This window comes from Sardina pilchardus, chromosome 4, assembly GCF_963854185.1.
Source record: "Sardina pilchardus chromosome 4, fSarPil1.1, whole genome shotgun sequence".
In the NCBI taxonomy this organism is placed as follows: Eukaryota; Metazoa; Chordata; class Actinopteri; order Clupeiformes; family Clupeidae; genus Sardina; species Sardina pilchardus.
This window is the reverse complement of record NC_084997.1, coordinates 7,115,572-7,187,660: the sequence shown is the minus strand read 5'-3', so window position 1 is coordinate 7,187,660 and position 72,089 is coordinate 7,115,572. Positions and strand designations below refer to the sequence as shown.

Here is a 72,089-nt window from a genome sequence, read left to right as displayed (position 1 = left end):
CTGAACCTCCCAGTTGCCCCTGGGCATGTTTTCCACCCAGGATCCCAGAAGGTGCTCGACCGCGCTGAACGTGCTGCAGCGTCGAGGGAAGCTGTCCAGCGTGTGTGCCGTAAGCCTGCCTCAACGGTCAGCAGGGCGTCCGTGGGCGGATATAGGCCGCGGCTGCCGGCCCGGCCTCCGCCGAGGGGGAACATCCCACAGTCCTCTGGTGACCGGCGATTTCGCCCACCTGACCAGAGATCAGCCCCATATTCCCGTTCCAGGGGTAGAGGGGGTCAACAGCGAGGCACAGGTAGGGGTGTTGGCCGCGGTAGGGGTGCTGGCCGCAGTAGTGGTCCCGCATAGCATCCCAGGGGCGCCCGTCGATTGTCCTTCCCAGTTGTCACGGACCTCCTGGGAGAGGATTGTCCCAGACCCTTGGGTCGTAGCCACAGTGGCTCGTGGCTACCGATTGCAATTTCGACGGCGGCCCCCTATGTTTTCAGGGGTCAAGGTAACGTCTGTACAAGACCCGGTTTTAATGTCCGCACTTGCCAAAGAGATTCAGGAGTTACTTCTGAAAGGGGCCATCTCAGAAGTACCGCCCAGCGCACAGCTCCCCGGGTTCTACAGCAAGTATTTTATCGTCCCAAAGAAAGATGGCGGTCTTCGGCCCGTTCTTGACCTCAGGCCCTTGAATCGGTATCTCAAGGTGCTGCCCTTCAAGATGGTCCACACAAGGGTGGTGATGCAGTCCATCCGGCAGGGGGAGTGGTTCACATCTTTGGACTTAAAGGACGCCTACTTCCACGTTCCGATTTGCCCGGAACACAGGCCCTTTCTGCACTTTGCCTTCCAGGGCAGGGCGTTCCAGTTCCAGGTCCTACCTTCGGCATTTCACTCTCCCCACGAGTTTTTACTCGCGTGGTGTCAGCTGCGCTGTCCCCCCTTCAGGCTCGCGGTCTCAAAATACTGCTGTATTTGGACGACTGGCTCGTTTGCGCCCCCTCCCGAGAACAGGTAGTGCGCGACACGGAGACTGTTCTGGCCCACATTCAATTCTTGGGCTTCACGGTCAACCACAAAAATCTGCAACCCCGCCAACAGGCAGAGTTCCTCGGTGTCCTCCTCGACTCGGTCGGCATGACGGCGTCTCTCACTCCACGGAGAGCAGACAGCCTGCTCGGCATGCTGGGTCATTTCCGCTTGAGTGGTCTCGTGACTGCTCACAGAGTCCAGAAGCTGCTGAGTTTGATGTCAGCAGCTGCGGCGGTAGTTCCTCTTGGCCTGCTGAGGGCACGCCCCCTGCAGTGCTGGTTCAATGCCTTCGGTCTTCACCCGAAGAGCGACAGGCAGGTGAGGCTGCGTGTGTCCCGGGCTTGCATCAGCACCCTTGGTGGGACCGGTGTTCTGTCGAGTTGGGCTGCCTCGTCGAGATGAGCTACCGTAGCAGAATTCGATAGAACGTATCTGTTGAGATGGGCTACCTATCAAGTTGGGCTACCTTAATACCTATCAAGTTGTGCTACCTACAGTAGTGGCACTGCCATTTCGTATTTTCAAACGATTTAGGGCCATTTATATAATAATATAATATGTTTCATGTACATTTACACCCAAACCCCAACATTAAAAATGCACATTTACAAATAAACAGGATTTTCCGGTCATTGGTAGTAAGACAAATGTGTTAAATCAGGCTCCAACCATAACCTCTAACGCTGATATTTACCACGTTATGTACAGTATTTTAGCCTACTTCCTGTTATCTGTGTTCATTCTTGGCAAAGCCATGAGATATCGATGGCTTTGGTTCTGGGGAAGCTGTGGAACTTGCTGCTTAAACGATCTGTTGGAAACGACGACATCGAGGCATCAGGTGAGCTTATCCGTCATTTAACCAGAAATAATACACCGTTTCAAAGCACACTGGACATGTTTACAACATCTCTGAATGAATGTTGCCCTGCTGAAATGAAGCTTTCAGCTAGCCAAGACCGCGCTCTTCTTAAGCCATGCATTATCGTTATTCACTTGTCGATCAAACTTTCTGTTTCTTCAGTGCAACCCGATGTTATTTAAATGTATGGGTAGTTGTTAAGTGTAGCTGTTAGACATTTTAATTCAGTATCACAAAGCGGGTAATAATGATTTGCGAATAATGACTTGCGTCTAGCTACTCTGACACGTGTAAACAAAGCTAGCATATGCCCAAAACGTTAGCCCTCATCAGTAGCCTAATAAACCAGAGGTCAAATTAACAAACGGATCTTGTCTGATGCTGTGTTGATCGTATGCATGCATTTCCCCCTTGTTTTTATTTTATTTTTATTTGAAGTCCTTCAGTTGACAGCTTAGAAAGGTAAAGCTATTAGTAGCCTAGCTGGCTCTCCTTCGCAGAGGTGGTTGCATAAAATGTGTATGGTATCCTGAGCTCATGCGGCATGCAACAGGAAAGATGTTTAGGCTACATGTCAGATACCCCGTCTATTTCTTATGTGAGTCATACCAAAATGCATGGCGACATACCCAATGTAGACCTTCCATGCTGTGCTTCCAGATAGGCAAATGAATTAAGACATGCAAGTCTTAAGGTGCACATAGAAACCATAGAAATGTGATTGGTTCTATCTCCATCTATTGTATGTTAAATTGAATATATGATGCATTCTTTTTCTCAGATGAATCATTTACATAATTTACATTATGAATCTGCAATATCAAGAGGAGTGCTCCCATAAATTCATCCATAGGTGAGTTCATGTCACACTTTCAAACCTGTGTGTGTGTGTGTGTGTGTGTGTGTGTGTGTGTGTGTGTGTGTGTGTGTGTGTGTGTGTGTGTGTGTGTGCGTGCTATATATAGTGTACTATTCTATATATTTATAATATACACTGCTCAAAAAAATAAAGGGAACACTTGTTCATAGGAGTATAGCATCAAGTCAGTCACACTTGTGGGATATTGATTTGGCCAGTTATGCAACAGAGGTAGTTGTGAATCAGGTTGACCTGCTTTGATGTCAACAAAATTTACTACAGGTGTACTAGAGGGCCAACTGTGAGACGACCCCCAAAACAGGAATGGTTTTACAGGTGGTGGCAACTGGTAATTTTTTCATCTGTATCCTTTTTGACTGATGTTTCACTAGTTTTGCATTTGGATAGGGTCAGTGTTACTACTGGTAGCATAAGCCAATATCTGGAGCCTACAGAGGTAGTCCAACTCCTCCAGAATGGCACACCAAGCTGTTCCATTGCCAGAAAGATTGCTGCGTCTCCCAGCATAGTTTCAAGAGCATGGAAGAGATTCCAGAAGACAGGCAGTTGCTCTAGGAGAGCAGGACAGGGTGGCAGAAGGTCCTTAACCCAGTAGGAGGACCAGTATCTGCTCTTTTGTGTAAGGAGGGACAGTAGGAGCCCTACTATAGCCCTACAGAATGACCTCCAGCAGGTCACTGATGTGAATGCCTCTGGCCACACTGTCAGAAACAGACTTCATGAAGGTGGCCTGAGAGCCCGATGGCCTCTAGAGGGACCTGTGCTCACTGCCCAGCACCGTGGAGCTCAATTGACATTTGCCATAGAATGCAAAATTGGCAGGTCTGCCACTAGAGCCCTGTGCTTTTCACAGATGAGAGCAGGATCACCCTAAGCACATGTGACAGACATGAAAGGGTCTGGAGATGTCGTGGGGAACATGATGCTGCTGCAGTGTAGTATAGTCTTATATGAAGTAGAAGTATTGTGTTGTAGTACTATGCAGGAATATGTAGTTATAAGCAGTACTATCCTTTATATTTTAATGAGTGTTGTATGGAGTTGAAGTATTGTGTCGTGTAGTACTGTGCAGTATACATTTATAAGCAGTACTATCCTGCATAGTACTGCTTATAACTACGTAGTGCGGCATAGTACTACACAACACGATACTTCTACTTCATACAACCCTGATTTCAAAAACATAAATGCAGTTAAAATGTCTGTTCATTTTATTGTGTAGAAGTGTGTTAACATTACAAATTCACTTCCAATTGATTCCAGCTTAGTCTCAACTCCCTTCCATTATGCTGTACAGATTTATATATCTGGTGTTCATCTTTTTAGGTGTCTTGTGGGTATTAATCCTGAGAGGGGGACAAAGGCAAATGGCAGGAAAACAAGAAGCACCCCTCCTCAGGTTTCCATGTGCTCCGAAAACTGATGGACTGTTGTTATGCCCTCGTCTGAAAATGGTGAGTATTATACAGTGCAACCGGAAAGTATTCAGACCCTTTGTTGTGACACTTGCAATTGAGCTCTGGTGCATTTTATTTCTATCAATCGTCCCTGAGATGCTTCCACATGTTGACTAGAGTCCATCTGTGCCTAAATGAATTCATTGCCCATTATTAGGAGAGGCAGCCATATCTTTATATAAGGATTCATATTGAAGATGTAAAATTCTACAGCATCGAAAATGCTCAAGGGCATGGTAGCCTCCATCATTCTCAACTGGAACATTTTGGAACAACCAACAGTCTTCCTAGATGTGGCTGCTCAGCCGAACACAATGCTATTGAGTATAGCAGGGAGCAACAACACTTAACACACATAGAAAAGTGCATGGTTTACAGAGAAAGCAGCAGTGAGGTTCAGTTGTGCAAAAAGTGTAAAGTGAGGAAGACCAGGTTATGAAGTGAGTGCTTAGTGCATGTTCAGGTGAAGAATAGCTTGTAAATAGGTACTATCCCTAAAGTGTGATGTTTTACATCTGATACTACTGTACCTTCTCCCTGGGTGACTGTGAATAGATGGTGTGCTGGATGGGAGAGGTCAGAGATGATGTTTACGGCTTTCTTGGAAAGAAAAAAAAGGCAGACTACAGCCAACGATTTTAGAGGCCCTGTGTACTACCCTCTCAAGCCGTTGTTTGTCCTGGCTGGTGGTGGCACTACCATACCATGCCAGAGCAGGATGGAGAAGGTGAGTACGCTTTCGATGGTAGCCTGATAGAAGTGGAACACGCCTGCTTGACCGACCCCAAATTTCCTCAGCTGGCGGAGGAAGTGTAATCTCTGATGGAAGGAGGGGACCCACTACTTGGCCATTAATGGAGATGGGAAGGTTTGACAGGCAGGATGGTGTTGAAAGCTGAGCTAAAGTCAATGAACAGTACACAGGCATAGGTGGACTAAGTATCAATATGCTGTAGAATGAAATGTGTGCAAAATGACTAGACTACTAGACGTTCAAAGATTTTCATGACAACAGAAGTGAGTGCAACAGGCCTATAATCATTAAGACAGGTTATGTTAGTTTTCTTGGGCACTGGGATGATCAGATTTAAGACATGCAGGTACCATTGTACTGTTAAGAGACAAGTTGAAGATGTTAGTGTGAGTTGGAGCAAGTTCATTTGCACAGTTCTTTAATGTAGCTGGTGTCACCATCAATGTTGAACTACTCCATAAAGACTTTTAGCAAATTGGTGTAAATAAAGTGAGTTAGCTTGAAAATGTTCCACTCAAGGTGACCAATTGTATATTTTTCTTTCACAGAAAAGCCCAAGGACTCAGAACATGAAGCCAAAGAAGTAGATGATGACTCGGACCAGACATACCAAATGGAAAAGCCCATTAAACAAAAGTAATCAACCCTACTGGAGATGAATGCGAAATTCTAAATCAAGTTTTAACATTAGATTTCTAAGTTTCCAAAGGATAGGTCAAGCAGAAGTAGTGCAAAAGGTGTCCTACTTGCTTCGGTAGGAGGGGAAACGTATAGTCTAATAAACGTTTTTAGTCTTGCACCAAATCGTCAAGGTACTCATGGCTGTCAGTTAGCGGTATAACAATATTTTAACAATTTTTTTAAGAAATCTTAAGTGATGAAATATATTGCTCTACGCTCTATAGGGCTGCTTGATTATCGTAATAATCATTATCACGATTATTTTGTTCAATATTGAGATCACGATTATTAGATGTGATTACTCAGTGATTTTGGAACTATCATCCATATTCAAAATGCAATTTTTAAAAATGTTTTAGTTGAATTTTAAATATAATCCAACAGGAAAAAATACATGTAAAAAGATAATGCACAAGACAACTTGAGACAAAAGGAGAGCATTGTAATGAAACTGAATGTTGCAAAATAATGATTATATTTTGATTATGCTATTTTCATAATTGTTTAATTTGAGTTATTTCACAATAGGTTTCAAAGAATTGCTGTACTACTTTAAGATTATTATTTTTATTTATGTGGTGATGATGATGCCTCCCTTCCTTCAGATGGAGGCTGCTTAGGCAGTTCATCAATACAACACACACAAACACACAAATGACGTGGAAATAAAGCATGCCATGCTTAACTCATCAAGTGAAGTGTTATTTGGATAAGATCGTACCAATGTAGTAATACAATATGTATCTACTCATGATAAAGTGAAGGTATTGCTACAACATTTAAAGGTGAATATCTCTGGCCTATCACTGAGATGTGTTTATAGTCAGAAGTTGCAGAGCATCTTCAAAAGTATGACACCCATTAGGCTCCATGATCTTGGCAAATTTGAGCTGGTTTACCGAAATGTTGTACCACTTAAAGAGTGCAATAAAATTGTATTAATTAACTGTCATCGAGTCCATTTTCTTGTCTCAACTCAAGAAGTTAAGCCTACCTTACACTGATAAGATTTGGGAAAGATTGTATTTTAATGCCTCTCTTTCAAGCTTTGCTCAAAAGACTACAATCTTTCAATAATCTTTCCCAAATCTTGTAAATGTAAGGTAGGTTATAGTTCATTTTGCGATGCATGGTGCCAAAGGTGTGGTGGTAAAATGCAGGTGGGTAAACTATGAATTCTCATGGAAAGGTGGACTATGCCATGTGGTAGGCTCAGATTTTCATAAAAGGCTTTCAGAACATGTTTGATGAAGGTTATTGTTCGATGTTTATAACAATACCACGTGGTATTGATTAATAAAATATATGAATGTATATTGTTAATGTGGATAACACAGTGTGATTTTTGAATGTGAAAAGTTGCAATTGGTGAATAAACTATTTTGAGAGGTAGATAAACAACAACAGGTGGATAAACTATTTCTGAAATTGTGGATAAACTACGTTTAGCTGCTACTTGCGTTTATCTTCCACGACATCCCTGCCTTTAGCAATGTTATGATGGGTTATTCCGATTAGTTTAGCTAGCTAACAAGAACACATTTTACACGATGGGAAATCAGTCATTTATTTTAAATAATCGCCTACCTCGCTATTTATTTTTACATCATCGTTACACGACGACGTAGTAGACATTTATACATGTTGAGTCGACTAACTATCCACATCCTCGCTGTTTACATGGACGCTACCTCGGTGTTGAGAAAGGTAGCTTAAAATGACAGTCGTTTTACTCCCAACATTCGATTTTGACGGATTTTTCAAGTGCGCTTGCGCGGTAGCTCATCTCGACAAGTAGCTCAGATTGACAGAACACCGGGAGTTCTTACTCCGAGGTGTCCCACTGGGGGGCCTTCCACACAGGAGACAGGTCCTTTCGATGGACGCGTCCCTGACAGGCTGGGGAGCCGTCTGGGAAGGACGGACGGCGGGGGGCATGTGGCAGCCCCCATGGACGTTGGAGCACATCAATGTCCTCGAACTGAAGGCCATCCATCTTGCCTTGCAGAGATTCCTGCCGGTGTTGCAACACCAACACGTTCTCGTGAGGACGGACTGTACTGTGGCGGTGTACTACATCAATCACCAAGGGGGAACGAGGTCCCAGCGGTGCCTCAAGGTGGCGGAGGGATTACTGACTTGGGCATGGCCTAGGCTGTCTTCCCTGAGGGCAGTGCACATCCCGAGTGTGGAGAACAGTGCGGCCGACATTCTCTCCAGGACGGGGAGGATCCAGGAGGGCCATCACTCAGTCCTGCTGGTGGCTCCACGGTGGCCAGCGAGGCCTTGGTTCCCGGACCTGCTCCAGCTGTTGCAGGGTCATCCATGGCAGTTGCCATGCAGAGCGGATCTTTTGTCACAGGCAGACGGGCGGATCTGGCATCCGAACTCAGGGACTGTGGGTCTGGTCCCTGCAGGGCCCATCGTTGAGCAGGTAGATGTGTCTGTTCAGGACACGCTAAATAACGCCAGGGCTCCATCCACTAGAGCTTGCTACGCACTCAGGTGCCCAGTCAGGGCCTTGAGGGCCTATCTGGCCCGTACACAGTCCTTGCGGAAAGCGCACTCTCAGCTTTTTATCTGTTATGAGGCAGCAAGGCAGGGGCTTCCACTCTCCAAGCAGAGACTCTCGCATTGGCTGGTGGAGGTTATTTCCCATGCTTACAGGGCGCAGGGAATACCGGTTCCTTCTGGTACGAGGGCTCACTCTACCAGGATTATGGCTACGTCTTGGGCTGCCCTTAGGGATGTAGCAGCAGACGATATTTGTGCAGCGGCCTCATGGTCGACGCCATGCACTTTTACCCGTTTTTACAGGGTGGATCTCACTCGCCCGCCTCCAGTCGGCGATGCCGCCCTTATGTCCGTGACCGAGCGAGGTTTTAATAATTGATTCTGGGTTCCTCGCGACCCTTTTGGTATGTGTCATCCCTTTTTAGACCGTAGTGACGGTCAGAGTGAGGTTGAAACGGATGACCGTCACTATCCTGGATCCATGTCCAGTCATGGACATGACTATTTTGACATATGGTCTCGGTGATAGGCAGAACGAAGATGATCATTCCCTTTTTAGACCGTAGTGACGGTCATCCCTCGGTCTCACAGATCCATAGTTACATTCGTAACCTATGTTTTTCCCCATAGAAAACAATGGTATTTTAATTGTATGCGGATATCCATAGAAGGGGGCATGGAATCCAAATAAATTGTGGTGTGTCTTAGCAGTCCAGTGTAGTCAAAGCATGCTGCAAAGTTTGGGGCCCCAAGGTCACTTTCTGTGAAAGCTATTGAAAAAAGTGTGTTTTCCCCATAGAAAACAATGGTATTTTAATTGTATGCGGATATACAGAGAAGGGGGCATGAAATCCAAATAAATTGTGGTGTGTCTTAGCAGTCCCATGTAGTCAAAGCATGCTGCAAATTTTGGGGCCCCACAGCACGATTTTGCGAATATGTGAATATCTGTCGAATATCCAATGTGAAACTAACTTCACCTCGGTATGTTACCTAGGCTACAGCGAAGTAGTCTCTGCCCAACACATGTAACTGACGGTAATCATGGCAAACAACATCTTATCTCTCTAACTAATTTAGGGTAGCTTCATATTATAGCCATGTTACTTATTGGGTGTATTTTGGTAGTAGCGTTACAAACACCTTGGATCCACTGACTAAATAACGTGCTAACATTGACTAGCTAACGTTAGCATCGCCACTACTGAAATTACATTTATTAGCCTGCTTATCCAGCTCATCTCCAAACGCACGTTTTGTATTACCTGTATTAGGATTAAAACAACGCAATAATATTAGGTCTCCTGGTGGATTTTTAATGTTTGTCAATATCATTCAATATCATAATGGTTCATGGAAGTCTTGATATAAAGCTCTGTAAATAACTGATTCTTTTTTTTTTCTTTGATTGACAGGGCTGACCCCCGAAACGGACCGTGGAATCTGCCTGCCTTCATGGAAGTAGCCTATCACAGACTGTTCAAAAATAAAGAAAAGTATAAAATAAATAATCATGTCTGTTTTATTTCATTGCATGGCTATTCTTGCCCATTTCTCATATAATATATTGTCTGTATCCAAGCTGTCAACAAAATGTGTGACTTTAAGTTTGGCTAGCCTATTTAAGTGAAGTGTTTTAAAAATGAACCAGTGGATTTTTTTGGGATTTGGTTTCAAATATAACCCAAACATTATGTAAATTTAACTAAACATTCGTGTCAAAATAACCCAACACATTGGTTAAAATATCAACCCATCCGCTGGGTTAAATTTAATAACCCAATTTGCTGGGTTAAGATAACCCAACGCTGTGTTGGACCCCATTTTACTCAGCAGTTGGGTTGAAAATAACTAAATGTGGGTTGTTTTTAACCCAGCATTTGTGTATGACTGTGTTTACAGTGGTACAAGACAGTCGAGAGCCTCCACAGTCTCCTGCTGTGTCTGAGCTGAGGCTGGTGCTGATCGGGGAGAGTGCGTCTGAGAAGAAGGCAGCAGCAAACACCATCCTGGGCACATCGACACAAACAGAGACCCAGCACAGTGAGAGCAAACAGGGCAAGGTAGCTGGGAGATGGGTGACCCTGGTGGAAACTGCAGATTGGTTCTGCAGTGGACTCTCTGAGAAGGACATGAGACAGGATGTGAGGCTTTGTGTTCGACTGTCTGCCCCGGGACCTCATGCTGTCCTCCTGGTGATTCCAGTGGAGCTGTCTGAAAGGGCAGCGAGGGAAATGCTAGAGAAAATGGAGGATATTTTTGGGGAGGGCTGTTGGAGACACACACTGCTCCTCTTTACTAATATTAAGGGGTTGAGAGAGACAGGTGTGGAGGAGTTGATCCAGAAAGGTAGTCGGGAGCTCCAGCAGCTGGTAGAGAAATGTGGGAGCAGGTATCACCTTCTCAATGTTAAAGACAGGCCTGATTATATGAACATTACACAACTGCTAGAGAAGATAGAGCAGATGTCTAGAAAGAGAGAGAGATTCTACAGCAGTGAGACCTACCAGGAGGCAGAGAGATGTAGAGAGGAGGAAATGTCAAGAGCTCAGCTTGACAGAAGTGGTCAGGAATTCCTGAAAAAGATGGAGGAAGAGATCAAGCAAAAAGAAATACAAGAACTGGAGTTGAAGATGAATGCAGAGAAAGATGTGCAAAAGAAACAAGAGATGGAGACAAATTTGGGCAGAATAAGAGAGGAGAGAGATAGGGAGAGGAAAGAGATGGAAGAGAGGCATAGAGAAGAGATGTGGGAAATGAGAGAGAGCTATGAGAACAAGGCCAGGGCTGAATCAGAGAGAACCCTCATAAAGGTCATCCTGGCTGAACAACAGAGGAAGATGGAGGCAGAGTTGAATAGGCAGAAAGAGAAAAACAAAAGAAACACAGAGTGGACAGAGAGGAAGGAAAAGGAGATGGGAACTCTGAAACAGAATGTTCAACGTCTACAGGCCACTTTGGCAGAGGAGAGAGAGAACCGGAGACAGGGGACTTTTGTTCTATAAGTTACTGCACTCGGTGTGGTAGGCTAAACACAGCTTGAGAGTAGATCAAAATGTTGTGGAGACAAAGCAGCAGCGGCCGGTCACACAGCAGCACGGCGGCAGTTCCCCATCCCGTTGTTAGCTACAGTTCTCAGGTTCGCATTGCAGAGGGCAGGGGTGCTAGGATGGGATGTACATGTAGCAGCGACTACCGGCTATGATGCATTAGCCTGGCACGCCCTCCCAGTGACGTAGCCTAACACCTTCGGCGTTGCTGTCGCTGGTCTGGCCAACTGCTCATCGGGCAGGATTTCTGAATTCCGCAAAACTGTGGAACTGCCCCCTTTGGTCAAGAACCAATTAACTTTGAGCAGCTCCAACGGCTCTGGGTAGAGCAAGGGGGCAGCGGCTGCCATGCTAAAAAGTAGACCAGTGCTAGTTAGCCATTCCATTGAATCCTATGGGGCGTAAGCGCCACTTTTGACATCAAATTACGTTACAGCTGAAGCGTTTTAAGACTTTATATGAACATTTTCTATTGTCGGAGTACATACTACATTGTGAAATTGACATCATAATCTCGTAACTGTCTTATCGACTGAGTAATAAACGTTTTTCCAAATCAATGCTAAAGTGTTAATGCGCATGCGTCCAGAGAAAGTAAAGCGTCACCATAGGTCAGACTCTGTCAGACTACGTGCCTACGTCACATGTACGACACCTGAGCCTGCGCAGAAGACCTTTGACGGAAATAGAAGACCTAAAAAAAACGTTGAAATTTGCTCCTCGGTTTCTGCTGACGTCTACGTGATAGCTCTGTCCATATCTTTTACTGTCTATGGGGTAGAGGCGTGTTCAAGGCAGAGGAAAGAGTGTTGTTTTTAGGCGTGTTCAAGTTCAACTCCAAATGACCTCTTGCAGCAGCGAGAGCTGCCGGTGGCAGCAGGGGAGGGGATACAAACGCTGCTATGAAGTTGTACACTCTCTACTTCCCGTAGTCTAGACTTGGCTAGACTTGACCATGTGACGAATCACGAGGCACGGACCCGCACGGACCCTTGTGGATATGAGGAGGCATCTAAACACCTGCACATACGTCAGGGATGTAAAAGCCAATTAGGGCAAAGACCTGACGTCATGAAGGCAGGGTCTAGGCTCCGCTGCGCTCCGCAGTACCTCCAGAGTGGCTGCTCCGCTGCTCCGCAGCTGCCTGGCCACGCCTTGCTCCCGCGATAAGTTGAGGCCATGTGATACCGACTGCCGAGTCGAAAACACACCCATCTAGACCATCGTGGACAGATTTTTAACCACGTGCATCTTGTGCTGCGCAGTTTTTGTGCTGCGCAGCCATCTTGAACGCGCCTATTGTTTTAAACTCGGCAAACCCCTTTCTGACATCGACCAGTAGCAAATCAAGGCACTTAAAGGAGGCAGGTCAACCAGGCGCTTGGAGACACCGTTTACAGTTTTTCTCAAATGCTAAAACACAAAAGCCAATCCTCTAAACCAAATGACCAGTTGCCTAAACACATTTACTAAATCTAGCCATACCATTAACACATTTCACATGAAGACACAATTCTCAAAACACAATCCTCCGTTCTCATAAATCTAAGCACATTTTTCCTTGCTAAAACACATGTTGCAAAACATATTCTCAAATGAAAGCTCATGTGATGCAAAATGCTTGCCACAATCAGCCATAACTGAACACAATGAACACACCTGGCGTCATTCATTACACACAACGACTCAAAAATGAAGACACTTGTTGCTAATGCGCACAGTGACTGTGGTGTGTGTGTGTGTGTGTGTGGTGTGAACGAAGAAAATAAAAGAATCACACCCTGATCACGTTTTCAAGAGTACTGTTGTGTGCAATAGATTCTGGTTTTTGCATTGAGTTGTGTTACAGTAGTGTACTTGGATAGCCTAGAAATCTCGACGCACCCTAGTGGCCAAAAATATTTTTGCCTATACATTTCTGTGTAGTTTGGCTTGCCAGGCTAGTAGGCCTACTTGGAGATTTTTTTGTACTCTTCATTAGCCTGATTACCATCGACTTTCAAAGGCTCTGCGAGACTTTAGTCTGACCAACAGCCTGTGCTAACACGGTTTCTTGACAGCGCTGGTTGACCCGCCTCCTTTAAGTGCCTCGATTTGCTACTGGTAGATGTCAGAAAGCGGATTGCCGAGTTTAAACCAATAACAACACTCTTTCCGCTGCCTTGAACACGCCTCTACCCAGAGCCGTTGGAGCTGCTCAAAGTTGATTGGTTCTCGACCAAAGGGGGCAGTTCCGCAGATTTCGGGAACTCAGAAATCCTTCTCAATGAGCAGTTGACCAGACCAGCAGCAAAAGCCTGAAGGCGTTGCGTCACTGGGAGGGCGTGCCAGGCTAACTCTTCATATGAAACTCACAACTCTAAATGAAGAGCTCTTTCCCAAAACGCTATAAATCCATTTTATAGACATTACTGTACTGTAACAAATCATGTTACCGCATTGGTAACACTTTAGTTTGGGGTGTCGCTGTTACAGTGTACCTACCAGTACAGTGGTACAACCTGTGTAACAACATGTACTATCAGGTACTTGTACTTTCCTCATGTATTTGTGGGTACCTACATATAGTTGTTACATTGTAATACTGAGTGCTTTTACAAAACTTTGCCAATTTGCCTACATTTTTCATCAGAGGCAAAGGGCTGACCTGAGACCTGTTGTATGGGGTAAATCTGGTCATGAAAGATACAAACCATTCTTAGCTCCAGTCAAGAGGTCATTGTCTTCAGTGTACATGTAACAGTTGTGCTGCTACAACCTTGTGTAAGTGTGTACCAACACAGTTGATACATTTGCTACATAGGGTAATGGCAGATTTGTTCCAAGACATCAAAGACACAACATACATGTCATATGTGCGTGCAAGTAATTAACTGGTGCATTTAACAGGTTCATTCCACAGTATCAAAGAGTAGCAAAGGTGTAGTAGTGCAGCTGTTACATTTATCAACTGTGTTGGTACACACTTATTACTCTTTGATACAGTGACATAAACCCGTAACAAGGTTGTAGCAGCACAGCTGTTACATGTACACTGAAGACAATGACCCCTTGACTGGACTATAGCGTTTTGGAAAATAGCTCTATCTGTATAGTGTTTACATTTTTGAAAGCTTCGAGCTGCTCTTTTGGTGTGGAAGTTTGAGTTTTGAAGTGAGAAGGTGTGGTTGTGCTTATGTAGCTTTAGAAAAGGGTATTGTGTAATTGGGGAACATGGAGGAAACGTTTGTGAAATGTGTTTTAGCATTTGAGAAAAACTGTATTATGCTTTTTGACTATCATGTCAGTTTTTATTTCATTTACAGTTTTTTTCAAATGCTAAAACACATTTCACAAACGTTTCCTCCATGTTCCCCAATGTCTAAACACAATACCCTTTTCTAAAGCTACATAAGCACAACCACACCTTCTCTCAAAACTCAAACTTTCACACCAAAAGAGCAGCTCGAAGCTTTCAAAAATGTAAACACTATACACATCATTACACACTACAGCAAAACAATTGAAAACACAATGCTCAATTTGTGAGAAGGTTCTTTGTTTCATAACTGCCAATGCATAGAGTAACAGATCTTTTTAGATCTCTGCAGAGGATTAGGCATTTGAAGAGTTATTTTCCAAAATGCTATATCCACCATTTTACTAATGAATTTTCATAAATATATTTTTGTTTTTCAAGTAATCTCAGTGAAACTGTATTGGGTTATGTTTAGTTACAGTAATTTATCTTTACTCAATAAAAACAAAACAACTGCATTTTTATTACCTGAAACACATAATTACTGTAGGAACATGATTTGTTACAGTAGCCTACAGTAATGTCTATAAAATTGATTTATAGCGTTTTGGAAAAGAGCTCTTCATTTAGAGTTGTGAGTTTCATATGAAGAGTACAAAAAAATTCTCCAAGTACACTACTGTAACACAACTCAATGCAAAAACCAGAATCTATTGCACACAACAGTACTCTTAAAAAACGTGATCAGGGTGTGAAATTCTTTTACTTTCTTCGTTCACACCACACACACCACAGTCACTGTGCGCATTAGCAACAAGTGTCTTCATTTTTGAGTCGTTGTGTGTAATGAATGACGCTAGGTGTGTTCATTGTGTTCAGTTATTGCTGACTGTGGCAAGCATTTTGCATCACATGAGCTTTCTTTCTTTTAAGATTATTTTTTGGGCTTTTTATGCCTTTATTTGGACAGGACAGTAGAGAGAATGACAGGAAGTGAGTGGGAAAGAGTCGGGGTGGGATCTGGAAAGGACCACGGGGCGGGAATCGAACCCGGGTCGCCAGCGTACGGTGCAGGTGCCCCAGCCAGTTGCGCCACTGCCGGGGCCATCACATGAGCTTTCATTTGAGAATATGTTTTGCAACATGTGTTTTAGCAAGGAAAAATGTGCTTAGATTTATGAGAACGGAGGATTGTGTTTTGAGAATTGTGTCTTCATGTGAAATGTGTAACTTATGGTATTGAAAAATTGTGGCTAGATTTAGTAAATGTGTTTAGACAACTGGTCATTTGGTTTAGAGGATTGGCTTTTGTGTTTTAGCATTTGAGAAAAACTGTATTGAAAGTATTTATTTTCTTTGTTTTTTTTCCTCATTATCTTTATTGCCAAATATTGGCCTTAATTGGGTAACAGTAAATAAAATCCCATCTTCCAACTTACTCCTTGCCTCATCCTGAGTGTAAACCACCTTGCTCAAGACACACATCCACATCTACCCTTAACAGAAAGTTTGAGTTTTGAAGTGAGAAGGTGTGGTTGTGTTGTGCTTAGGCTAGCTTTAGAAAAGGGTATTGTGTTTAGACATTGGGGAACATGGAGGAAACGTTTGTGAAATGTGTTTTAGCATTTGAGAAAAACTGTATGATTAAATGATGGGGTCAACTTTTGAAAATTATATTCATTGATAGGATGTATCTAGTTGTTCATCAATGCTCGCCTTATATCAGACAAATATATGATTGTTGGAGGATATTTCTTTCCCAAGAATGCGATTTCTGTCTTAACACTGTTATACAGCCATCTTTATAAACTTAAACAATTTTGTGTGTGGTTCCAAATAAATACAATTCACCATACTTTCTCTCTGTCTTACCACAACAGACAATGTTTTCATTATGCCACTATACTGTAAGCCATGATGAACAAGTATTCCCTGAACTGTCAAAGTTCAAACCAGAGCGCTTAAGGGATGGGAGAGCCAGGCCCCACCCCTCTGGCTCCATTCCCTCTGGCTTTGGGGTGAGAGGCTGTGTGGGCCGTTGGATAGTAGAGCTGGAGATCTTGCTCTGGCAAGGGTGAGAATGCACAAGAGCAATGTCAGAAGTGTAGGGAATGTTTTTGGATTTATTTAGTGAACGTGAAATTGGTAGCCTATGTTTTTTTGTTTTTTTTTCGATTCCAGGACAGATCAGGTAGGCTATATTTCTTGAAGTAGAATGTTCCAGTAAATCAGCAATTTTTGTCTTTGTGTATGTTTTGCATGGTTTTTATGACTTGCAGTAGGCCTATGTGTCTACACACCAAATTACACTAGCCTACAGACTGAGTGAGCACTCTCATTACATGAAAGAGCCTACTTGTGCTTTTCCATAGGCTATTCATGGGTTTCATCAGGTCCCTTTCCACAGGTGTATACAATCAAGCACCTTGATTATCAATGCAGACTGCATGGTGCTTGATTGTATACACCTGTGGAAAGGGACCTGATGAAACCCATGAATACTAAGGTCCATAGACCTATTTGTTCACCTTCTTTCTTTCTTTATTTTTTGTTTGTTTGTTTGTTTTTTTGCAGTTATACAGGTATGAGTGTAGATGTCTGACTTGAATTAGGCTATACGGTGCTATCCTTCAAGACTGGCTACAAACTGTTATATGACAGATGGATGGGCAATAGCAATAAAGCACTAACAGTGCTGCTGTAATGATTTCTGTGGGCGCTCTGCAACTCACAAATGACAATAGAGTTTTCAGTGACCAATATCTGTCACTAGATGGTGCCGCTACCCCATAAAGGCGAAGCCTTCTGTGAATTCAGGAAGTCGGCTGGAATCAGATCGCCACTGTAGCTAACAGCAGGTCTGTAAAATGCAACAGACTTTAGCCAGTATACAGCAACCTAGTCTTCTTGCACAGTGTAACTTAGATGATCAGATTAGAAGAATGGATTAGATTATCGGATAACTGAGTTGTAAAATTCACATCGGCGAACGTAATATGATCACGTGCGTCACCTTGTCCACTGACTCCAAAGGTCCTTTTTATTGCTTTATTCTTTTGCTCAATCAGCGTCTATATTCACTTCACATTAGCCTCGGTTTTCACTAAAATCACAGAGTCATTGTAAACTAAAGCGTATTATAAGTAGGCCTAGTCTAATCAATTCATAGACGAGCTAAACATATTATAGCGCCTACAAAGTGCAGTTAGTCAGATAGTTAGCTTGATATAGCCTGCAATGAATCCTATCATTCATAGCGCCAAAGTAGTAGTAATAGGGGCTGGATTTGCGGGAATTTCTGCTGCAGTCAGTTTATTTGAGGCTGGATTTGAACATGTGCAGGTCCTGGAAGCCATGGGAAGAGTAGGTGGTAGAGTGTACACAATGAGACCATTTGGTTCTGACATCATAGAGATGGGGGCAAACTGGATTCATGGCCAGGAAGGGAACCCTCTCTTTGAGCTTGGTAAGGAGCATGGGCTGCTGTCTGAGGGGCATTCAGCCAGCACTAAAATGTGCCTACCTGGATCCATAACCCCTTGTGACTACTTCTTCAAAGAGGATGGGAGGTTGCTGCAGGCTGAGGACGTTGAGCAGGTGTGTGCTCTCTTTAGTCGACTGACCTCCAGGGCATTCGACTCTGAACTGGAGGAGAGGCATCGCTGCCTTAGCCTTGGGAATTACCTTGACAACGCCTTTGCTGAGTCGCCTTTGGCAGCAACAGAGGATGGCCTGAAGGTTTTCGAGTGGTGCAAGAGGTGCGAGTGTACGGACGAGGCAAGTTCTTCCCTTTACGAGGTGTCTGCCTCCCAGATTGGGCACTATGAGGCTCTGGAAGGAGGATTTTTTAATTCCCTTGGTCCAGGAGGGTATCAAGCATTTATAGACATCCTTTTAAGAAAGTTGCCGGCAGGGGTCATTATGACAAGTACCCCTGTGGCACACATTGAGTGGGCGTTGAATGAGAATGACCAGGGCAAGAGGTCAACTCATCCTGTACGAATTGTTTGTGAACAGGGTCAGAGCTTTGAAGCAGACCATGTAATAGTGACAGTCTCATTGGGGGTTCTGAAGCAGAAGGCTGCACTGATGTTTCACCCCCCTCTCCCAGACTCCAAGATGGCTGCCATTGATAGACTGGACATTGGCACTGTAGACAAGATCTATCTCTGCTTCCCTGAGAGGTTTTGGCCAGAAGACTGTGCTGGGATACAACTTGTATGGGACAATGGACCTGAGGATGCCGCTGTCTACACTTCGGAGCTGGAGGGGGATGCCTGGAAGGAGAACTGGTTTAAAAAAATCTGTGGCTTTGACACGGTGTCTCGGCACCCGAATGTTCTGTGTGGCTGGATCACAGGCAGAGAGGCCCTTCATATGGAGACGCTGGACAATGAACAAGTGGGAGATGTTTGTGTGAGGTAACATTCTGTCCATATACTTTATGCCGGTGATGAAAGGCCTACGTTTACTCTGATAAGGACTGCTCGTGTCATTAGAGTTATTTTCTACCTTTTCATGGTCAGGACTCGAGTACTGTAGGATACATCCCTCAAAATGATCAAGCATCTCTGTTCATTTCTAAAGTATGATTCATGGTATAATGTCTGAATACAAGCACTGCTTGAAAATGATACACAGGGTGGTTGTCCTAATCTATCTCTCTTTCCCCCAAAAAGATTACTCCGGTCCTTCACTGGCTGGCCTGTGCCTGTGTATAATGATTCACTGCCATTATGGAATTCCTTGATGTTCTCTTTCAGCTAATTCTAAATAGTGCATTACCTAAAAGGAGGAAGAAACTACAAACAGGATAATTGATTTCATTGTTTCTGGTTCATCTCTCAAATGCCATTGGGTCATTTGGATTATTGCAGAAAAAGATGAGCACATAGGCCTACATAAAATTGATGCACGAGTGAAATAGATTTGTGTTATTACTACACCATTAATAATTTATTCCAATAACAGTTTGTAATTTACCAAAAAACATACATGTACTGTATATCATGGACAGTGTTCAATAAAATGTATCTATATTTGTCATCTCAACACACATCTGTGTAGATTCTTTCATAACTGCTGTTTATACTATACTTTATCGACTTTGAAGATGCCCGAATCAATGTGTCCTTTCATGTCATGAAGACTGTGTCAAACAGTGTCATAAAAAGTGGATTGGGGTAAAAGGGAACTGCATTTTCTTAATTTTTATTTAACAGAGGTCAGTTTTTATTGTTAAACATTGGTAGAAATATATTAATGTTTATCTTTTATTAACAACACCATGTAGTACATAATATGAGTTTATAATTAACAAAATGTCTATGATAAAAAACAATAAACAATCAAACAATACATTAACATTACAATCTACTTGTTAAAGATATTTGGGGCAAAGTCTCCATACCACAAAATCTGGTGGAAAGAGGAGTTTACGTAGCATATCAAAGCAACATTTGCATATCAGACTCGATGGAACTAATTAAATTACATGTATAATTACATTCAATTACGTGTTCAAAAGAGTGATATATTTGCACCACAAAAACGTTGTCCAGGAAAAATTCAAACCTCTGCGCGCTACTGACAGCTGGACAACGTTTTTGTGGTGCAAATATATCACTCTTTTCAACGCATATGGTTTTGAGAAGAAAAACACTTTACTTTCGTGACCCCAGAAACTTGCCGGACTACTTTCTTCAACATAAAAAACGATCAAAAACCGGCTGGATCTCGGCTCACAGGACGCTGTCGGGGGGTAAGTCAGTGCTGATGCACAACGTTGCTGACAGGGAACCCATGTAACTTCGTGTCTTAAAACCCGAACTATCCCTTTAAAGTGCTTTCTCTGACTGACCAAATAAAATAGGCCTATAGGCTACTTAGTTATATGCAGTGTGTGTGTGTGTGTGTGTGTGTGTGTCATTCTAAATAAGTCAGAAATAATATAGGCAGAGACTATTTGCACCCGGGTGCAAATAATCAACATTACTATTTACACCCGGGTGCAAATAATCAACATTACTATTTACACCCGGGTGTAAATAGTGTAATAGGCCTAATCATCTTGAAGACAACGTTGCGTTGGGGGCTCAAAACACCAAGAAACCTTTCTACTCACAACTACTGAAGCCTACTTCTACTTAACTGTAGTCTACTCATAACTGAAATAAAATTAGTTAATCTTTGACTGGTTCAAAAAGCACAAACTCTTAATTCCTGCGAGGTAACGTCATCTAAGAAAAAACAAAAAAAGATATCACTTCAGTTGAGGATCGAATCTAGGTCTCCGAAGTCGTAACCCGACGACTATCCGCTGCACTACACTCCGTTTGAACATGAAGCGAAACTAGCCTACTAATCTTTGAATGACGTGTTATGGTTGCTAGGTAACGGTAGACAAACTAAAAGACCGTATTTCTTGCTTTTGCTTACAAACGGACGGCTTTACCCGTTCACTGAACAAGGTTTATGGAAATTTAGCACCACTTTACCATCTGAAATATTGTTTTAATAATCCTAACTTGTTAGATTTAGGATTTAGGTTGGCCATCTCCTGCCAAGATGGTCCCGCTATGGTGGATTTCAGGTTTGGGTGCAAATAAGAAAATGCCTCCATTCCACTATTTACACCCGGGTGCAAATAATCACTCCGAATAATATATTATTATTTATTAGTCGCTATTGAAAATGGACTGCACATTGTATTTCTACCAGATAATGAAATGGCCTCATTAATTGTCAATACTTCAGAACAAAACATGTACAAAATGTGTCTTCCCAGTTTCTCCTGCATTGCACTTCATGGAGGGACTTGAACATCAAGACAACGACAAGCAGGCGAAGGAGATGCAAATTAAAGATGGCAAAAGGAACCTCAAGGAGAAGGTGAAACTTTTGGAAGAGAGCAAGGAGAGATGCGTGGAGATGGAGAAGCTGGTGGAGAAGAACAAAGAGATGGGGAAGATGACAGAACAACTGAAGGACAATGAAAAAGAAATTGAGAAGATGACAGAACAACTGGAGAAAAAGAACAAAGAGATGGAAAAGATGACAGAACAACAGGGGAACAATAAAATAGAAATGGAGGCAACAAAGAGGGAACTAGTGGAAAAGAACAAAGACATAGAGAAGACAACAGAACAACTGGAGGAGAAGATGAAAGGGGTAGAGAAAATTACCCAGAAATTTGAAGAAGGAAATAAACTCCTCCAGCAAAAAGAGACAGAATTAATGTACATGACTCAACGAGAGACAGAGAGAGAGGGACTACTGGAGAAGATGACCAGTGATGTAGAGACCTATAAAAGCCAACTGCAGTCACTGGAAAAGGAATTGCAGGAAATGAACAGACAACTGCAGGACCTGAGAACCCAGCTTCAGGAAAAGGAGAGGGAGCTGGAGGAGAGAAACAAACAGAGTGAAAAAGAAAAACAACAGGAAGAAGAGGAGAGACACAGAGAAGGTAAGGATCGGATAATGAAATAATCATTTATTAGCTTGCTTGATTTCTATGCATGCACGGTATAGCTGCTATCATAGGGCACCTACGATCAGATGGAATTCACTGGTTATTCACATACAAGGTAGACTTAATCCTTGCAGACCATGAGTATTGATGATAATCATTAAATGAGAAGTATAAATTCTGGTGTTGATAATTTATGGCGCGTTTGCATAAAGGTGTTTGCCACATTGCTTGAACCAAATTAAATATATATGATTTACCTTGTTAAACTCTAATAGTAAATGTATCATTCAGTGCTGCACACATACACTGAACATACACTGAATATAGACACAACTGATAAGAAATAGGCAGATTAGCTGCCTTAAACTCAGTTTGATTGATTGTTATAGTTAATTGTCTATGTGTGTATGGTCGAATTTAATCATCTGTGACTGAACTCTTAACACAGTTGTTTACTCAATTCCTAAGACAATACTTGTCCATATCTGTTCAACCCTGTCACCATCAGTGCAGCCATTGGTTGCGTTTGCACTGCTCTATCTGTATAAAGCCCGCCCCCTGCTGGATAAGTGATTGTGATTGGATCCTGGGTTTTCTGTGATTTGAAAACATGCATCAACAGGCTTCTTTCCAAATGGACCAGAAGAGCACATTTAGATTTGCTAACAGGTTCTGCTGGGTTTGCACAGGCTAGAATGAAGGGTCCCCATAGCCATCCTCAATCACACTTCGGATTTTGGAAGCATTCTGGTATTAGCCAGACTAAAAGAAGCCTTGAATTATCTTGAATCTTTGTTCAGGATAGCTTTCCATGGTGGCCAAAAATGAACTGCCAAAAAAGTAGAGGTAGAGTAATACATCTCCATAATATATTTCTGCCTACAGTCAGTTTTGAACCTTTTCAGTAGTTCTGTAGTAGTGGTCATGTAGATAACAAGTTGCTTGAAACAAATCTCTGACAAGAAAGCATAAATACATAGACTAGGCGTCATACTTCATTTATATTTGGTTATGAATGGTTTCAATGAGTTTCAGATGATACTGATACCTGGTAATAAAGGACAATGCAAATGGCACTATTGTCTGCACTCTATTTACAGTCTTCACCATTCTATCCTTGTTTAATCCTTTATTTAGCAAAGAATTCACAAAACTCTGGACTTTATGACCTATCACAATATATAGCCTATCACAAGGTAAGCAACAACAGCATGCACACAGTGAGCAATGCTAACACTCAAGTAAATATAAAAGTTTTATCTCATTATCTTATTTTAAATGCTGATAAATTGGCAACTGCTGGCAGCCATCTTCAATTATATTATCAAAGCCGTGCAATATATTGAAAATATACTGTACTGTACCATGAATCGTGTCTTTCCTTCAGTCATTGGCCCATTTTATTCCTCTGTCTTTGCTTATCTCTCCTTCAGCTTACAGCATGCAGTCCATCCACTGCAGCAGGCATTTCAGTTAATCTGTCGGAGTTTGATTAGTAAGGTAATGAAAAAAAAGGTTCTCCTATTTTTCAGCATCCTGGTCTTATATGGAGAATGCCTTTATGTTTACAACGTCATATTGGTTTATACAATATGCAATATGTTTTTATATTTGGCTAATAACAAAACAACAACAACAACAACAACATGATTGTGCAAATGCACCAATGTGAAATGTTAAGGGCATTATGAAAGTAGAGCATCAGTACCATGCAGGCTATGTGCAGAGGTCCAGAGGTCCCTGGTGTTGGCATGGCACCCTCTGTGGGCAGAGTCAGCCTGGCCTTGGGTGCACCTCGGGGTGTAGAGGGGAAAGGGCCATCCGGTCAGTGACTCAGGCGACGTGAGTGTATGACCAGACCCTGTTAGGTATTAGCGAGCCCGTCTGGATCACCTCCACTTTAACCCAGAGGGCCTCAGCAGAGAAGGCCAGCAGGCAGACAGCTAGCCTGCACACTCACTCAAGCCTTCTGCTGCAGCTGCAGATGTGAACTGATGCTCTAGAAGACATCACAAAAAGATCTGCTTCTCATGCACATTCTTATTATGTTATCAAGGATAACGGTCAAATGCTTATTTCCATAGTGGACCTCACTGGTGTGTGTGTGTGCGTGTGTGTGTGTGTGTGTGTGTGTGTGTGTGTGTGTGTGTGTATGTGTGTGTGTGTGGTTGGGAGGCGTGATTGTGCAAAGTGGCAGTAGCTAATCAAACACTGATGTAGATGGAAAACACATTGATGAATACAGCATACTAGGCCTATGTTAGACAAGCAAAACAATGACAAACAAGAACACAAAACCATAAATTAGAAGCTACCTTTTAACATTTTTAAGGCAATTTGAACCGATGCCTGTTTCTTATTTACTTATTTAAGTCTCTGGGAAAACTGTTCCAAAGGGCAGCTGCAGAATATAACAATGACTCACTGTCAATCAAGTTGCTGGAAAGTAACCTGCAAAATCAGTTGAGCTCTCTTTGGGATGAATGTGTATCCCTAACGTGGTAAAAGTGGTCCCAAAACAGTACACCAGGCATGTTCTACCTTGAGCCACCTCAAATTCTCATAGTGTGAGGGCACAGCCAGGGAAAGTACCCCGACTAACTTGTTCTGCGATGTTTGCAGTTTGTTCTTGAGTTGTTCTAGAGGCATTGCTGAACCCGGATGTGCATGCATAGTCAAAAAGGTTGCAGTACAAGAGCAGGAGAAGAAAATGTGGAAATATTGACCTGCTGCAAGACACACCCACACATACTGTATATCATATGTCATGAGAATCCACAACTAATCACGTTGACTGCTTTTAAAACAAATGATTCTTTATCACTGATCTACAGCAAGCACAACATCTCTAAACAAACATTAATTCATTTGACGTAATTAGAGTTAGCTCCACTGCAACTTATCCACTATATCTGTCATAAGATCTATATCATAGAGCACACAGATGTTCAAATGTACTTTTTTTTTATTGTAAAAGAAAGGTTACTTTGGCAGATCTGTATCATGTTTTTCTTTGCCATTTGGGTGAGATTTCAGTGCTATTCCTTTGCAAAACAGAAGTTGTGCAAATATTTTTTTTAAAATGTCAAGGGAATTCATCGATATTTCTTGGATGTTAACATATATCCTTGGTCATAGTTGCTGATAGTCTATTGGTTTAACCTCAAGTGACTTAGCTGAGTCCAGTAGGCTACCTGCACAGTCCAGATTCTATACTGTTAGTGTTAATTATTAGCGATGACTGCTGCAAACAGGGAGAGTTCCTTGATTTACTGCACATTTTGATGTCATATAAAGTAATGATTATTCTTTTGGATCCAGAGAGTCGTCTTTGCAGTTCATACTCAGGATCTAATATTTTGGACATGAAGAAAATACATAATACTGCACTGCATGTTTGCGCAAAAATGCAATATTTTGTAAAAACATTTTTTACTGCACTGCATTATCCAATAACTACAAGGGAAAGTATGAAAGGGATCCCAACCCCCCATGAGTATTCAAGTGTAAATTTGTCTGTGCCCATGTAAAGAGACATCCTGTGACAAACAAGACATTACATGTGTGGGTGGTGTGTGGGTGGTAGGTAGGTGGTAAATAGTGATTGACAATTCAACATACTGGTGTCTTTATTGAAAGAACTGCCTTATCTAACAAATGGTTGCAACTTTTACTTGACCTCTGTAAACGTGGGTGTTTGGGTAAATACTAGCTATGCGTACGATCTTTATGCCCTTCGATACTACGACTCAGAGCCAACTATCTAACTGTGCAAACTCTGGAATATAAATCTTCATCTTATTTCAGAAACTTGATTTACAGTGATATTACCATTTCCATTCACAAAGACTTGTTCATAGATAATTAGTAAATACACATGCATGGGGGAGAGAGCCAGAGAGAGAGAGAGAGAGAGAGAGAGCTATGTTAATGATCAGCAAATCTACCCGTATTGTGACAGACTGATAGAGGTGGATGAGTGTTTATTTATTTTTTTAGCTACTTTGTGTTACTCAGGCAGGCTGGTGCAACAAGAAACCGAAAACATTCAATAATGCATTTCATCAGCTAGAATATTGTGGGTTCGGAGTCACAGCATGGGACCAGTGTTGATCTTGGTAAAGAAATAAGCAACCAGACCAAACATGTACTGTATACCTAACCCAAGTCTCTTATATTGATCCACCAAAAGAAACTGTCATTAATGGATCATTTTGTGCTTGGTTTAATGGGAAAATATTTGTAAGTGACTTTTCAGAAAATCAAGCCCAAATTGTTTATAATAAGTGAACCTGGAAACTCTGTATGGGAACGCAGTATACAGATCATATTTGCATAGGCCCTTATTTGGGAGTGTCACATGATTACATTCCTTTGAACATATAAGGCAACGTGAAGTTATTTATTTGTTTGTAAATACATATTATGTGCTAATTGAGATAAACTCACGTTTGAAAATACTTTTTTGACAGATGTTGTCTACAATATTAGGCCTACCATTAATTTCCACTTTATTGAGAACCTGTATCTGTCAGTGCAAAATATATCTCCCTGATTCTAGACAACATTTTCTGCATTCATAGACCAAAGACCTTCATCCAAAGACTCTCACAGTCCAGGTAAATCAAACAGGTTAGTTGTTGTGTGTGTCAAGTGATTCTGAGTGGGTGGCCTTGGTGAGCTGAAGGAACTTAACCTGCCACCCTCCTCAACCACAGGCCAAGCTTATCACATCCTGACTGTTTGTCTCTGCTTGAAATCGCTGTAATTTGCTCTGATGTTAGGCATACCCGTAATTTCCCGACTATTAGCCGCGGCTTATACATTGGTTTTGCAAAATTTCTTCAGCTATGAGGTTTATACACAGGGCAGTTAATATGGTGTTAATATGGTTTGGCTTCTTTTAACTGGCATAAAACACTGTCCTGCGGCTTATACACAACGCGGCTTACAGTATATGCGGGAAATTACTATACAGTACTGTATGTGTTTGAAAATGTGCCATATCAGGTGTTTCCTGTTTACTCTGCTGTACCACTCTGCTTAAAACAGAATCTCCTGACATTCCCAGAATCTATATTTTTCAAAATGTCCTCAAGATGAAATCATGAGTCAAAGTAATTACACTGGAAAATACAGACGCTGAAAAACTCCTTGAAAGATTAGAGGGACAAGGTTTGGGAATGCATCAGTCATAGATCACTGTGGTGCTTTCCATATTTAATCTATTTTTTATAAAACACAAGAGCTAGGCTCATAGGCTCATTATACCTGACGCTTGACCACAGCCATTGAGGTGCCATATGCATACTTCCCAAATGTCTCCAATTTACAAACATTGTTCTGTCTGTTTCTCCGCACTGTTGGAATGACAATATAGGATTTTAATCAATCCACTGTAAAGGTCATATTGATATTAATGTTGACATCCTTCTGTAGATCACCTAGATTGGCAATACCTAGAGTGCCCAGGGCCTTATGTAACCCTTTGAGTATTGATTTCTCCTTAGCCCAGTGGTGGGAGGGAGGAAGATTCTGCTCTGTTTCTTTGAAATGCATGCACCTTGACCACATCCATGGGGGAGTTGAGGGCCGATGAGTGCCCTCCCCTGCCCACGTTTTGTAAACCATGGGCGTGCAGCTTGTGCCAAGCTGTGTGGCCTCCCCCTCCCTCCTGGGGTGACTATAAAAGTTTGGGTCCACGGTCATGTTGGGCACCTTGTCCAGTTGATCTCTCTCCAGAGGTTGTACCAGAGGTCCTGCTCACCATGAAGCTGCTCTTCCAGACGCTGTGTCTCTGCCTGGCCCTGGGCCTCGCCATCTCGTAAGTACAACGCTGTAAACGCTTTGTGTATTTACATTCTATTGCTTGCTTGCGTGGATTCATACATTTACATACTCTATTCAAGATACTGATTGTTCTCTTAATAAAACATTTTCGTCAAATGTAGCCTGATGTTTCTAGTAGCACAATAATCCACTAGTTTAACTATTTATCTCTCTGATTTATTTCTGTATTCACAGAACATCCTTGTGCTTTTAATATTTCTGCCATCGTCATTTTCTCCTTTTCTCTTTCTAGGCATCACGGGGGGGAACATTTACAGGCAGGTAAGTTAAGTTTGAGAGAAAAACATATCTTCCATAGAGGATTTTATTGCTTTGTTTATGACAAATTATGGATCACTAAAGTCTGTGGTTGTCTTTGCCACAGAATAATAGCTGATACAAAATAAACAGCTGTTTTTTTTTTGCATAGGTTTCCAAATGTGTTTTTGTTGATACTGTTGAAGCTTTCATTGTTTTCCAAATTGTTTTTCTGTGAGGCATCAAGCTAGACTTCACTTCAGTGGTTTCAGCTACTACAACAGGGTGACGACAATATTGTCCCTCCTTTTAATGCAGATGAACCAGCACATGACCACTCCCAGCACCATGGCGCTGTGCTTGACCGCTGTGATGGAATGGAGATGGACGCTGTGGCAGTTACTGAGATAGGAACACCATACTTCTTCAAAGGTAAATAAACCTTTATATGTGTGCTTATCTACAGAGCGCACATCTATACAGCGCCCTCTCTCAATACTCAAGGTCACATTTGACAAAAGTTAAACAAGAACAGAAATGGGAGAGGGTGGGTGGATACAAACAACAACATACACAAGTGTATGCAAAAAGATTGTTGAAATTCTAAATATATAGACCACTAACGCAGAGGAAAACTGGCTAAAATTACTGAATAAAGGCAAAATATAGATGTCTAGAATGAAGTCATATCAGAAGTTCATCATATGATGTTTCTACAGGCGATCACCTCTTCAAAGGCTTCCATGGAAAGCCTGAACTCTCCAATGCGTCCTTCTCTGAGCTGGATGACCATCACCACCTAGGGCATGTGGACGCTGCCTTCCGCATGCACGTTCCTGATGCTCCCGAGCACCACGACCACATGTTCTTCTTCCTGGTATTGTTGCCATTAACATCATAAGCATAATAACTGATCTGCGGGTTTCTGTAGCATTTACAACGAGGTTGATGTGTCTAAAATGCCCAGAATGTTCCTCAAACTCCATCTGTTCTGTTTCCCTACTCTTGAAAGGACACCAAAGTGTTCAGCTACTTCAACCATACCCTGGAGCCCGGCTATCCTAAGGACATCAGAGATGTCTTCCCTGGGGTCCCCGACCATCTAGATGCTGCTGTGGAGTGCCCTGAAGAGGACTGCAAGACCAACATGATTCTCTTCTTCAAAGGTAAATGGGGAAAATTCTATTGAAAAAATGTCTTCCAAAATAACTTCTTCACTCAGTATTTTGTTGACATTGTAAATTATTATTATTTTCCTGTCCAGGTGATGATATCTGGCACTACGACATCAAAACCCAGAAGTTAGACGAGAAGGAGTTCACCAGCATGCCCAACTGCACCTCTGCCTTCCGCTGGCTTGGCCACTACTACTGTTTCCATGGTCACCAGTTCTCCAAGTTTGACCCAATGACAGGAGACGTACATGGCAGATACCCCAAGGATGCGCGCGATTACTTCATGAGATGCCCAAAGTTCGGTGAGTCAAAGGAAAGATCAACCATCTTTATTTTTCGAGCTTTAAAATCATGTTGTTAAAACAACAAGAGACAACAGGTAATAGACTGTAGGTCTTCGTGAAGTAGACTTATGTGAAGTTCTTCACAGTGGGTCAATGGTACTGTAGGCCTACTGAAGGTATTCCAGCAGCATGCCAGCGCTCTCGTCACATTCCTGTTTCCTCCTCAGGTGATTCCACTAACCACGTGGAGAGAGAACAGTGCAGCCATGTGCACCTTGATGCAGCTACATCTGAGGATAATGGCAATGTGTATGCATTCAGATGTGAGTATGATAGCTTGGATACAAATCCAAGCTTAATAACGTCACACAAATGATAGGCCTATTGGCAGCCATGTTTGTTTTGTTTTCACAGCTGTTTCAGACGTTGCCGCAAAGGATTATGGGTATAAGGCAGCTTGGGGTGTACATCCAAGCTGCCAAAATTGACAGTTGTTCGGGAAATCTAAGATATCTCAGAAGTCTGCAAGAAAAGTTTTTTTCGGTTTCGAACGGCACTTGCTGCCTTGCTCCCTACTTATCTTAGAAGGCAGCAGTTTTTCCCATTTTTTTCCCACAGAGCCGAGGTCTAGGCCTATGTGCTCTGTCAATACATGCACTACATTTCTGCTCCACTTGAAGTGAGACGTTTTATTCTTTTATCCCTCATGTCCTCTGGTCAAAACTCACACTTTTCTGCTCTTCTCATTCAAAGCCCACCACTTCCTGCGTATGGAGGGAGAGAAATTGCATTCTGATACCATTGAAAGTGCCTTCAAGGAACTGCACAGTGAACCAGATGCTGTCTTCTCCTATGAAGGCCACATGCACATGATCAAGGTGTGACTACAACTCTCACTATGCTCTTCAATATTTGTACAGATGGACAAAAACTATAAATTAAAGCAATGTCTGAGAACAAGAATGTAAGTCATAATAGACATGATGGGATGAATGATATGATAACTATCATTCTTTGCAGGACAATGAAGTGTTCGTCTACAAGATTGGGGAGCCACACACACATCTGGAAGGCTACCCCAAATCCCTGAAAGATGAGCTTGGTCTTGATGGACCTGTGGACGCAGCTTTTATTTGTCAAGATCACCACATTGCACATGTGATCAAAGGTGTGTCTTGTGCTTCATGACTCGTGACTTTTGTTCTACTGCTGAGTTTGCTATGTGACGTGTTTTCAATTTTACTCAATTGTGTGCATCAATCAGGTCAAACTCTTTATGAAGTGGACATGAAGGCAACACCTCGTGTACCCATCAAGGACGGCCCCTTCCCCCTCTTCAAGTACGTGGATGCTGCTATGTGTGGCAAAGACGGAGTCAAGATTATTGTTGGCAACCATTTCTACCACTTTGAGAGCCTCAAGGCCATGCAAGAGGCAACAGCTGCTCCTGAGTCCAAGAGAGTGTCCACAGAGCTGTTTGGCTGCGACCACTAGATGGAGCCAAAGGGTTACTTGGAAGAGTGGGCTTGGGCTGTCTACAGGAGAGACAGACGCATGTGAAGCAAACTCCATCTATCACCTCCCAGACCAAAAGCACGAGCCCAGCTAGTCTCTCTCACTTAGGGGCATTACCTGTCCCCCTCTTAATGCCCTCTTAGAGTTGATGTGTACTTCTACCTCTGATTATACTGCTCTGTTCTTCTCACCAACATACTTTCTTGCACAATCACACAGACTGCATTAAATGTTTTCCATGCCACTGGTTTGTTGAGTTTTGGACATACCCAATAGTTTGTTCTTCTTTTCTTTAAGACCAAGAGAACATTCTAAGATATGATTTTGTTGACAGACATTAGTGCCTTGTGGTTTCACAAATAAACCTGAATTACATCATTTGCTTTGCTGTGTGGCCTAATCATTAACCAGTACAAGTAGTATATCAACTTTTTGAATTGTTGACATCTACACAACTTGTGGAACCTGCTGACCTTTACCAATCAATTTCCCAACGTATTCATCCAAAAACTGCAAAAACCTAATCATTAATGGCCTCTTAAATGAAATACCTTGATGGTACAAATAAATAACATGTCAAAGGTTATTAACCACCATATAGCTTCACGTATGTATTACAGTACAGAGGTGGTTACTGAAATGAAGTCCTTATTATCTAGTAGGGAAATGGCCTAACCGTCTTCTGAGAGCTGGCTTTGCCACTTCATTCTCCTCCAACCCCCAGAATCACAAATTGCTTGGCAATTGGGCAACAGCCTACTTGTATCAAATTGTGTAATATGTCAGTTGACATGCGGTCTTCAAAGATTATCTTTGCCTGTTTGTAAACAAATCCACATTGAGGGTGGAAGGGTTGTGTGTAATAAAAAATACTCCACAACTTGAGGAGAAATAGGAGTACAAATCCTGTCACATATTTGCTCCAATCATTCACTAAATCAGCTGATTCTAATTGGCAAAACTCCACAACCAGTTAGATGAGTTAATTTGTGAAATCGCCGAGCCTTGTCTAGCCTCGTCTAGCCTCGTCTAGCCTGTTAATCAAATGAATGTAAGACAATAAAGTTGTCTGTCATGTTATTAAAGGAATATTTCGGTATTTTACACTTTAAGCCCGTTTTCTGTATTGCCTAGCATGCAAAAGATTGTTTGACACCAACATTTCGACGATTGAGCCTGTGTCTGCAATTTGGCAGCTTTAGAATCTTCTCTGCATGGCTTTAACATTGCTCCCTATGTGCATAAACTATTCTGTCCTTAAAACACCCCTAAACGTTCGTTTTAAAAAATGTGCAACTCACCGAATGGTTACTGGTCTTCAATGATATTCTGTAGCAAGTTTCGCAGCGAAATTCAACTTCTGTTGTGTTATATTAGGCAGAGGGATTTGTTAATACATCATTCCTGGCCTGATTTATGCGACATGTTAATCAAAAAAGCATGGCAAAAATCGTTTTTTTAAGGCTATGGACAGTATATTTGGATTTCCTAGGCAATGAAAGCAGATATCCTGAAATCCTTCTGTAATTTTATTGTAATCTTGTTTGTAAACAACAAGAAAGAATAATTTTGCACCTGGCTTTATCATATGCTCAGATCTATCTACCGGAAATATATGCAAAATCATGCATATTTAATGAGATAATGCCTCATTTGCATAATTAAACATACACATTTCAAAAACTTGTAATACATTTTTTTCTCATACTTGTGTAAGTAATCAACTGAGGAAGTTTCATGGTGATACCTATTATTTAAACATTTTACCCTATTCAATTGTAGTGTCTCGCCAACAACTAGGTAAGGTAAGGTAAGGTACTTTTATCTATATAGCGCATTTAATGTGCACTGAGTGCAACCCAAAGCGTTTTTAACGACTGCATTTTTATTGATAGCCTATTAGCCTACCTGAAATACACAATTAAATAACAAGACTTTTTAATGTTTTTAAAAACGGATATATAGCGTTTTGGAATCAAACTCTTCATTTACTACAGTACACTACTGATTTACTATAATTTTCCAGACATTGGATTTACTATAGTAATTTTCCAAACATTGTAGTGTACTATGGTAAATACTATAGTAAGTCACTACACAGTGTAGTATACTATACATTACTAGTTAACTATAAATCACACACTATATTTGTAGTAAATACTATAGTAAGTCACTAGAGAGTGTAGTATACTATATTATAGTAATGTATAGTACACTACACTGTGTAGTGACTTTACTATACATTACTGTGTAGTGTATTTACTACAAATATAGTGTCTGATTTACCATAGTAATTTTCCAGACATTGTAGTGTACTGTAGTAAATACTATAGTAGGCCTAAGTCACTACTGTAGTAGGCCTATATTATAGTAATGTATAGTATACTACACTGTGTAGTGACTTACTATAGTATTTACTACAGTACACTACAATGTCTGGAAAATTACTATAGTAAATCTATAGTAGGCCTACACTACAATGTCTGGGAAATTACTATAGTAAATCACACACTATATTTGTAGTAAATACTATAGTAAGTCACTACACAGTGTAATGTATAGTATACTACACTGTGTAGTGACTTACTATAGTATTTACTACAGTACACTACAATGTCTGTCTGGAATACATTGAAAGAGTAGAGGAACCTCTTAGTAAAAAGGGTGTGGTTCGTCACCAATTTCCAATGACTCTAGCCTTTGGTTGTACCATACATAAATGTCAAGGCATGACGACAGTTTCTGCAGTGGTCTCGTTGCAGCGCATATTTGAACCTGGCATGGCATACGTTGCTCTCAGCAGAACGACTTCACTACATGGTCTACGCATAGTTGATTTTGATGAAAATAAAATATATGCCGATCCAGAAGTGACCGTTTCCGTGGACAGTATGCAAAAAGTCGACTTTAGAAATGCCATGCCCCTTCTTCACTGCCTCCCCACTCTGAGATCACCATCTTTAACACTGATCCATCACAACACTGAAGGACTGTCAGCCCATATTGATGACATTAAGAGACATCATGAATTGTGCCTCGCAGATATTTTGTGCTTTACTGAAACACACCTTTTTGGCACATTTGTCCCAGAAAATATCCATTTGGAGAACTATCGAATGTATAAGCGCAATAGACATGTGTCATACACTACTCTTTCACATTTTGCACAGAAAAATGGTGGGGGAGTTGCTATGTTTGTAAAAAGCCATCTTCAAGCCCATCACATGCCATACATACAGGGTGTGACTGATCTCGAATTCCTGGTTTTGAAATTTGCTGCTCCAGTTCCACTACTAATTGCAGTGATTTACAGACCACCGGATTACAACACAAACCTATTTTTGCCAAATCTCTGCCATTTATTGGAGTCTTTACATGTTATTGCTGATAGTCCAGTTATAGTCTGTGGGGATTTCAATGAGGACATGTTGACCAATGGAAGGAAGCCAATCTATGAGTTGTTCCAGTCTAAAGGATTCACAAATCTCATTACCACCTCGACCACTGAGAAGAACACATTGTTGGATAACATCTTCATCTCTGATCCTCAGCACTGTGCCCATTCAGGTGTTATACAGACATATTACAGTTATCATGATCCTGTGTTCTGTATTCTTAATTAATTTTTTGTTCATCAAATCTTTCGTACATCAAATCTTTTGTACATCATGTCATTTTACACATTTTACTCATTTTAAACCATTATATTAACTTACACATTTTACTAATTTAGAACCATTTTATCAATATTATAACAACTAGAAGCCATGAAATATGATGAATGTTTTATGACAAAAACCAAAATCAGGGTTCCCACTCTAAGTCAAATATAAAATTCCTTGACTTTTCCCCGACACAAAAAAAACTGAATTTCTATAGACTTTATAATGAAAGGTACAATAGATCAACCAATGATTTTGGTGTAATTGTGTGGCGTCCAATAATCTTTTACCTTTTTTTAAAGCCAACAAATGGACATTGAATAATTAAAAGTTGGGCCACTCATACAATAAAGTTGTCCTCCAAAGAGGGGGGGTTGGTGGTGGGTTTAAATTACAAAAAATGAAGTTGAACTGATTAATGAAATAGCCCTTATACTGCTTGTTTTCAATATCAAGATAAAGATCAAGAAAATTCTATTTAATGAAACTCTACATCCAGAGGCTATTTGATTTGTATAGATGTGTGCTCTGAACTGTCTTTAGCTTATTATATTTGAGGCTAATGATTTTGGAGGAATCTAATCATCAAACCTTTTACATGCTGATTAATTTGAATTACAGGCTGATAATTAAAATCAAATATTCCATGAATCAATTATATAAACAATCCATATGTTTTACTGATGCCATTTGATACCACATGAATGTTAGATGTTCAAACTAAATTGATCTCTCTCTCTCTCTCATTATGCATGAACTATATTATCAACTGGATCTCTTTGATTACATCTGAATTCAATTTCATATCTTTGCATTAAACTATCAGCCTATGAACAACTTTTAAACTATCTACTTTTAAAATATCAACATTCATTAAACTTTCTGCATCAACATCCATTAATCTATCATCATTCATTACACTTAATGTGTATCAACCATTCAACCATTCCAACTGTCAGTTATCATCAACTATACCTCCAGCCAACTATATTAAACTTCCACCTACTTAGCAACCAACATAGCAACCGTTGAAATAAAGCATCTATGTCAGTTTCCATAGCAACCAACATGATTTTTCTAGACAACCACTATAGTAACCACCCTAGCAACAGCTTAGCAACTACCTCAAGTACCCTACCAACAGCCTATCAATTACCTTAAGTACCCTAGCAACAATCAACATGCATTAAACTATCTGTCAATCAACAATCATTAAATTGTCTTTTAAGCTATCCATATTCAACTTTTGATACACTATCAACTTTCATTAAATTATGCAACCACCATGTCTACCCTAGCAACACCTTAGTAACCATATCTACATTATCTTTTTCTACATTTTTGCATTTTCATGCACTGGTAATTCCTTGGAATTGCATTTCTAGTTAGAGTGCATGAAAATGCACTCTACTGTTATCCGGTTTCTTCTTATTAGAGTGCATGAAAAATGCACTCTATTGTTATTCCAATTATTAGAGTGCATGAAAAATGCACTCTACTGTTATTCCACTTATTAGAGTGCATGAAAAATGCACTCTATTGTTATTCCAATTATTCTTATTATTATTCTTCTTCTAACGCTTTTTGTGCGTTTAATGCGGCTTCAACGGTTTAACTTTGAAACTTCATTCAAACTGTGTCGCGTAGATCTTACTTAGGTGACTGGAGACATGTATTTTTCAACTTTGTAACTTTTATACTTTTTAAACTATTTAATTAAAACTATCAAAATTTCCCCATAGACTTAACATTGTGATTATGACATCACCGATTAGAATCCTATGCCAGGACTCTCTCTCCCAGGCTTTTAGAATCCTATCCCAGAACTCTCAGGCTTCTAGAATCCTACTGTATGCCAGAACTCTCTCTCTCAGGCTTTTAAGCATACAGTCTGGCTGTGATAAGACTACAGATCCTATTCAACTGTTCCCTGTGCCCAAAACTATTTCAAAATAACAATCCTCACTACCATAATTCACTATCAAATCGTTCAACCATTTAAACTACTCAACTATTTAACTGTTCAGCCATTTTAACTGTCAGTTGTCATCAACTATTTAAACTACTCAACTATTTATACTCAACTATTTAACTGTTTGGCTATTCCAACTCTCCGTTTTCATCAACTATGACTCCCTCCAACTGTTTCTACTGCCTGAAACTAAATTCACTATTAATTAATTCAACTATTTAAACTACTCAACTATTTAACTGTTTGGCTATTCCAACTGTCAGTTTGCATCAACTTTGACTCCCTCCAACTGTTTCTACTGCCTGAAACTAAATTCACTATTAATTCATTCAACTATTTAAACTACTCAACTATTTAACTGTTTGGCTATTCCAACTTTCCGTTTTCATCAACTATGACTCCCTCCAACTGTTTCTACTGCCTGAAACTGTTTCAAAATAAAAGTCTTCACTAAAATAATTCACTATTAATTTATTCAACTATTTAAACTACTCATCTATTTAAACTGCTCAACTATTAACTGCTCAACTATTAAGTGTTTGGCTATTCCAACTGTCCGTTTTCATCAACTATGACTCCCTCCAACTGTTTCTACTGCCTGAAACTGTTTCTTAATGAAAGTCCTTACTACAATTATTCACAATTAAATAATTAAACATTTAAACTACTTTAACTACATTTATTACTACTTTAAACTAATTAATCAACTGTTCAGCCATTTTAACTGTCAGTTGTCATCAACTATTTAAACTACTCAACTATTTATACTCAACTATTTAACTGTTTGGCTATTCCAACTGTCAGCTTACATCAACTAAGACTCCCTCCAACTGTTTCTACTGCCTGAAACTGTTTCAAAAATAAAAGTCCTCACTAAAATAATTCACTATTAATTAATTCAACAATTTAAACTATTCAACTATTTAACTGTTCAGCCATTCTAACTGTCAGTTGTCATCAACTATGACTCCCTCCAACTGTTTCTACTGCCTGAAACTGTTTCATATTGAAAGTCCTTACTACAATTATTCACAATTAAAGAATTAAACATTTAAACTGCTCAATTAATCAACTGTTCAGCCATTTTAACTGACAGTTGTCTTCAACTATGACTCCCACCACCTATTTCCTCTGCCCACAACTGTTTCAAAATAAGTCATCGGTGTCATAATTCCGTATTTAATAATGTAACTATTTAAAGTATGCAACTATTTAACTCTTTAGCCATTCCGAATTACAGTTGTCATCAGCTACAGTATGTATCCCACCAACAGTTTCCTCTGCCCACAACTGTTTCAAAATAAAAGTCCTCACACAATAATTCTCTATTAAATAGCTCAACTATTTGAACTACTCAACTGTTTAACTTTTTGCTCATTCCAATTGTTAATTGTCATCAACTATGACTTCCCTCAACCTTTTCTCTACACCTCTATCTCTGTCTCAATTTTCATGCACTCGTAATTCCCTGGAATTGCTTTCTCTAGTTATTAGAGTGCATGAAAAATGCACTCTATTGTTATTCCACTTATTCTTATTATTACAGTGCATGAAAATGCACTGTACTGTTATCCCTAGGCTTCTTCTACTTCTTATTATTCTTCTTCTAACGCACGCAATTCAGCTTGAACCGTTTAACGTAGAAACTTCATTCAAACTGTGTTACGAAGGTCTTGCTTAGGACATCAGCGCAATGTATTTTTTAACTTTGTAACTTTTATACTTTTTAAACTATAAATTAAAAACTGTTAACAATTTCCCCATAGACTTAACATTGCTCATTATGACATCACGGCAGCAATTAGAATGTTACCCCAGCTGGTCAGCCACCTGGGCACCAACTGTCAGTTTCTCTCAGGCTCCTCTCTGAAGACTACATATTCTGTTCCCCTGTATCCTCTGCGCACAACAATATCAAAATAAGTCCTCCTAATTCCATCCAACTTTATATCCATTCATCTTCTTCAAACCATTCACTCATCCACCCATTCTAAACAGTCTGCCTATCAACAACATCAATTAGACGCTCTACATTGAACTTTTAAACAATCTACTCTGTCTCAGGCTGGCTCTCTTAAGACTAGCCAGTTAAATTGATTACACCTGTATCTGTATCCACTACTCTCAGTAGAGAGCTGTGTCTCTCCATTCTACAAGAATATAAGGCACATTCCATCTAACATTCTATCCATTCATCTTCTTCAGACCATTCACTCATCCACCCATTAAACTGTCTATCATCATCTATTAAACAATCTGTCTATCAACATCCATTAAACTCTCTGTCTATCAACATTAATTAGACTATCTACATTCAACTTTTAAATTATTTACTCTGTCTCAGGCTTTAAGAGTAGCCTACTCTGGCTCTCTTAAGACTAGCCAGTTAAATTGATTACACCTGTGTCAACTACTCTCAGAGAGCTGTATCAGTGTCTCTCTTAAAAAGAATATAAGGCACATTCCATCCAACCTTCTATCCATTCATCTTCTTCAGACCATTCACTCATCCACCCATTAAACTGTCAATCAATATCTATTAAACAATCTGCCTATCAACATCCATTAAACATTCTGTCTATCAACATTAATTAGACTATCTACATACAACTTTTAAAGTATTTACTGTGGGTCCCTCTCAAGCAGCGTTTATATGTCCTCCCTCGCTCCTCGATCCTCAATGATCTACATAAAGAAAGATAGAAGAAGGGCTAGACTATCCCATTGTTGCCGCTCCATCATTCTTTATGTAGATCAGTGAGGAGCGAGAGAGGACGCGTAAACGCTATGAGAGGCACCTTCTGTCTCAGGCTTAGCATACAATCTCATTAAGACTACAGATCCTGTTTCACTACTTCCTCTGTCCACAACTGTTTCAAAATAAAGGTCCTCACTGCAATAATACACTATTAAATCATTTAACCATTGAAACTACTCAACTATTGAACTGTTCAACCATTCCAACTGTCAGTTATCATCCACTATACCTCCAGTCAACTACATGAAACCTCCATGTACCTAGCAACCAACATAGCAACCATTAAGTGTTTATGACTGTTTCCATAGCAACCAACATAATTTTACTGCAGTAACTTCTTGTTTCCTGATAGTGGCCACCATGGATACCCTAGCAACAAATGTTTCAAAATAAAAGTCCTCACTAGCAAGTTAGCTAGTTAGCATGGTTAGCATAGTTAGCATTGTTAGCATTTTTAGCATAACTGCAAAAAATCATCAACTAAGTTAGCTAATCAACCTGGTTAGCATTGTTAGCAAATTTAGCATTGTTAGCATAGTTAGCATTTTTAGCATTACTGCTAGAAATCATCGGTTAAGTTAGCTAATCAACCTGGTTAGCATTGTTAGTAAAGTTAGCATTGCTAGCATAATTAGCATTTTTAGCGTAACTGCTAGAAATCATTAGCTAAGTTAGCTAATCAACATTTTAACATGAATAGAAATCATTAGCTAAGTTAGAACTGGAATGTTTAATCTTTAAACTGTCTACCTTCACACTATCAACTCTCTGTAAACTATGCAACCACCATGTTTACCCTAGCTACACCTTAGTAACCATATCTACATTATCTATCTATTTTTGCATTTTCATGCACTGGTAATTCCTTGGAATTGCATTTCTAGTTATAGTTCTTATTCTTCTTCTAACGCTTTTTGTGCGTTTAATGCAGCTTCAACGGTTTAACTTTGAAACTTCATTCAAACTGTGTCGCGTAGATCTCACTTAGGTGACTTCAGCTATATATTGTTCAACTTTGAAACTTTTATACTTTTTAAACTATTTAATTAAAACTATCAAAATTTCCCCATAGACTTAACATTATGATTATGACAACACAATTCGATTAGAATCCTATGCCAGAACTCTCTCTCCCAGGCTTTTAGAATCCTATGCCAGAACTCTCAGGCTTCTAGAATCCTACTGTATGCCAGAACTCTCTCTCTCTCAGGCTTTGAGCTCTAATAAGACTACAGATCCTGTTCAGCTGTTCCCTGTGCCCAAATCTGTTTCAAAATAAAAATCCTCACTACCATAATTCACTATCAAATCGTTCAACCATTTAAACTACTCAACTATTTAACTGTTCAGCCATTTAAACTGTCAGTGGTCATCAACTATTTAAACTACTCAACTATTTATACTCAACTATTTAACTGTTTGGCTATTCCAACTGTCCGTTTTCATCAACTATGACTCCCTCCAACTGTTTCTACTGCCTGAAACTAAATTCACTATTAATTAATTCAACTATTTAAACTACTCAACTATTTAACTGTTTGGCTATTCAAACTGTCAGTTTTCATCAACTATGACTCCTTCCAACTGTTTCTACTACCTGAAACTAAATTCACTATTTATTAATTCAACTATTTAAACTACTCAACTATTTAACTGTTTGGCTATTCCAACCGTCAGCTTTCATCAACTATGACTCCCTCCAACTGTTTCTACTGCCAGAAACTAAATTCACTATTAATTAATTCCACTCTTAAAACTACTCTAGGCCTACTATTTAACTGTTCAGCCATTTTAACTGTCAATTGTCATCAACTGTTTCAACTACTCAACTATTTAACTGTTTGGCTATTCCAACTGTCAGCATTCATCAACTATGACTCCCTCCAACTGTTTCTACTGCCTGAAACAGTTTCAAAAATAAAAGTCCTCACTAAAATAATTCACTATTAATTAATTCAACTATTTAAAATAGGACTCAACTATTTAAACTACTCAACTATTTAACTGTTTGGCAATTCCAACTGTCAGTTGGAATTCATCAATTATGACTCCCACCAACTGTTTCCTCCACTCAAAACTGTTTCATAATTAAAGTCCTTACTACAGTTATTCACAATTAAATAATTAAACATTTAAACTACTCAATTAATCAACACTGTTCAGCCGTTTTAACTGCCAGTTGTCTTCAACTATGACTCCCACCACCTATTTCCCCTGCCCACAACTGTTTCAAAATAAGTCATCAGTGTCATAATTCCGTATTTAATAATGTAACTATTTAAACTATTCAACTATTTAACTCTTTAGCCATTCCAAATTGCAGTTGTCATCAGCTATGTATCCCACCAACAGTTTCCTCTGCCCACAACTGTTTCAAAATAAAAGTCCTTATACAATAATTCTCTATTAATTAGCTCAACTCTTTGAACTACTCAACTGTTTAACTTTTTGCTCATTCCAACTGTTAATTGTCATCAACTATGACTCCCCTCAACCTTTTCTCTACTTCACCTCTATCTTTGTCTCAATTTTCATGCACTCGTAATTCCCTGGAATTGCTTTCTCTAGTTCTTATTCTTCTTCTAACGCTTTTGACGCGTTTAATGCGGCTTCAACAGTTTAACTTTGAAACTTAATTCAAACTGTGTCGCGTAGGTCTTACTTAGGCCATCTGGGCTTTGTATTTTTCAACTTTGTAACTTTTATACTTTTTAAACTATTTAATTAAAACTATCAAAATTTCCCCATAGACTTAACCATAGATATAAAAGCTAGATACCGCATTGGCCGAGGAGTTCTATTAGTGGAATACGTAAACGCGGCGGCCATCTTGGTGGGGGCAAAACGCGTCATAATTGGAACGAACAGCTGGTGTTTCCACAGAGACGGTAAAAGGAAGGTGTTTCACCCTCGCGGCATTTCAACAGCATGGGCTGTGCGGTCGCTGTAAACAAAGTAGCACTCACAAAAAACTTTTCGGAAGCCGCAACAAAGTCTATATTTGCAATTGCAATTAATTATTATTTAAATTATGGGAGTAAATAAGCGGTCCTTTCTCGGCCCTGACGAATTCATGCATGTAGGGGAGACGTGTAGCCTGTATAATAGCTAATATAATAAGGTAATAATCCCAGGGTAAATGATTAAAATTATGTATTGGGTCCTTCTCACATGGACGATCTACCGTTTCAGTGAGCAAACAGAAACAAGCGGAGCGTTCAAATTCGGCAGAGATACGAGAGAAAGTGCGCATTACAGGCATGTCACTGTTAGATGTGGTAGCCAATAAGCTGTCAGACGCACCTAGCCTGGACTTCGATATGTGCACGAACAAAACATGTCAAACTAGCAACTGATAAAACAGGCAACATCAGTCCATTTTGTAGGCTACAACAGCAGCAATGTCATTATTAGGCTACAGGCGTCGAAGTTAACCGTGGCAAGTTGGCATCTAGCATTATTCAACTTGACTTGACGAACTCCTATGATAGGCAACGTAAATGTCCTATTTACCGTGAATGACGACTCACAACACCACTGTTACTGACTGAGGAAGCTAAGTAGGCTAACGACAACTTATCTAAAGTAGGCTATGTAAGTCTCACGTCTCGCAAGTGATTTTTTTTTCTCTTTCTCTCTCCCTCTCGCAAAAACAGTATTGCATCTAATGCACTGTTAAGCTGCAGTATAGGTTTTGCCAAGTCAAAGAAACTTTTTTTAAAATTAGTCTCCACCAGCTATTTTTGTGTTCAACAAGTCTTTAAGTTATAGAAACATCAACTCCATGAGTTCACCATAATTAATAACATTTGATAGATTCATTAATGTCATGTCAGCATGTCAATTTCCAGAAAGTTGAACTTGCACACTTTGATTAGTTTTAACTTTATGACTGTTTTATTAAAAAATATATTATAAAGACTGTTTTATTAAAAAATATATTATAAATTCAAATGCACACAGTTTATCCACCTCGTTTGAGAAAAGAGATCGTAGGAGATACTATTACATTCAAATATATAAAATTAAAATTAAAATAAAAAATTCAAATAATAATAAAAAAGTTCAACCATGGACAATAACTTCAACCATCATCAAATCATGGAATATGTTCTTGGAACAATTAATTACTATGCTAATACAGTTTTGTAAAAACATTGGAGTTCATAGCCTGGTTATCATCAGCCCACGCTCAATCTTTTGAGATTGAACATTAGTCTGGGGAGGCTGTGCTGTATTTCTACTGCACAAGAGGCGTGATCAATGGTCATAATTCAAATGACTGTACGCTTGGATAGTTCTTCAACCAATCAGACCACGGTCCTGGTGCGTCTGATGGATAAGCCAGGTTGTGATTGGTTCCAGCAAACGTGGAACGGACGCAGGAGAGATAAATGTGCAGGTTTCCAGCCTGCAGGGCGAAATCCAATCAGCGACAAATCGGGCTGGGTTGTTCTCCTCTTGAACTCTGATTGAGAGACCTGAAGTAATGAACAAAGAACAAGCGTGTGACAATTGAATATCTAATACTTTTGCAGGGCAGTTGCATTATTAAAATAATTACTTGAGATAATAAGTAACTTCTCTGGACCTCATTTCCAAGTTAGCTAGAGTGATATTTATCAGTGGAGACCGTTTTCAGCACATTTCAACGGTATGTGTCAGCCTGTGCTAGAAAACGGTAGCAGCAGACTGATATTACATAGGTCTGCACTGATGAATATCACACTGAGACAACGGTCTCCACTGATGAATATCACACTGGCTAACTTGGAAATTAGGTCCCATGTCCAATATTCCAAACTACTCCATTAATGGTCATGTGAACAATAGATAAAATGCTTACTTACATCCCATGTATTTGTAAAAGTGGCATCATCCTCGTGGCAGTGGAAAGGAAGGCCACAGAGCGCCACGGCACATCGAATATTTACATCTGAGGATTCCTGCATGTGAAAACATAGTCAAGTGGTCAAGCCGGTAATAATAACTACAAATGTAATTCAATAGGATTACCTTTCTTTAATAGCTAGTACAACTTCTGAAACCAAAGCATTCTTTAATTTGAATACACATTATACAATACATATATTATAACATCATACTTTCTCAGATATGGGTAGCCCAGACTGTCATGGAAAAGGCAGATATAGCATGTATAGACCTAGATAGCCATTACCAAAACGATCAAGATAATTATCTTACTTTAGACTAACTAGCTGAACAACACAGCTGACCAGACCACTACTGTATAATTTCATGGAGTGCTTAAATCTAGCCAACAGTATTTTGGACCATTTCTGAGCTGTGAAATTGATATGAAGTTATTGCAGTATCATCATAACTATTGGTTACATTTCTGAAGTGCAAAAACGTTTAGGCTACAGCACAAATATTTCCATCTATAGATAAGAATAACAAATGTCTAGCAAAGAGCACTAGAGTTATACATTTAAATATTAAAATATAAAAACTATTATTACGGAGGTGAATGCCCCCGGGGGCTTTTGCTCAAGTGCAACTCTGGATCTAGTGACACCCCTGGGTCAGTGTCCCCGTTTTAAGGTTACAAAAAAAGTAAAACGTTACATGTTTTGGACTGGAGGTATTTACGGTTCTGAACTGAAAATATCCAAGGATCCAAGGAATATTGATAGCTTAATCTTAAGAGCATTTACTGACTGAAATGTGCACACACGGTCATAATAAAAGCATGACTGTGGACTAACGGATGAAACATGGCTAGCATGCCGTAAACGATAATGTTGCAGGACCTGTGCCCTGTTATCAAGCAGAGCACCGCTTGCACGTCCAAGTCATTATGTTAAACAGTGCCAACGGAGTTAATTATTCCATATTTTTATGTTTCAGAGAGTTAAGGGAGTTAGTCAGTGATCAAGCAAGTGATGGCAGACAGCAGCCATTCTTCTTAGCTGCTAGCTGGTTCTAACAGGATAAGTCACGTAGCCTAGCCAAATTCAAACATTCGGGTTTAAAACAATATGATAAAGGAAGTGCTTTAAGGTCAACATGCACCACTTAATTTCTCTACTTACGTTTAGTTGTGGGTTTCTCTTCTCGTTGTCCCGTCTTCTTCCGTGCCCTCTTCTTTTCGTGTCTTATGTGGCGTTCGACCCAAACCCTTCGATATAACATGTTCTGGTTCGACCGTTACTATGCGACGGCGCTTAATTTCCGATTCCGGTCGAACGCTTGCCCCCACCAAGATGGCGCCGCCATTTACGTACGTTCTAGAGCCCAATGCGGGATCTAGCTTTATATATCTATGGACTTAACATTGTGACTATGACATCACAGTTCCGATTAGAATCCTATGCCAGAACTCTCTCTCCCAGGCTTTTAGAATCCTATGCCAGAACTCTCAGGCTTCTAGAATCCTACTGTATGCCAGAACTCTCTCTCTAATAAGACTACAGATCCTATTCAACTGTTCCCTGTGCCCAAAACTGTTTCAAAATAAAAAATCTTCACTACCATAATTCACTATCAAATCGTTCAACCATTTAAACTACTCAACTATTTAACTGTTCAGCCATTTTAACTGTCAGTTGTCATCAACTATTTAAACTACTCAACTATTTATACTCAACTATTTAACTGTTTGGCTATTCCAACTGTCCGTTTTCATCAACTATGACTCCCTCCAACTGTTTCTACTGCCTGAAACTAAATTCACTATTAAATAATTCAACTATTTAAACTATTCAACTATTTAAACTACTCAACTATTTAACTGTTTGGCTATTCTAACTGTCCGTTTTCATCAACTATGACTCCCTCCAACTGTTTCTACTGCCTGAAACTAAATTCACTATTAATTAATTCAACTATTTAGACTACTCAACTATTTAACTGTTTGGCTATTCCAACTGTCAGTTTGCATCAACTATGACTCCCTCCAACTGTTTCTACTGCCTGAAACTGTTTCAAAATAAAAGTCCTCACCAAAATAATTCACTATTAATTAATTCAACTATTTAAACTACTCAACTATTTAACTGTTCAGCCATTTTACTTGCCAGTTGACATCAACTATGACTCCCACCACCTGTTTCCTCTGCCCACGACTGTTTCAAAATAAGTATAGTACCATCATTTCATATTCAATAATTTAACTATTAAAACTACGCAACTATTTAACTGTTTAGCCATTCCAAATTACAGTTGTCATAGCTCAACTATTTGAACTACTTAACTGTTTAACTTTTTGCCCATTCCAACTGTTAATTGTCATCAACTATGACTCCCATCAACCTTTTCTCTACTTCTCTTCTATCTTTGTGCTTGAATGATATTTGAAACATTATCTACGGTATTTTACTGAGCAGAAATGTTTCAATTTTCATGCACTCGTAATTCCCTGGAATTGCTTTCTCTAGTTCTTATTAGAGTGCATGAAAAATGCACTCTATTGTTATTCCACTTATTCTTATTATTATAGTTCTTATTCTTCTTCTAACGCTTTTTGTGCGTTTAATGCGTCTTCAACGGTTTAACTTTGAAACTTCATTCAAACTGTGTCGCGTAGATCTCACTTAGGTGACTTCAGCTATATATTGTTCAACTTTGTAACTTTTATACTTTTTAAACTATTTAATTAAAACTATCAAAATTTCCCCATAGACTTAACATTATGATTATGACATCACCGATTAGAATCCTATGCCAGAAATCTCTCTCCCAGGCTTTTAGAATCCTATGCCAGAACTCTCAGGCTTCTAGAATCCTACTGTATGCCAGAACTCTCTCTCTCAGGCTTTTAAGCATAGGCTACAGTCTAATAAGACTACAGATCCTATTCAACTGTTCCCTGTGCCCAAAACTGTTTCAAAATAAAAATCCTCACTACCATAATTCACTATCAAATCATTCAACCATTTAAACTACTCAACTATTTAACTGTTCAGCCATTTTAACTGTCAGTTGTCATCAACTAGCCTATTTAAACTACTCAACTATTTAACTGTTTGGCTATTCCAACTGTCCGTTTTCATCAACTATGACTCCCTCCAACTGTTTCTAGTGCCTGAAACTAAATTCACTATTATTTAATTCAACTATTTAAACTACTCAACTATTTAAACTACTCAACTATTTAACTGTTTGGCTATTCCAACTGTCCGTTTTCATCAACTATGACTCCCTCCAACTGTTTCTACTGCCTGAAACTAAATTCACTATTAATTAATTCAACTATTTAAACTACTCAACTATTTAACTGTTTGGCTATTCCAACTGTCAGTTTTCAACTATGACTCCCTCCAGCTGTTTCTACTGTCTGAAACTGTTTCAAAATATAAGTCCTCACTAAAACAATTCACTTTTAATTAATTCAACTATTTAAACTACTCAACATTTTCATGCACTCGTAATTCCTTGGAATTGCTTTCTCTAGTTATAGTTCTTATTCTTCTTCTAACGCTTTTTGTGCGTTTAATGCGGCTTCAACGGTTTAACTTTGAAACTTCATTCAAACTGTGTTGCGTAGATCTTACTTAGGTGACTTCAGACATGTATTTTTCAACTTTGTAACTTTTATACTTTTTAAACTATTTAATTAAAACTATCAACATTTCCCCATAGACTTAACATTGTGATTATGACATCACCGATTAGAATCCTATGCCAGAACTCTCTCTCCCAGGCTTTTAGAATCCTATGCCAGAACTCTCAGGCTTCTAGAATCCTACTGTATGCCAGAACTCTCTCTCTCTCAGGCTTCTCAGCAGTCTGACTCTGATAAGACTACAGATCCTGCTCAACTGTTCCCTGTGCCCACTATCAAATCGTTCAACCATTTAAACTACTCAACTATTTAACTGTTCAGTCATTTTAACTGTCAGTTGTCATCAACTGTTTTAACTACTCAACTATTTAAACTACTCAACCATTTAACTGTTTGGCTATTCAAACTGTCAGTTTTCATCAACTATGACTCCCCTCCAACTGTTTCTACTGCCTGAAACTAAATTCACTATTAATTAATTCAACTATTTAAACTACTCAACTATTTAACTGTTTGGCTATTCCAACTGTCCGTTTTCATCAACTATGACTCCCTCCAACTGTTTCTACTGCCTGAAACTAAATTCACTATTAAATAATTCAACTATTTAAACTACTCAACTATTTAACTGTTCAGCCATTTTAACTGTCAGTTGTCATCAACTATTTAAACTACTCAACTATTTATACTCAACTATTGAACTGTTTGGCTATTCCAACCGTCCGTTTTCATCAACTATGACTCCCTCCAACTGTTTCTACTGCCTGAAACTAAATTCACTATTAAATAATTCAACTATTTAAACTACTCAACTATTTAACTGTTCAGCCATTTTAACTTTCAGTTGTCATCAACTATTTAAACTACTCAACTATTTATACTCAACTATTGAATTGTTTGGCTATTCCAACCTTCCGTTTTCATCAACTATGACTCCCTCCAACTGTTTCTACTGCCTGAAAGTGTTTCTTAATGAAAGTCCTTACTACAGTTATTCACAATTAAAGAATTAAACATTTAAACTGCTCAATTAATCAACTGTTCAGCCATTTTAACTGCCAGTTGTCTTCAATTATGACTCCCACCACCTGTTTTCTCTGCCCACAACTGTTTCAAAATAAGTCATCAGTGTCATAATTCCGTATTTAATAATGTAACTATTTAAACTATGCAACTATTTAACTCTTTAGCCATTCCGAATTACAGTTGTCATCAGCTATGTATCCCACCAACAGTTTCCTCTGCCCACAACTGTTTCAAAATAAAAGTCCTCACACAATAATTCTCTATTAAATAGCTCAACTATGTGAACTACTCAACTGTTTAACTTTTTGCTCATTCCAACTGTTAATTGTCATCAACTATGACTCCCCTCAACCTTTTCTCTACTTCACCTCTATTTTTGTCGCAATTTTCATGCACTCGTAATTCCCTGGAATTGCTTTCTCTAGTTCTTATTACAGTGCATGAAAATGCACTGTACTGTTATTCCAAGTCTTCTTATTATTACAGTGCATGAAAATGCACTGTACTGTTCTTCCTAGGCTTCTTATTCTTCTTCTTCTAACGCTCGCAATTCAGCTTCAACCGTTTAACGTAGAAACTTCATTCAAACGTTGTTGCGTAGCTCTTGCTTATGCCATGTGTGCTTTGTATTTTTCAACTTTGTAACTTTTATACTTTTTGAACTATTAAATAAAAACTATTAACAATTTCCCCATAGACTTAACATTGCTCATTATGACATCACGGCAGCAATTAGAATGTTACCCCAGCTGGTCAGCCACCTGGGCACCAACTGTCAGTTTCTCTCAGGCTCCTCTCTGAAGACTACATATTCTGTTCCCCTGTATCCTCTGCGCACAACAGTATCAAAATAAGTCCTCCTAATTCCATCCAACTTTATATCCATTCATCTTCTTCAAACCATTCACTCATCCACCCATTCTAAACAGTCTGCCTATCAACAACATCAATTAGACGCTCTACATTGAACTTTTAAACAATCTACTCTGTCTCAGGCTGGCTCTCTTAAGACTAGCCAGTTAAATTGATTACACCTGTATCTGTATCCACTACTCTCAGTAGAGAGCTGTGTCTCTCCATTCTACAAGAATATAAGGCACATTCCATCCAACATTCTATCCATTCATCTTCTTCAGACCATTCACTCATCCACCCATTAAACTGTCTATCAACATCTATTAAACAATCTGTCTATCAACATCCATTAAACTCTCTGTCTATCAACATTAATTAGACTATCTACATTCAACTTTTAAATTATTTACTCTGTCTCAGGCTTTAACAGTACTCTGTCTCTCTTAAGACTAGCCAGTTAAATTGATTACACCTGTGTCAACTACTCTCAGAGAGCTGTATCAGTGTCTCTCTTAACAAGAATATAAGGCACATTCCATCCAACCTTCTATCCACTCATCTTCTTCAGACCATTCACTCATCCACCCATTAAACTGTCAATCAATATCTATTAAACAATCTGCCTATCAATATCCATTAAACATTCTGTCTATCAACATTAATTAGACTATCTACATACAACTTTTAAAGTATTTACTGTGGGTCCCTCTCAAGCAGCGTTTATATGTCCTCCCTCGCTCCTCGCTCCTCAATGATCTACATAAAGAAAGATAGAAGAAGGGCTAGACTATCCCATTGTTGCCGCTCCATCATTCTTTATGTAGATCAGTGAGGAGCGAGAGAGGACGCGTAAACGCTATGAGAGGCACCTTCTGTCTCAGGCTTTAAGCATACAATCTCATTAAGACTACAGATCCTGTTTCACTACTTCCTCTGTCCACAACTGTTTCAAAATAAAGGTCCTCACTGCAATAATACACTATTAAATCATTTAACCATTGAAACTACTCAACTATTGAACTGTTCAACCATTCCAACTGTCAGTTATCATCCACTATGCCTCCAGTCAACTACATGAAACCTCCATGTACCTAGCAACCAACATAGCAACCATTAAAATTAAGTGTTTATAACCGTTTCCATAGCAACCAACATGATTATACTGCAGTAACTTCTTGTTTCCTGATAGTGGCCACCATGGATACCCTAGCAACAAATGTTTCAAAATAAAAGTCCTCACTAGCAAGTTAGCTAGTTAGCATGGTTAGCATAGTTAACATTGTTAACATAGTTAGCATTTTTAGCATAACTGCAAAAAATCATCAACTAAGTTAGCTAATCAACCTGGTTAACATTGTCAGCAAATTTAGCATTGTTAGCATAGTTAGCATTTTTAACATTACTGCTAGAAATCATCGGTTAAGTTAGCTAATCAACCTGGTTAGCATTGTTAGTAAAGTTAGCATTGCTAGCATAATTAGCATTTTTAGCTTAACTGATAGAAATCATTAGCTAAGTTAGCTAATCAACATTTTAACATGAATAGAAATCATTAGTTAAGTTAGAACTGGAATGTTTCATCTTTAAACTGTCTACCTTCACACTATCAACTCTCTGTAAACTATGCAACCACCATGTTTACCCTAGCTACACCTCAGTAACCATATCTACATTATCTATCTATTTTTGCATTTTCATGCACTGGTAATTCCTTGGAATTGCATTTCTAGTTATTATTAAACTTCTTCTTCTAACGCTCGCAATTCAGCTTCAACCGTTTAACGTAGAAACTTCATTCAAACTTTGTTGCGTAGGTCTTGCTTATGCCATATGTGCTTTGTATTTTTCAACTTTGTAACTTTTATACTTTTTAAACTATTAGTTAAAAACTATCACCATTTCCCCCATAGACTTAACATTGCTCATTATGACATCACGGCAGCAATTAGAATGTTACCCCAGCTGGTCAGCCACCTGGGCACCAACTGTCAGTTTCTCTCAGGCTCCTCTCTGAAGACTACATATTCTGTTCCCCTGTATCCTCTGCGCACAACAGTATCAAAATAAGTCCTCCTAATTCCATCCAACTTTATATCCATTCATCTTCTTCAAACCATTCACTCATCCACCCATTCTAAACAGTCTGCCTATCAACAACATCAATTAGACGCTCTACATTGAACTTTTAAACAATCTACTCTGTCTCAGGCTGGCTCTCTTAAGACTAGCCAGTTAAATTGATTACACCTGTATCTGTATCCACTACTCTCAGTAGAGAGCTGTGTCTCTCCATTCTACAAGAATATAAGGCACATTCCATCCAACATTCTATCCATTCATCTTCTTCAGACCATTCACTCATCCACCCATTAAACTGTCTATCAACATCTATTAAACAATCTGTCTATCAACATCCATTAAACTCTCTGTCTATCAACATTAATTAGACTATCTACATTCAACTTTTAAATTATTTACTGTCTCAGGCTTTAAGAGTACACGCTGGCTCTCTTAAGACTAGCCAGTTAAATTGATTACACCTGTGTCAACTACTCTCAGAGAGCTGTATCAGTGTCTCTCTTAACAAGAATATAAGGCACATTCCATCCAACCTTCTATCCATTCATCTTCTTCAGACCATTCACTCATCCACCCATTAAACTGTCAATCAATATCTATTAAACAATCTGCCTATCAACATCCATTAAACATTCTGTCTATCAACATTAAGTAGACTATATACAACTTTTAAAGTATTTACTGTGGGTCCCTCTCAAGCAGTGTTTATATGTCCTCCCTCGCTCCTCGATCCTCAATGATCTACATAAAGAAAGATAGAAGAAGGGCTAGACTATCCCATTGTTGCCGCTCCATCATTCTTTATGTAGATCAGTGAGGAGCGAGAGAGGACGCGTAAACGCTATATATGAGAGGCACCTTCTGTCTCAGGCTTTAAGCATACAATCTCATTAAGACTACAGATCCTGTTTCACTACTTCCTCTGTCCACAACTGTTTCAAAATAAAGGTCCTCACTGCAATAATACACTATTAAATCATTTAACCACTGAAACTACTCAACTATTGAACTGTTCAACCATTCCAACTGTCAGTTATCATCCACTATGCCTCCAGTCAACTACATGAAACCTCCATGTACCTAGCAACCAACATAGCAACCATTAAAATTAAGTGTTTATGACCGTTTCCATAGCAACCAACATGATTATACTGCAGTAACTTCTTGTTTCCTGATAGTGGCCACCATGGATACCCTAGCAACAAATGTTTCAAAATAAAAGTCCTCACTAGCAAGTTAGCTAGTTAGCATGGTTAGCATAGTTAGCATTGTTAGCATTTTTAGCATAACTGCAAAAAATCATAAACTAAGTAAGCTAATCAACCTGGTTAGCATTGTTAGCAAATTTAGCATTGTTAGCATAGTTAGCATTTTTAGCATTACTGCTAGGAATCATCGGTTAAGTTAGCTAATCAACCTGGTTAGCATTTTTAGTAAAGTTAGCATTGCTAGCATAATAAGCATTTTTAGCGTAACTGCTAGAAATCATTAGCTAAGTTAGCTAATCAACATTTTAACATGAATAGAAATCATTAGTTAAGTTAGAACTGGAACGTTTCATCTTTAAACTGTCTACCTTCACACTATCAACTCTCTGTAAACTATGCAACCACCATGTCTACCCTAGCTACACCTTAGTAACCATATCTACATTATCTATCTATTTTTGCATTTTCATGCACTGGTAATTCCTTGGAATTGCATTTCTAGTTCTTCTTCTAACGCACGCAATTCAGCTTGAACCGTTTAACGTAGAAACTTCATTCAAACGTTGTTGCGTAGGTCTTGCTTATGCCATGTGTGCTTTGTATTTTTCAACTTTGTAACTTTTATACTTTTTAAACTATTAGTTAAAAACTATTACAATTTCCCCCATAGACTTAACATTGCTCATTATGACATCACGGCAGCAATTAGAATCTTATGCCAGGTGGCCGGCCACCTGGGCACCAACTGTCAGTTTCTCTGGCTTTAAGCATACAGTCTCTCAGAAGACTACACATATCCTGTTAAACTGTTTCCTCTGTCCACAACTGTTTCAAAATAAAAGTCCTCACTGCAATAATACACTATTAAATCATTTAACCATTGAAACTGCTCAACTATTTAACTGTTCAACCATTCCAACTGTCAGTTATCATCCACTATGCCTCCAGTCAACTACATGAAACCTCCATGTACCTAGCAACCAACATAGCAACCATTAAAATTAAGTGTTTATGACCGTTTCCATAGCAACCAACATGATTATACTGCAGTAACTTCTTGTTTATTGATAGTGGCCACCATGGATACCCTAGCAACAAATGTTTCAAAATAAAAGTCCTCACTGCAATAATACACTATTAAATCATTTAACCATTGAAACTGCTCAACTATTTAACTGTTCAACCATTCCAACTGTCAGTTATCATCCACTATGCCTCCAGTCAACTACATGAAACCTCCATGTACCTAGCAACCAACATAGCAACCATTAAAATTAAGTGTTTATGACCGTTTCCATAGCAACCAACATGATTATACATGATTATAACATGTTTCCTGATAGTGGCCACCATGGATACCCTAGCAACAAATGTTTCAAAATAAAAGTCCTCACTCGCAAGTTAGCTAGTTAGCATGGTTAGCATATTTAGCATAGTTAGCATTTTTAGCATAACTGCAAAAAATCATCAACTAAGTTAGCTAATCAACCTGGTTAGCATTGTTAGCAAACTTAGCATTGTTAGCATAGTTAGCATTTTTAGCATTACTGCTAGAAATCATCGGTTAAGTTAGCTAATCAACCTGGTTAGCATTGTTAGTAAAGTTAGCATTGCTAGCATAATTAGCATTTCTAACGTAACTACTAGAAATCATTAGCTAAGTTAGCTAATCAACATTTTAACATGAATAGAAATCATAAGTTAAGTTAGAACTGGAATGTTTCATCTTTAAACTGTCTACCTTCACACTATCAACTCTCTGTAAACTATGCAACCACCATGTTTACCCTAGTTACACCTTAGTAACCATACCTACATTATCTATCTATTTTTGCATTTTCATGCACTGGTAATTCCTTGGAATTGCATTTCTAGTTATTATTCTTCTTCTAACGCTTTTTGTGCGTTTAATGCGGCTTCAACGGTTTAACTTTGAAACTTCATTCAAACTGTGTCGCGTAGATCTTACTTAGGTGACTGGAGACATGTATTTTTCAACTTTGTAACTTTTATACTTTTTAAACTATTTAATTAAAACTATCAAAATTTCCCCATAGACTTAACATTGTGATTATGACATCACCGATTAGAATCCTATGCCAGAACTCTCTCTCCCAGGCTTTTAGAATCCTATCCCAGAACTCTCAGGCTTCTAGAATCCTACTGTATGCCAGAACTCTCTCTCTCTCAGGCTTTTAAGCATAAAGTCTGGCTCTAATAAGACTACAGATCCTATTCAACTGTTCCCTGTGCCCAAAACTGTTTCAAATAAAAATCCTCACTACCATAATTCACTATCAAATCATTCAACCATTTAAACTACTCAACTATTTAACTGTTCAGCAATTTTAACTGTCAGTTGTCATCAACTATTTAAACTACTCAACTATTTATACTCAACGATTTAACTGTTTGGCTATTCCAACTGTCCGTTTTCATCAACTATGACTCCCTCCAACTGTTTCTACTGCCTGAAACTAAATTCACTATTAATTAATTCAACTATTTAAACTACTCAACTATTTAACTGTTTGGCTATTCCAACTTTCCGTTTTCATCAACTATGACTCCCTCCAACTGTTTCTACTGCCTGAAACTGTTTCAAAATAAAAGTCTTCACTAAAATATTTCACTATTAATTTATTCAACTATTCAAACTACTCATCTATTTAAACTGCTCAACTATTAACTGCTCAACTATTAAGTGTTTGGCTATTCCAACTGTCCGTTTTCATCAACTATGATTCCCTCCAACTGTTTTTACTGCCTGAAACTTTTCAAAATAAAAGTCCTCACTCAAATAATTTACTATTAATTAATTCAACTATTTAAACTGTTCAACTATTTAACTTTTCATCCATTTTAACTGTCAGCTGTCATCAACTATGACTCCCTCCAACTGTTTCTACTGCCTGAAACTGTTTCATAATGAAAGTCCTTACTACAATTATTCACAATTAAAGAATTAAACATTTAAACTGCTCAATTAATCAACTGTTCAGCCATTTTAACTGCCAGTTGTCTTCAACTATGACTCCCACCACCTATTTCCTCTGTCCACAACTGTTTCAAAATAAGTCATTAGTGTCCTTATTCCGTATTTAATAATGTAACTATTTAAACTATGCAACTATTTAACTCTTTAGCCATTCCGAATTACAGTTGTCATCAGCTATGTATCCCACCAACAGTTTCCTCTGCCCACAACTGTTTCAAAATAAAAGTCCTCACACAATAATTCTCTATTAAATAGCTCAACTATTTGAACTACTCAACTGTTTAACTTTTTGCTCATTCCAACTGTTAATTGTCATCAACTATGACTCCCCTCAACCTTTTCTCTACTTCACCTCTATCTTTGTCTCAATTTTCATGCACTCGTAATTCCCTGGAATTGCTTTCTCTAGTTATAATTATTCTTCTTCTAACGCTTTCCTGCGTCTAATTCATCTTCAACCGTTTAACGTAGAAACTTCATTCAAACTGCGTTGCGTAGGTCTTACTTAGGTGATTTGAGCTATATATTTTTCAACTTTGTAACTTTTATACTTTTTGAACTATTAAATAAAAACTATTAAAATTTCCCCATAGACTTAACATTACATTATGACATCATAATAGGGCAATTAGAATCTTATGCCAGGTGGCCAGTCCAGGTGCAGCAGCTCTCTCTCTCTCAGGCTTTAAGCATACAATCTCATTAAGACTACAGATCCTGTTTCATACTTCCTCTGTCCACAACTGTTTCAAAATAAAAGTCCTCATTGCAATAATACACTATTAAATCATTTAACCATTGAAAATACTCAACTATTTAACTGTTCAACCATTCCAACTGTCAGTTATCATCAACTATGCCTCCAGTCAACTACATGAAACCTCCATGTACCTAGCAACCAACATAGCAACCATTTAAATTAAGCGTTTATGACCGTTTCCATAGCAACCAACATGATTTTACTACAGTAACTTCTTTATTCCTGATAGTGGCCACCATAGATACCCTATCAACAAATGTTTCAAAATAAAAGTCCTCACTAGCAAGTTAGCTAGTTAGCATGGTTAGCATTGTTAGCATTTTTAGCATAACTGCTAGAAATGGTTAGCTAAGTTAGCTAATCAACCTGGTTAGCATTGTTAGCATAGTTAGCATTGTTAACATTGTTAGCATAACTGTTAGAAATGATTCGCTAAGTTAGCTAATCAGCCTGGTTAGCATTGTTAGCATTGTTAGCATTTTTTGCATAACTGCTAGAAATCATTAGTTCAGTTAGAACTGTAATGTTTAAGCTTTAAACTGTCTACCTTCACACTATCAGCTTTCTTTAAACTATGCAACCACCATGTTTACCCTACACCTTAGTAACTATATCTACATTATCTACTGTATCTATACATTTTTGCATTTTCATGCACTCGTAATTTCCCTGGAATTACATTCTCTAGTTATAATTATTCTTCTTCTAACGCTTTCCTGCGTCTAATTCAGCTTCAACCGTTTAACGTAGAAACTTCATTCAAACTGCGTTGCGTAGGTCTTACTTAGGTGATTTGAGCTTTATATTTTTCAACTTTGTAACTTTTATACTTTTTGAACTATTAAATAAAAACTATTACAATTTCCCCATAGACTTAACATTACATTATGACATCATAATAGGGCAATTAGAATCTTATGCCAGGTGGCCAGTCCAGGTGCAGCAGCTCTCTCTCTCTCAGGCTTTAAGCATACAATCTCATTAAGACTACAGATCCTGTTTCATACTTCCTCTGTCCACAACTGTTTCAAAATAAAAGTCCTCACTGCAATAATACACTATTAAATCATTTAACCATTGAAAATACTCAACTATATAACTGTTCAACCATTCCAACTGTCAGTTATCATCAACTATGCCTCCAGTCATCTACATGAAACCTCCACCTACCTAGCAACCAACATAGCAACCATTAAATTAAGCTTTTATGACAGTTTCCATAGCAACCAACATGATTATACTACAGTAACTTCTTTATTTCTGATAGTGGCCATCATGGATACCCTAGCAACAAATGTTTCGAAATAAAAGTCCTCAATTGCAAGTTAGCATGGTTAGCATAGTTAGCATTGTTAGCATTTTTAACAGAACTGCTAGAAATCATTAGCTAAGTTAGCTAATCAACCTGGTTAGCATTGTTAGCATAGTTAGCATTTTTAGCATAACTGCTAGAAATCATCAACTAAATTAGCTAATCAACCTCTTTAGCATAGTTAGCATTGTTAGCATAGTTAGCATTTTTGCATAACTGCGTAAAATCATTAGCCAGGTTAGCTAATCTGGTAATCAGGTTAGCTAATTCAATTTTAAACTGTCTATCCTCGCATCATCAACTTTCAAAAACTATGAAACCACCATGTCTACTCTAGCAACACCTTAGTAACCATATCTACATGATTTATCTGTACATTTTTGCATTTTCATGCACTCGTAATTTCCTTGGAATTACATTCTCTAGTTCTTCTTCTAACGCACGCAATTCAGCTTCAACCGTTTAACGTAGAAACTTCATTCAAACTTCGTTGCGTAGGTCTTACTTACGCGATGTGGGCTTTGTATTTTTCAACTTTGTAACTTTTATACTTTTTGAACTATTCATTAAAAACGATTTCCCCATAGATTTAACATTGAGCTATATCCCCATAGACTTAACATTGCTCATTATGACATCATGGCAGCAATTAGAATGTTACGCCAGGTGGCCAGTCCAGGTGCAGCAGCTCTCTCTCTCTCTCAGGCTTTAAACAAACACTTAAGACTAGCCAGTTAAATTGATTACACCTGTATCTGTATCCACTACTCTCAGTAGAGAGCTGTCTCTCCATTCTACAAGAATATAAGGCACATTCCATCCAACTTTCTATCCATTCATCTTCTTCAGACCATTCACTCATCCACCCATTAAACTGTCTATCAACATCCATTAAACTCTCTGTCTATCAACATTAATTAGACTACATTCAACTTTTAAATTATTTACTCTGTCTCAGGCTTCAAGCATATACACTCTGGCTCTCTTAAGACTAGCCAGTTAAATTGATTACACCTGTATCAACTGTCAGTTTCTCTGGCTGTAAGCATACAATCTCTCTGAAGACTACATATCCTGTTAACTGTTTCCTCTGTCCACAACTGTTTCAAAATAAAAGTCCTCACTGCAATAATACACCATTAAATCATTTAACCATTGAAACTACTCAACTATTTAACTGTTCAACCATTCCAACTGTCAGTTATCATCAACTATGCCTCCAGTCAACTACATGAAACCTCCATGTACCTAGCAACCAACATAGCAACCATTAAAATTAAGCGTTTATGACCGTTTCCATAGCAACCAACATGATTATACTGCAGTAACTTCTTATTTCCTGATAGTGCCCACCATGGATACCCTAGCAACAAATGTTTCAAAATAAAAGTCCTCACTAGCAAGTTATCTAGTTAGCATGGTTAGCATTGTTAGCATAGTTAGCATTTTTAACACAACTGCTAAAATGATTAGCTAAGTTGGCTAATCAATGTGGTTAGCATTGTTAACATAGTTAGCAATGTTAGCATAGTTAGCATTTTTAGCATTACTGCTAGGAATCATCAGCTAAGTTAACTTGTCAACCTGGTTAGCATTGTTAGCATAGTTAACATTTTAGAATACCTGTTAGAAATTATTAGATAAGTTAGAACAGGAATGTTTAAGATTTAAAATGTCTACCTTAACACTATCAACTCTCTTTAAACTATGCAACCACCATGTTTACCCTAGCTACACCTTAGTAGCCATATCTACATTTTTTTGCATTTTCATGCACTGGTAATTCCTTGGAATTGCATTTCTAGTTACAGTGCATGAAAATGCACTGTACTGTTCTTCCTAGGCTTTTTATTCTTCTTCTAACGCACGCAATTCAGCTTGAACCGTTTAACGTAGAAACTTCATTCAAACTTTGTTGCGTAGGTCTCGCTGATGCCATGTGTGCTTTGTATTTTTCAACTTTGTAACTTTTATACTTTTTAAACTATGAATTAAAAAACGATTTCCCCATAGATTTAACATTGAGCTATTTCCCCATAGACTTAAAGGGATATTCCGCCATTTTTGGAAATACGCTCATTTTCCACCTCCCCTCGAGCAAAACAATCGATATTTACCTTGTTCCCGTTCATCCAGCCATTCTGTGAGTCTGGCGATACAACTTTTAGCTTCAGCCTAGCATAGATCATTGAATCGGATTAGACCATTAGCTTCTCGCCTGCTAGCTTCATGTTTAAAAGTGACTAAGATTTCTGGTAATTTTTCCATTTAAAACGTGTCTCCTCTCAAGTTAGAAAGTGCAATAAGACCAACTGAAAATGAAACCTGGCGTTTTTCTAGGCTGATTTGACATGGAACTACACTCTCATCTGGCGTAATAATCAAGGCAACTTGCAAACGTACCATAGGCGCAGTGATATCTTACACAGCATCTGAAAATAGTCCCCATAGACAACAAGCAGTAGTAGTGCCAGTAGCTGCAAGTTGCCTTGATTATTACGCCAGATGAGAGTGTAGTTCCATGTCAAATCAGCCTAGAAAAACGCCAGGTTTCATTTTCAGTTGGTCTAATTGCACTTTCTAACTTGAGAGGAGACACATTTTAAATGGGAAAATTCCCAGAAATCTTAGTCACTTTTAAACATGAAGCTAGCAGGCGAGAAGCTAATGGTCTAATCCGATTCAATGATCTATGCTAGGCTGAAGCTAAAAGTTGTATCGCCAGACTCACAGAATGGCTGGATGAACGGGAACCAGGTAAATATCGATTGTTTTGCTCGAGGGAAGGTGGAAAATGAGCGTATTTCCAAAAATGGCGGAATATCCCTTTAACATTGCTCATTATGACATCACGGCAGCAATTAGAATGTTACGCCAGGTGGCCAGTCCAGGTGCAGCAGCTCTCTCTCTCTCTCAGGCACACTGGCTCTCTTGAGACTACATTTTCTGTTCCCCTGTCAACTGTATCAACATAAGTCTTCCTAATTCCATCCAACTTTTTATCCATTCATCTTCTTCAAACCATTCACTCACCCACCCATTCTAAACAGTCTGCCTATCAACATCAATTATACGATCTACATTCAACTTTTAAACAATCTACTCTGTCTCAGGCTGGACACACTCTGGCTCTCTTAAGACTAGCCAGTTAAATTGATTACACCTGTATCTCTATCCACTACTCAGTAGAGAGCTGTGTCTCTCCATTCTACAAGAATATAAGGCACATTCCATCCAACTTTCTATCCATTCATCTTCTTTGGACCATTCACTCATCCACCCATTAAACTGTCTATCAACATCCATTAAACTCTCTGTCTATCAACATTAATTAGACTACATTCAACTTTTAAATTATTTACTCTGTCTCAGGCTTCAAGCATATACACTCTGGCTCTCTTAAGATTAGCCAGTTAAATTGATTACACCTGTATCAACTGTCAGTTTCTCTGGCTATAAGCATACAATCTCTCTGAAGACTACATATCCTGTTAACTGTTTCCTCTGTCCACAACTGTTTCAAAAATAAAAGTCCTCACTGCAATAATACACCATTAAATCATTTAACCATTGAAACTACTCAACTATTTAACTGTTCAACCATTCCAACTGTCAGTTATCATCAACTATGCCTCCAGTCAACTACATGAAACCTCCATGTACCTAGCAACCAACATAGCAACCATTAAAATTAAGCGTTTATGACCGTTTCCATAGCAACCAACATGATTATACTGCAGTAACTTCTTGTTTCCTGATAGTGGCCACAATGGATACCCTTGCAACAAATGTTTAGCAAGTTAGCTAGTTAGCATAGTTAGCATTTTTAGCATAACTGCTAGAAATGATTGGCTAAGTTAGCTAATCAACCTGGTTAGCATGTTTAGCATAGTTAGCATTTTTAACATTATTGCTAGAAATCATCAGTTAAGTTAGCTAATCAACCTGGTTAGCAATGTTAGTTTAAGTTAGCATTGTTACCATAGTTAGCATTGCTAGCATAGTTAACATTTTTAGCATTACTGCTAGAAATCATTAGCTAAGTTAGCTAATCAACCTGGTTAGAACTGTGAGCATAGTTAGCATAGTTAACATTTTTACCATAACTGCATGAAATCAGTAGCTAGGTTAACCAATCAACCTGGTTATCATTGTTACCATAGTTAACATTTTAACATGAATAGAAATCATTAGTTAAGTTAGAACTGGAATGTTTCAGCTTTAAACTGTCTACCTTCACACTATCAACTCTCTGTAAACTATGCAACCACCATGTTTACCCTAGCTACACCTTAATAACCATATCTACATTATCTATCTATTTTTGCATTTTCATGCACTGGTAATTCCTTGGAATTGCATTTCTAGTTACAGTGCATGAAAATGCACTGTACTGTTCTTCCTAGGCTTTTTCTTATTACAGTGCATGAAAATGCACTGTACTGTTCTTCCTAGGCTTTTTCTTATTATTATTATTATTATTATTATTCTTCTAACGCTCTTAATGGAGCTTCAACCGTTTAACGTAGAAACTTCATTCAAACTGCGCTGCATAGGTCTTACTTAGGCCATGGGAGCTTTGTATTTTTCAACTTTGTAACTTTTATACTTTTTGAACTATTAATTAAAAACTATTAAAATTTCCCCATAGACTTAACATTGCGATTATGACATCATAATAGGGCAATTAGAATCTTATGCCAGGTGGCCAGGCCAGCTGCAGCAGCTCTCTCTCTCTCTCAGGCTTTAAGCATACAATCTCTCTGAAGACTACATATCCTGTTTCCTCTGTCCACAACTGTTTCAAAATAAAAGTCCTCACTGCAATAATACACTATTAAATCATTTAACCATTGAAACTACTCAACTATTTAACTGTTCAACCATTCCAACTGTCAGTTATCATCAACTATGCCTCCAGTCAACTACATGAAACCTCCATGTACCTAGCAACCAACATAGCAACCATTGAAATTAAGCGTTTATGACCGTTTCCATAGCAACCTACATGATTATACTGCAGTAACTTCTTGTTTCCTGGTAGTGGCCACCATGGATACCCTAGCAACAAATGTTTCAAAATAAAAGTCCTCACTAACAAGTTAGCTAGTTACCATGGTTAGCATAGTTAGCATTGTTAGCATAGTTAGCATTTTTAGCATAACTGCTAGAAATGATTAGCTAAGTTAGCTAATCAACCTGGTTAGCATTTTTAGCATAGTTAGCATTGTTAGCATAGTTAGCATTTTTAGCATAACTGCAAAAATCATCACCTAAGTTAGCTAATCAACCTGGTTAGCATTGTTAGCAATTTTAGCATTGTTAGCATAGTTAGCATTTTTAATATTATTGCTAGAAATCATCAGTTAAGTTAGCTAATCAACCTGGTTAGCATTGTTAGCATTGCTAGCATAATAAGCATTTTTAGCGTAACTGCTAGAAATCATTAGCTAAGTTAGCTAATCAACATTTTAACATGAATAGAAATCATTAGTTAAGTTAGAACTGGAACGTTTCATCTTTAAACCGTCTACCTTCACACTATCAACTCTCTGTAAACTATGCAACCACCATGTTTACCCTAGCTACACCTTAGTAACCATATCTACATTATCTATCTATTTTTGCATTTTCATGCACTGGTAATTCCTTGGAATTGCATTTCTAGTTATTATAGTGCATGAAAATGCACTATATTGTTCTCCCTAGGTTTCTTATTATTACAGTGCATGAAAATGCACTGTACTGTTCTTCCTAGGCTTCTTCTTCTTATTATTCTTCTTCTAACGCACGCAAATCAGCTAGAACCGTTTAACGTAGAAACTTCATTCAAACTGCGTTACGTAGGTCTTACTTAGGACATGTGTGCTATGACTTTTCAACTTTGTAACTTTTATACTTTTTAAACTATTAGTTAAAAACTATTACAATTTCCCCCATAGACTTAACATTCCTCATTATGACATCACGGCAGCAATTAGAATCTTACTCCAGCTGGTCAGCCACCTGGGCACCAACTGTCAGTTTCTCGCGGGCAATCTCTCTGAAGACTACATATTCTGTTCCCCTGTATCCTCTGTGCACAACAGTATCAACATAAGTCTTCCTAATTCCATCCAACTTTATATCCATTCATCTTCTTCAAACCATTCACTCATCCACCCATTCTAAACAGTCTGCCTATCAACATCAATTAGACGTTCTACATTCAACTTTTAAACAATCTACTCTGTCTCAGGCTGGCTCTCTTAAGACTAGCCAGTTAAATTGATTACACCTGTATCTGTATCCACTACTCTCAGTAGAGAGCTGTGTCTCTCCATTCTACAAGAATATAAGGCACATTCCATCCAACATTCTATCCATTCATCTTCTTCAGACCATTCACTCATCCACCCATTAAACTGTCTATCAACATCTATTAAACAATCTGTCTATCAACATCCATTAAACTCTCTGTCTATCAACATTAATTAGACTATCTACATTCAACTTTTTAATTATTTACTCTGTCTCAGGCTTTAAGAGTACAGTCTGGCTCTCTTAAGACTAGCCAGTTAAATTGATTACACCTGTGTCAACTACTCTCAGAGAGCTGTATCAGTGTCTCTCTTAACAAGAATATAAGGCACATTCCATCCAACCTTCTATCCATTCATCTTCTTCAGACCATTCAGTCATCCACCATTAAACTGTCAATCAATATCTATTAAACAATCTGCCTATCAACATCCATTAAACATTCTGTCTATCAACATTAATTAGACTATCTACATACAACTTTTAAAGTATTTACTGTGGGTCCCTCTCAAGCAGCGTTTATATGTCCTCCCTCGCTCCTCGATCCTCAGTGATCTACATAAAGAAAGATAGAAGAAGGGCTAGACTATCCCATTGTTGCCGCTCCATCATTCTTTATGTAGATCAGTGAGGAGCGAGAGAGGACGCGTAAACGCTATATGAGAGGCACCTTCTGTCTCAGGCTTTAAGCATACAATCTCATTAAGACTACAGATCCTGTTAACTGTTTCCTCTGTCCACAACTGTTTCCAAATAAAAGTCCTCACTCAATAATACACTATTAAATCATTTGACCATTGAAACTACTCAACTATTTAACTGTTCAACCATTCCAACTGTCAGTTATCATCAACTATGCCTCCAGTCAACTACATGAAACCTCCATGTACCTAGCAACCAACATAGCAACCATTAAAATTAAGCGTTTATGACCGTTTCCATAGCAACCAACATGATTATACTGCAGTAACTTCTTGTTTCCTGATAGTGGCCACCATGGATACCCTAGCAACAAATGTTTCAAAATAAAAGTCCTCACTAGCAAGTTATCTAGTTAGCATGGTTAGCTTTGTTAGCATAGCTAACATTTTTAGCATAACTGCAAAAAATCATCAACTAAGTTAGCTAATCAACCTGGTTAGCATTGTTAGCAAATCTAGCATTGTTAGCATAGTTAGCATTTTTAGCATTACTGCTAGAAATCATCAGTTAAGTTAGCTAATCAACCTGGTTAGCATTGTTAGTAAAGTTAGCATTGCTAACATAATTAGCATTTTTAGCACAACTGCTAGAAATCATTAGCTAAGTTAGCTAATCAACATTTTAACATGAATAGAAATCATTAGTTAAGTTAGAACTGGAATGTTTCAGCTTTAAACTGTCTACCTTCACACTATCAACTCTCTGTAAAAGACGCAACCACCATGTTTACCCTAGCTACACCTTAGTAACCATATCTACATTATCTATCTTTTTTTGCATTTTCATGCACTGGTAATTCCTTGGAATTGCATTTCTAGTTATTAATCCAACTTCTTCTAACGCTCGCAATTCAGCTTGAACCGTTTAACGTAGAAACTTGATTCAAACTTTGCTACGTAGGTCTTACTTAGGAGACCTGTGCAATGTATTTTTCAACTTTGTAACTTTTATACTTTTTAAACTGTAAATTAAAAACTATTAAACATTTCCCCATAGACTTAACATTGCTCATTATGACATCACGGCAGCAATTAGAATGTTACGCCAGGTGGCCAGTCCAGGTGCAGCAGCTCTCTCTCTCTCTCAGGCTACATACACTGGCTCTCTTGAGACTACATTTTCTGTTCCCCTGTATCAACTGTATCAACATAAGTCTTCCTAATTCCATCCAACTTTCTATCCATTCATCTTCTTCAAACCATTCACTCATCCACCCATTCTAAACAGTCTGCCTATCAACATCAATTAGACGATCTACATTCAACTTTTAAACAATCTACTCTGTCTCAGGCTTTAAGGATACACTCTGGATCTTAAGACTAGCCAGTTAAATTGATTACACCTGTATCTGTATCCACCACTCTCAGTAGAGAGCTGTGTCTCTCCACTCTACAAGAATATAAGGCACATTCCATCCAACTTTCTATCCATTCATCTTCTTCAGACCATTCACTCATCCACCCATTAAACTGTCTATCAACATCTATTAAACAATCTGCCTATCAACATCCATTAAACTCTCTGTCTATCAACATTAATTAGACTATCTACATTCAACTTTTAAATTATTTACTCTGTCTCTCTGGCTCTCTTAAGACTAGCCAGTTAAATTGATTACACCTGTATCAACTACTCTCACAGAGCTGTATCAGTGTCTCTCTTAACAAGAATATAAGGCACATTCCATCCAACCTTCTATCCATTCATCTTCTTCAGACCATTCACTCATCCACCCATTAAACTGTCAATCAATATCTATTAAACAATCTGCCTATCAACATCCATTAAACATTCTGTCTATCAACATTAATTAGACTATCTACATACAACTTTTAAAGTATTTACTGTGGGTGCCTCTCAAGCAGCGTTTATATGTCCTCCCTCGCTCCTCGCTCCTCACTGATCTACATAAAGAAAGATAGAAGAAGGGCTAGACCAGGGGTAGGCAACCTATGGCACGGGTGCCACTGATGGCACGCCGAGGCATAATCACTGGCACGCGCCACCAGCATCAGCAAAAAAAAAAAATCTTCCAATCCCTCTTGTCAGTGTTCGGCTCAACATACCTGTGTGAGCAGGTATTTTCGCATATGAAAAGTGTGCTCAGCCCTATCGGCAGCCGTTTGACCACGGACAATTCCGAGTCGTGTTTACAATTAAAAGTGACAAACTACGAACCCCAGTTTAATAATAAACTTGTGCAGATAGGTTATGAGGATGAGGATGCATGGGGACTGGGGAGGGTGAGGATGGGGGTGGATATAGAGGATACTTATATTTGTATTATGTTTATTGTGCTTTTTTGTACATGGCTGTGCTGTTGCGCTATGTATAATTGTTTAAAAGAAAAAACTTGAAAAAAAATAAAATAAAAAATAAATAAACTACGAACCCCAGATAAAAATTGATGATAGTGGCACACTCTTTGACTAGAAATTTTGAAGTTTGCACTGGATGTCTCAAAGGTTGCCGACCCCTGGGCTAGACTATCCCATTGTTGCCGCTCCATCATTCTTTATGTAGATCAGTGAGGATCGAGGAGCGAGAGAAGACACGTAAACGCTATATGAGAGGCACCTTCTGTCTAAGGCTTTAAGCATACAATCTCATTAAGACTACAGATCCTGTTTCACTACTTCCTCTGTCCACAACTGTTTCAAAATAAAAGTCCTCACTGCAATAATACACTATTAAATCATTTAACCATTGAAACTACTCAACTATTGAACTGTTCAACCATTCCAACTGTCAGTTATCATCCACTATGCCTCCGGTCAACTACATGAAACCTCCATGTACCTAGCAACCAACATAGCAACCATTAAAATTAAGTGTTTATGACCGTTTCCATAGCAACCAACATGATTATACTGCAGTAACTTCTTGTTTCCTGATAGTGGCCACCATGGATACCCTGGCAACAAATGTTTCAAAATAAAAGTCCTCACTAGCAAGTTAGCTAGTTAGCATGGTTAGCATTGTTAGCATAGTTAGCATTTTTAGCATAACTGCAAAAAATCATTAACTAAGTTAGCTAATCAAACTGGTAAGCATTGTTAGCAAATTTAGCATTGTTAGCATAGTTAGCATTTTTAGCATTACTGCTAGAAATCATCGGATAAGTTAGCTAATCAACCTGGTTAGCATTGTTAGTAAAGTTAGCATTGCTAGCATAATTAGCATTTTTAGCATAACTGCTAGAAATCATTAGCTAAGTTAGCTAATCAACATTTTAACATGAATATAAATCATTAGTTAAGTTAGAACTGGAATGTTTCATCTACTGTCTACCTTCACACTATCAATTCTCTGTAAACTATGCAACCACCATGTTTACTCTAGCTACATCTTAGTAACCATATCTACATTATCTATCTATTTTTGCATTTTCATGCACTGGTAATTCCTTGGAATTGCATTTCTAGTTACAGTGCATGAAAATGCACTGTACTGTTCTTCCTAGGCATTTTATTATTATTCTTCTTCTAACGCACTTAATGCAGCTTCAACCGCTTAACGTAGAAACTCCATTCAAACTATGTTGCGTAGGTCTTACTTACGCGATGTGGGCTTTGTATTTTTCAACTTTGTAACTTTTATACTTTTTAAACTATTAGTTAAAAACTATTATAATTTCCCCCATAGACTTAACATTGCTCATTATGACATCACGGCAGCAATTAGAATGTTACCCCAGCTGGTCAGCCACCTGGGCACCAACTGTCAGTTTCTCTCAGGCTTTAAGCATACAATCTCTCTGAAGACTACACATATCCTGTTAAACTGTTTCCTCTGTCCACAACTGTTTCAAAATAAAAGTCCTCACTGCAATAATACACTATTAAATCATTTAACCATTGAAACTACTCAACTATTTAACTGTTCAACCATTCCAACTGTCAGTTATCATCAACTATGCCTCCAGTCAACTACATGAAACCTCCATGTACCTAGCAACCAACATAGCAACCATTAAAATTAAGCGTTTATGACCGTTTCCATAGCAACCAACATGATTTTACTACAGTAACTTCTTTATTCCTGATAGTGGCCACCATGGATACCCTAGCAACAAATGTTTCAAAATAAAAGTCCTCACTAGCAAGTTATCTAGTTAGCATGGTTAGCATTGTTAGCATAGCTAGCATTTTTAGCGTAACTGCAAAAAATCATCAACTAAGTTAGCTAATCAACCTGGTTAGCAGTGTTAGCAAATCTAGCATTGTTAGCATAGTTAGCATTTTTAGCATTACTGCTAGAAATCATCGGTTAAGTTAGCTAATCAACCTGGTTAGCATTGTTAGTAAAGTTAGCATTGCTAGCATAATTAGCATTTTTAGCACAACTGCTAGAAATCATTAGCTAAGTTAGCTAATCAACATTTTAACATGAATAGAAATCATTAGTTAAGTTAGAACTGGAATGTTTCAGCTTTAAACGGTCTACCTTCACACTATGAACTCTCTGTAAACTATGCAACCACCATGTTTACCCTAGCTACACCTTAGTAACCATATCTACATTATCTATCTTTTTTTGCATTTTCATGCACTGGTAATTCCTTGGAATTGCATTTCTAGTTATTATTCTTCTTCTAACGCACGCAATTCAGCTTCAACCGTTTAACGTAGAAACTTCATTCAAACGTTGTTGCGTAGGTCTTGCTTATGCCATGCCTGCTTTGTATTTTTCAACTTTGTAACTTTTATACTTTTTAAACTATTAGTTAAAAACTATTACAATTCCCCCCATAGACTTAACATTGCTCATTATGACATCACGGCAGCAATTAGAATCTTAGGCCAGGTGGCCGGCCACCTGGGCACCAACTGTCAGTTTCTCTGGCTTTAAGCATACAGTCTCTCAGAAGACTACATATCCTGTTAACTGTTTCCTCTGTCCACAACTGTTTCAAAATAAAAGTCCTCACTGCAATAATACACTATTAAATCATTTAACCATTGAAACTACTCAACTATTGAACTGTTCAACCATTCCAACTGTCAGTTATCATCCACTATGCCTCCAGTCAACTACATGAAACCTCCATGTACCTAGCAACCAACATAGCAACCATTAAAATTAAGCGTTTATGACCGTTTCCATAGCAACCAACATGATTATACTGCAGTAACTTCTTGTTTCCTGATAGTGGCCACCATGGATACCCTAGCAACAAATGTTTCAAAATAAAAGTCCTCACTAGCAAGTTAGCTAGTTAGCATAGTTAGCATTGTTAGCATAGTTAGCATTTTTAGCATAACTGCAAAAAATCATCAACTAAGTTAGCTAATCAACCTGGTTAGCATTGTTAGCAAATTTAGCATTGTTAGCATAGTTAGCATTTTTAGCATTGCTGCTAGAAATCATTGGTTAAGTTAGCTAATCAACCTGGTTAGCATTGTTAGTAAAGTTAGCATTGCTAGCATAATTAGCATTTTTAGCGTAACTGCTAGAAATCATTAGCTAAGTTAGCTAATCAACATTTTAACATGAATAGAAATCATTAGTTAAGTTAGAACTGGAATGTTTCATCTTTAAACAGTCTACCTTCACACTATCAACTCTCTGTAAACTATGCAACCACCATACACCTACCTTTTCCTTACCTTAACCCTTACACCTACCTTATTTGATTTTTCTTGATTTGACCCCTAGTCCCCCTTAAGCACATTACACCTCACATAGTATTACCACTACCATTTTGTTTGTCCCCTTGCACATATACACACACTTTCCCTATTATAATATAATTTTCTGTCCCACTTGTCTTGCCCTTTCCCTACACAACCTACACACGCTAATTTCATTTATTATTTTTTATTTTTAACTTGTATTTTACATTCCTTTCATTTGTCCCTACACCTACACACATCCTACTTCATCTCTACACTTACATTCACAACACAACACTTCACCACACTTCCCACATTGTTTTCCCTGTAGGCCGCCCTTTTATAGTTTGTTCTTAATTGGTTGTTTTATTTTATTATTTTTATTTTTCTTAATTTTTTGCTTTTATCTTCTTTTATCCTCACTGGATCTCCTTCCCCCTCTGAGTCATCCATCCACCTGACACACCTTGACACACCATGCCCACCACCACTGCCCCTCCCAAACACTTAGATAGACACACACATAGGGCCCCCCCGTCCAGACACCTACCCCCACCTGCCCGCACACAACCACCACCTTTATTTCCCCGCACACAACCACCACCTTTACTCCCCCGCACACAACCACCACCTTTACTGCCCCGCACACAACCCCCACCCTTACTTCCTCACACAACACGCACTACATTTAGACATCCCCACACACGTCCACTCCTACCCACACCCCCACCTAACACTAGATACACCAACACACATAGTTATTCTAGGCCCACACATACACATACATATGCATCCATTTTGGCATCCAACAGACCGCCTCTCACACATACACGCACCCAGACACGCACACACCCCATTTCATCACCTGACATATACACTAACACCCTCAGGACAGAACCAGACCCACTCACCCGCCAGCTAGCTAAACACTACTTCAAACTCATTCAGGTCACACATCACAAACACATCACACAAACAGCCCTCAACACACACACCTTCCCCACGGGCATGCACAAACAAGTCACTAAACTCACTGAATTTATCAAACCAGCTGCCCCCACACCACAGACACTTGAACATATACGGGACAACACTACACAATGGATGACTCAGAACATGGAGATCCTACACCAACACTACACCTCACAGTTCTTAGCCTTCACTACATCCACAACACCTTTTAACAACACAGCATTCCAAATAGCCAGTGGCTGGGCTAGGAAGCGCTACCAGAAGAGACTCACCGACTCCACTCTCCCCACAGCCCACCTAGCCCTTAACCCCCACAACATTACCATTCCATCCACCACCCCTCTCTCTCCCAACA

At 38.9% G+C, this 72,089-nt stretch overlaps 2 protein-coding genes and 2 long non-coding RNA genes across 4 annotated transcripts; 2 read left to right on the top strand and 2 right to left on the bottom strand.

The window, feature by feature from the left end:
- The first annotated feature begins 16,979 nt into the window (after positions 1–16,979).
- On the top strand, positions 16,980–19,546 carry LOC134078183 (spermine oxidase-like). The gene is made up of 2 exons (XM_062533916.1): positions 16,980–18,874; positions 19,133–19,546. Exons 1-2 carry the CDS (start codon positions 17,691–17,693, stop codon positions 19,218–19,220), a joined length of 1,272 nt encoding a protein of 423 aa, XP_062389900.1. The 5' UTR covers positions 16,980–17,690; the 3' UTR covers positions 19,221–19,546.
- Positions 19,547–21,821: 2,275 nt separating this feature from the next.
- LOC134078182 (uncharacterized) lies at positions 21,822–23,940 on the bottom strand. The gene is made up of 3 exons (XR_009938825.1): positions 23,636–23,940; positions 23,292–23,405; positions 21,822–22,756 (listed from the first exon to the last, which is right to left on the bottom strand). It is a non-coding gene; the product is annotated as an uncharacterized LOC134078182 (long non-coding RNA).
- A 3,680-nt stretch (positions 23,941–27,620) lies between these two features.
- LOC134078180 (hemopexin-like) lies at positions 27,621–31,366 on the top strand. Its single transcript, XM_062533915.1, has 10 exons — positions 27,621–27,751; positions 28,010–28,038; positions 28,333–28,446; positions 28,734–28,891; positions 29,027–29,180; positions 29,279–29,491; positions 29,701–29,796; positions 30,227–30,351; positions 30,494–30,641; positions 30,738–31,366. The coding sequence occupies exons 1-10, from the start codon at positions 27,696–27,698 to the stop codon at positions 30,965–30,967; spliced, it is 1,323 nt and encodes a 440-aa protein (XP_062389899.1). The 5' UTR covers positions 27,621–27,695; the 3' UTR covers positions 30,968–31,366.
- Positions 31,367–43,352: 11,986 nt separating this feature from the next.
- On the bottom strand, positions 43,353–45,601 carry LOC134077746 (uncharacterized). The gene is made up of 3 exons (XR_009938747.1): positions 45,437–45,601; positions 44,231–44,326; positions 43,353–43,861 (listed from the first exon to the last, which is right to left on the bottom strand). It is a non-coding gene; the product is annotated as an uncharacterized LOC134077746 (long non-coding RNA).
- Between the last annotated feature and the right edge of the window lie 26,488 nt (positions 45,602–72,089).

Excerpts from the sequence above, each read along its gene's own strand:
- LOC134078180 (XM_062533915.1), top strand. The coding sequence starts at position 27,696 with ATGAAGCTGCTCTTCCAGACGCTGTGTCTCTGCCTGGCCCTGGGCCTC. Across the intron at positions 29,492-29,700 it reads CATGAGATGCCCAAAGTTCG|GTGATTCCACTAACCACGTG; the intron begins GTGAGTCAAAGG and ends TTTCCTCCTCAG. Across the intron at positions 30,352-30,493 it reads GCCACATGCACATGATCAAG|GACAATGAAGTGTTCGTCTA; the intron begins GTGTGACTACAA and ends CATTCTTTGCAG.
- LOC134078183 (XM_062533916.1), top strand. The coding sequence starts at position 17,691 with ATGAATCCTATCATTCATAGCGCCAAAGTAGTAGTAATAGGGGCTGGA. Across the intron at positions 18,875-19,132 it reads GTGGGAGATGTTTGTGTGAG|ATTACTCCGGTCCTTCACTG; the intron begins GTAACATTCTGT and ends TCCCCCAAAAAG.